Raw genomic sequence first — 72089 nt, 5'->3', positions numbered from 1 at the left:
TTTTCCAAAGCTTCCCTAGTGACGGCACTAACAGATGAAATAACAGACTGTATACATTGAATGGCTATTGATGGAAGAACTCCGACCACACAACTTAGTGGGAGAGAATCTAATGGCAATTTTTTGTTCCTTTGGGTTGAATTCAGACATCTTGTGCACCTGATCCAGCTGCGTATCTTTAGAGACTCCACTGCAGTAAGTAACCCTGTGGTTTTTACTGCCTTTAATTCATAATGAGAGGAGAAAAATGTGAACAATATGCTAAAAATTTCCATTTGAAACAGGGTTCATGGTCGGTACCTTTAAGCCCCTGCAATCTTCATCATATCCAATAATCACTCCACTTTTCATCCACTCCAACTATTCAACGTTAAATCTTTGACCCAGGCAGCTCTCGGTCACTGAAACGGTTCTCTAACTGTTTTCCTCTCTTTCTCTTTCTGTAATTCCCTCCTCTCCCACTCTCTGTTCCCAGCTTGTGACCCTTCCTCCTCTTCCACATCCCTGATTCAGAACAAGAAGGGCTGTAACCCCAGACACACACACAGCCACACACACACACATAGTAACCTCAGCACAACATCTCAGGATCGTTTACTGAATTAGCATCTCAGACTGGACTGGCAAGAACAGAATGGGACAGAGGACAACAGAGAGGTTTTTTTTTTTTTTTTTAAGGGGGGGGTTATTCTTAATTCTTTCCACTCCATTATCGTTTCCCTTGTGACTTCCCTCATCATCTGTTTTTTTGTGCAGCCTGCAGTTTGACAGATCAGATCAAATGTGGACCACAAACAGCATCAGAACAAATCTACATTTTCATGAGATTAAAACTGATTTTTAATCATTCTTGGCAGGGAGGTCGCAGTATAACATTGAATTACCTCGCCATAAATAGAGAAAACATCTTAACTATTTAGGACTGATTGGGAAGACGCAGGCAGTTAGTCTGTCTGGCCTGTAAAGAGTCATGTGATTATTTGACAGTAATGTGAACCTATTCTTTTTTTAATGTCATGTATTGTAACACGCCTAATACAAGCCCAGCTGTGTGTGCATGTGCACGTGTGTGCAGAGAAGAAACAAGGTCAACAGAGAGACAAGGTTTGTGGCTAAATACTATGTCACACATCAAACACCACATATATCTCTCACATTCCTGGTTTATGGGATTCAATTCTTAATGGGATTACAACAAAAAATGTCCTTATCACTGTATACAGTGTTTCTCAAAGTGCAGTCTGGGAAATGAGGAGGGTCCTAAAAGGCCTTTAGAAGGTCTGCATGGTTGCATGTGGCTGATACCTTTTTGTGTTTAGTCATTATGCACACTGAGTATAAAGAGCACACAAATAATGATGATTTGATTTTTAACTTTCATCTGTTGGATTTTATGTTTCTTTGTTCCTTTAACCACATTACCAAAATGATTTTGGGTCATTTAAAGGGTTCAAAGCAAATGAGGTCCACATATTCGTGTTCCTTTTAGCACTTTTTATCATAATTATAGGAGCCTAGACTGAAAATAATAAAAAGCATGTGTTGTGGAGGCCTTTGAGAGAGAGGTTTGTGGGTTCCTTGAAGGGTTTATTTGAAAGAAGTACAGTGGTTTTGAGAATATACCGAGAAATATACAGTTCACGCAGCGCGCACCTACACACAGAGACACGTAAGCCCTGGCCCAATCAACAGGATTTAAGCATGTGTGTTATCTATTTTAGATGTCAGAGTCAGGCCGCCATTGCCCCAAGACAGCAGCAGAAAAATGCAAACAGTGTGTGTGTGTGTGTGTGTGTGTGTGTGTGTGTGTGTGTGTGTGTGTGTGTGTGTGTGTGTGTGTGTGTGTGTGTGTGTGTGAGAGAGAGAGAGAGAGAGAGTGAGAGAGTGAGTCATAATGAATTCACTGCTTCTTTTCTGACTGCTTTTAGAGGTCTTTCTTTTAATTTTCTCTTTTCTCTTAATTTTCTTGACTTGAAACTCTTGTCAGAAGCTGAGTATCGGATTTGAGATAGCACGAGGTGCTGACTTTAACCAAGCCAGCACGCACACATGCTCACTCGTGCACCCTTTCCTGAGAGAGAGCGGTATGCTAAAAGCAGTTGGCAACATAGCGAAGAGGCCAAGTTTTGACAAGTCTCTCTCGGTCCCACACACGCTCTTTCCTGCCTCACTCTTTCACTCTACCCATCCGTCTCGCCCTCTGTCATCCCCTCCTCTATTTTTCAGACGTTATCCTCCTCCCATCTCTTCTCGTCCCAGACATGTCGGCAGCATTTTTTTTTTTTTTCTTTTCCCAAGGAGGACAGACACACGACATGAATTATTTCCACGGTCTTGTCCTGTATGGAGAGGCAGAGGGAAGGATTTAGGACAGCGGAGACACTCCACATCCTCCATCTCAGCAGGAATCTTGTCTATCCAGTTAGCAGCTGAAGGAATTAGAGATGCCTTCAGTGCACATCCTCTGTTCTGTATGTTCTTAGTTTGCTTGTTTCACAGCTTCGCCTTTGTACCGACTGCAGGCAAATCGGATTTGTTTCACCAATCAGATCTTTAGACTGTCCGCACTGTTGTTCGCAAGTGAGCGGATCAGATTTGGTGTGTCCAGATATCACCACCCTGCCTGCATGGGTTGCTGTGTTGCGGCTTTCCAACGCGGAAGCATGACAAATCGAGTTCCATCATGTCTCCATCCAAACAATCGCACGCCTGTTTCAGTGTCTCTTCCGCGTCTACCCTCTGTTAGCACTCTGCTAGCTGTAGCATAGAGTCAGCTCACTGAAAATAATGTTGTGTCGCGTTGCGAGTTATGCAAGACATCCGATCTGAGCCACCGGGGAGTTCGGACTGAGATGCATTTGTAGAAATCCCAATTGGAATCGCACTTCAAACCACCTCCAAATGTGATTCGGATCCAATTCGCAAACATCACATTTCATGTGTTTTTTTTGCCGTCCAAACTTTCAAAAATCATGCTGCATTCAAATGGAGCCTTATTTACCGTGTACCTGAGAAGAGTCTACACGAAAGGCCCCCTCATGCCGTATTCACGCCATCAGAACTCAGTTATCTATGAGCCCAGAGTTCACGAGTTGTGATGTGTTAACAGATGTTTACGGAAATAGCAGAGGCCATAGAAGTTCAATTTTTGTTGGATGTTAAACTAATATATAGTAATTTTAGTCATGTCATATTTTTCATCATATCTTAAATAACGTGTCTGAGGAAAATGTTGATGTGCCAGCAGCGTGATCTTCTCCCTCTGTCATTATGTCTTTGAATTTCCTGCATTACGATATCCGCCTGCTGGCCGGCTAAGACTTCTAGAGGCCGTCCACGTTGCCCTGTTCTCACGATTTAACCACTTGAATGGCATTTTCCTTGTTGTCACCATGAGCTCACAAGTTCTTTTTTAAAGCAGCATCAATCCGGATACAATCTGGATACGACAAAAAAATGTATTTAGGCTGCATTCTGTATAGGGCAAAAAAACCTGCTCAGTCGAGCTAAATAAAACTGCAGAACTGAGAGCGACTTTTCACATTCACACAAGTGTTCATGTGATCCACTGTTTATTTAAAAATATTGGCCATAATTGATTTAACCCAACACAGGACATAAACTTACCAGTTTATTGTCGGAGCAAAACTCACATACACTGCAAGCCAGAAACACAGAGGAGGAATTGAATGAATGCATGAATACATTTTCATGATGCTCAGTTTTTCTTCGAGATGACTCCTGCCATGTGCCACACAAAGTTTCCCGTGTGGACCATGAAGGCTGAAGAGTGTACGGTTAGGTGTCAGAAAGGGACGAGTCAGCATGTGAGTGCAGGGACGTGATGAAGGCAGGGAGAGATAATGGAGAGGAAGTGAAGTGTTGGGGCGGCTGGCAGACAGCAATGTCAAAACTCTGTCTGATGGGGAAATGATGCATAGAGAGAGAAATCTAGAGAGTGATTAAGGCCTCCACTTAGCAGGACGGGAGTTTTTTTTAAGGTTGCCCTCATCCATCTTTCATCATCCCTCTCTGCCTTTGTCGTTTATGTGAGAAAGTGGCTACAGTTCTCTGTTTCAAGTCTCCTGAGTTTTTGGTTTCACTCAGAGTTTTTTCTTGATTCCTCCTTGTGTGAGCTGTTGATGCGTCGAAATGAAATAAATGTGTTTGTTTCATCTTGTGAAGCCAAGCGCCTCTGCCAGCCACGCGATGACAGAAAGAGGATCTGCTTTCACTTCAGCATCGGGACAAATGTTCGCGATTTCAACAATAAAACATTTCTTTGCGAAAAGAGAATAGCAGCAGGACAAATATTGGATGAATTCACGCTGGACCTTTGTATGCTCTTTTGTACAGCACAGTACAGTTGGTGGCCCGAAGAGCTACCGGATAACCGACTGCCTTGGTAGCCAGTGGGCCACAAAAAATAAACCTTGTACAGCTACTAGCTATCTTTCCAACAGTGAAAAAGCATCCAAAAATATGATTGCGGAAGATATTCAGGACGAGGAGACGATTTTTCTGTGTTTTGGCGAACTCAGATTTTCTTTGCCACGTTTATTTGAGCTGAAGAAATGCAGCGGGGAAAGGCCGACGCTGTGGCTGCTTTAGCGGTACGAGAGAATTTGACCGACGAAGACCATCCAGAAACCGAGCTGCAGAGAGCAAACAGCGACTTTTGTTCAACTTGTCGTCCGATGCCAACAGAAACTGAATCTTTCTGCTGCAGTGAATGTCAGCTGGGCAGTTTTTGTTGGAAGCCGTCGCCAACCGAGAGAGCCGTGTGTGCGTTGCTGTACGTGGACGTTTTCTGCTTTTGGAACCTCCCAATGTCGATATGATGGTTATGCCCTTGACTTCCATAGCATGTCTTTAACAGTAATGCTACGTGCTGTTATCAATACGATCTGCGGTCTGGCTTGTGGCCTACCTATTTATTTTGTAATGACAAGACTTGTAAAAATGACATTATTATAGCAATAGGCTTACACTTAATTTGCACCAATCACAATAGCAGTTTTTGTATGCCTTGAAACTTGGAGCTACATAGCTTTCACCTCCCCAGTGTACTTACTATTAGCGTTATGTTTAAATGTTGTATTTTTCTAACGTAACTCTATCTCCAAACTGATTGTGTGGTAACTGTTGAAAGAGGCCCACTGAACAGGAGGATTAATGCTGCCAGGAGACACCACAAGCAGACTTATTTTACTTGGAAATACTGTTTGCCTTTGAAAAATTGTTATGGAATAAAAGTTCAATAAAGTTTGCAAATCTTCCTGTTTCTTGGAAGAATTAACCAGCTGCCATCACCTCCAAACTGTATGGTTCACCATCCCGGCCTTGAACCAGTTGAACCATGTTTTTTCACCTCAAAATGCAAACAACATTTACTGTGCAGACTATGGGTGTTAGAGGATACAAGGATTGGATCTCGGGGACAGTTAATTATCTGTACATCCATAAATATGATGATTGCTATATTTTTTAATGATATATAAAACAGATACAGGACAAACACTTGGAAAACTCACTGACAAGGAAGGCCGGAACGAAGAGCTGTGAACTACAACGAACTGGCAAAGACAGTGGGGAAGACACAGGTTATATACACAAGAGGCGGGAAGACAACTGGACGCAAGTGGAAACAATCAGACACAGGTGGGAAGACGAGAGGACAGGAAGTTACCAGAAACAAGGCACAAGTTGAGTTACCAAAATAAAACAGCAAATGAACACGAAAAACTCAGGATAAAGAGACAGAGGACCAGAGGAAGAGGAAAAGACATTGACAAGACTAAACCACGAGAACAGGGTAAAGTGAACATGAAGAAACTAATAGGACCAAACTAAACAACAAGTGGAAGTACAAGCGGCTGGCTGAGAGGGAAGAGATACTGGATCATGGCTGTGTGCATTAAACTATTTACTAATCGTTTTGACACTTCTACAGTGTTGGTCTTGCACCCATACCCCCTTACAAGCAAAGGAAATTTTAATTTATGCAATACGAGGCCTTTAAGGTGAGAGAAAGGTCTCGATCCTGACAAATTAATTGTGGTTCAAGTTCAGTTACGGTAAAGACAAAAAAAGCACGCATCATCGAATATGACTCTAATTATTCTGAGATGTGGGCTGACCACCGAAGAGCTTCGTTGAGTTACATGAAGGACAGGAAGTTTACAATATTCCTTCACCATGTACAGTGAGACGCCTGAAACAACCATTCAAACCGACAAGCAGCAGCAAGAACATGATCCCTCAACTGCTTCCCACAAATACAGCCACGTGTCAGTCTTATCCCACAACCACAATGGAGCTACTGCTGCCATGAATTGAAACCACAGTTTTTGCAGTGGTTTGTGAAAGAATTTTAAGCTGGTGATACCTTTATACTCTGTTTTGTTTTTTTACAAATAGTTGTCTGTCAGTATTTTCAATGAAACAACTGATTGAAAAACTGGGAATCACTCCCATCTATGAGAACCTTAAAATAAAACCCACGTAGCCTTCACAGTCTCCGCAGATGAACATATGCATCGACTGTAACGAGCGTGTAAGACGGTGGCCTTCTCTGGAGCAGTTTACAGGGGAAAATGACAAACTGCTCGTTCCCAGGAGAGAATTACTGCATTTTAAGAAGCCGCTATGGGACCAAGAGCTAAAATTAGTCTCCCTACTGTTAACAAAATGATATGGAATCCACAACAAAATATTACTTTGCCACTAAAAAGCAGAACAACGGCTGGAGATTGACATGTTTGGGGGGCTTTGTCGCCAAAAGCCAATGATCACACCACATCCAATTTATTGAACCTAATCAGAAAGATCTGGGAACTTTGTCAGTTTTATTTGGATACAGTCACCCTGGTTCACCCCCGCCAGTTGTTAGTGAATCAAAAATTCAACATGTGGGAAAATGAATAACGTGGCTGAGAATAGCTCCTAAATTCTTTCCCATGTAGCCGACCGACATGGAGTCATTCTGCTGTTTCTTAGCGCACTATGCTAATGTCAGTGGACTGTTTCCACTGATTAGCTGGTGCACGAGATCCAGGGATTCAAAGTGAAGTGTGTGTTTGTGGGTAAAAGAGCTATCACTTCCAGATATATCCAGCAGCTATGACAAACATCTGAAGAAAATCTAAACTCGACCCTGTTGCATTTGATTCTCGAATAGCTTCTCGGAAGATTTCCTCTGGAAGACAGTATTGGAAACAGAAGTGGGAGAGAAAAATCAAAAGAAGCTTTGAAACGTTCTTAAAAACTTCAAGGAATTATTTTTACATTTTTGCAAACTAATTTTTGGGCTTTCTTGCTGAGAATTACATGATATAAAAACTGAGACTCTTTGCATGCGATTGTGTGCCACACTATTTCTTGCCTTGTCTTGGCAAGTTGGTCGTTTATGGTTCAAAGCTGCCCCAATAATTTCAAAATGAACCCCAGGTCTCCGCCTATTTGGATACACCAACTGGAAACGATTCCCTATCAAGAATATCCAGACCAATATTTGCAGTGTCAGGATTGAATATAATAATTATAACTTGCTGAATTTGTAACAGATTTTTCAGCTGTTTGTTTTGTTATAGAACAACAATATACTTCATCCTTTATGAACAGTATAGTGATACATAATGTCATATGTAATAGTTACCTTAATTACCTTACAAAATTATGTATAACTATATTGTTTTTACTGCATTGTAAAATGGATTCTTTATTACAATTTTATTCTTGATTATGTAAAAACATATTTGAAAAAAGTCTTAATTACAAACAAAATATTACATGCAATTTGTGTTTTTATTCATTTTTTTAAAAATCTAACTATTTTCCTAATTTATACAATATTGTACCAAAAAATAATATATATACGATTAGCAGAGTTGTGAAAAAGTACAGTAAGAAGTTGCATATTAATAAACCAATTTTACAGTTTTGAGCAATGTACATATAAATGTAAAGCCGTTTTTCATCACCTCATAGTCAGCTTAATTTATGTCAACAGTTATTTTCATTTAGTTCAGCCAAAGAGACGGATTAGTTACCACGACATCTCAAATTCTGCTTGTTCAAAACAGTCAAATGTTGTAAAGTAACTTTCACCTGACATGCCTTCCAGTATAGCGCCCAAAAGCAGTTTGTCACTCTCTTCTATTTCAGGGGTCCAGAATCCGCCTGCAATATGGGGACGGTATGAACAAAACCCACAAATTGAAGGGGACACCAGCGTGTATCTGTCTGTATCAAACAGTTGTGATTGTTCGCAAGACAGCAAGTAAGCGTATTTCAAAATCTAAAAAGTACTCCCTTAAATCAGCCACATCATCAAACATAATTCCAAAATGCTGCCAAATTTAGACATTTATAGGTTATTACACAGGAGTAATCAGATCTGAGGGTGTGTTTATCCTGTTCTAGTCTGTCTCCTTTATTTAGATAGTGGGAAAACAAGACGAGATACAAACTAGTGAAGTCACAGCAGAGAAATCTCAAGTGGGATTCAGTCCCAGGCCGGTGGAAGAGCTTGCAGTCTCGCTGGGAACAAATATATGCAAGAGCCAGGACTGTGTCCAGATGGTTTTGAGCAGATAAATGTCCGAATACTTTCTAATCAAAGGTAGCACTCTCACCACCAAAATCCATGTTTCAGGAAGAATCTATGATAAAGTCTGTAAATTCCTGTTTTCTGCTCCTCAGAAGACTATTAAGTGACAACTTTCCAATCTGGATGACAACAGTATCATTATACACACAGGCTGCTTTAACACAAAACACTGAGCTCTCCAAATTCCCCGAAATCCAGAGCATACAGCACTATAGAAAGATACAGCTCGTCATGGTAGAAAATGTGGTGACGTCAAGGATCCTCAAATTGCAAACCACTTAACAGCACTCCTGGGGAGTTTTTGTGAAGCTCTTGTGTTGTGTCGAAGTTTAGTTTGGTTTTAAATTGTTGATACCAAATGTCTCTGTGACATCTCAGCAATAAAAGAGGCCTAAGATTTTGGTTTTCAGAGCCTCTAGCCAGTCCAGTCCCTGTTATGTAATCAAGATTTTAATAGTGAGGGCCTTTCATGCACATGTATAGAGCAAAGCACTGTGCTTCAAATCAATGAAGGATCAAAGCTGCACGGTTTCAGAGGTGATCTAAGGTTCAGTGTGTTGCACAATATGGAAAAATGATATCGTGACTTTTCTTATGATTTTGGGCCTTTTTCATTCACTATCCTTTGTATTTATGGTTGTAGTAGTTGATTTTTGTTTCTGTGGCAGCACTTTTGTGTAATGGATTTCACTGTAAACACAACAATGACATAATATCACTATTAAAATGGTGAATGTATTATTCAATAGTTTAATAGTCCAGTAAACAGTACAAATTTATTCAGCTGAAGCAATAAACTTATCAAAAAAGAGAATTTGTTTTCTTCTGCCTCATTAAAAATGTAAAGTAGAAGGTAAATAACAGCCTTTTAACAGTTAACACTGATGTTATTAAACCTGTTCTTGTACCAAATTTGAGGCAAACAAAAATGATGATGCGTTTTGATACCTAATGTAGATAAGTGGAGTCAGTGTGCTGTCTGATGACTGAAGAAGCGTGTAATTGGCAGTGTAATGTAAATGGTCTCTTGGTTTGATCGCAGCCTAAGGACAGTACATTAGCTTGTGTTCGTGAAAAGCCCTTCTTATTGCGACTTTAATTATGTAACACATACTCCATTGATGTCAACCAGAGCAGCCACTCGCTGCCAAAGGTTTTCAGTAGATTCATGTGCTGTGAAGATGACATGAAAAACAAATTCATGTTTATGTGCTAAGTGAACTTTCAGACGTGTGTTCAGCCTCTGAGCGTTTGTAAAGTTTTATTGGTGACAACATGTCACACTCGGCAGTATAGACACAAAGAGAGGTTTGAGCAGAGAGGGAGAATGTGGGCCGTTTTTGTTCCTAATTATCAAAGAACAGAGTTGTTCTTGAGTTTTACAGATACCTACCCTAATTACCCTGCTTTGAAGGAGGTGACGCAGATTGCATAACACTACAGTGCAGTCATTATTCGTGTCAAATTAGCCATTTGTTCTGTTGATTTAAGAGCCTACTAACCCACTGCTTCTTATAATACATTTTTATTCCGGCTGTTATGAAATCCGGAGTCTGTTCTGACACCTACGGTCAAATCGGGATGCTCCTCACGAGGTTCCCAAATGGTCGATAACAGACTCTTATTGAACGACTCGCAGTATCTGCTGTTTCCATTCATCTCTCTACACAGACCAGCTTTTATATAAATACTAACGTATACTATAAATTCGGAAATTATTTCTTAGACCTTTGTCTTAAATCTAGTTTTATCATAACTATATTTCCACTACTTGGATGGTTCTTTCTTCAGCAGAAAAATGACTACTTACTGTGTTTAGAATAACTGCAGTATACTGTATTAGTCAACTCCAAGTTCACAAGAGCAAACATCCAGTGTAACTCTGTTGCTGTGCTGCTCACCGAGGGCTGAGTTTATGAAATAGATTTTGCAGAAATCTCTTGATGCATTTTGTGATTCCAATCAAGTTGATTAATTATGTATCAATTCTGAATTGACCTTGCATGTTGTCCCTGACTGCATGAGGGGCTAGAGCTGTCTCCCTTTTCTGGATGACCATAATGATGGCAAATGTAGCTTGTGGGTATTGCAGAATGCTATTTAACATTTTGGTAACTAGTCAAATGACATCTATTTACTAGAAAATAATTTAAATATTTCTAGTGGTCCAGAAATTGTGTTACATTGTTTATAGGCACTATGATCATCGTCGTGCACTGAAGCTTTGCTTGAAGAGCCAAAAACCTTCTGGTTCCAATAAACTCCCATTCAAAAAGCATCAACTTCTCTCATGAAAAGTCTTTATATTGTCATTTACTAAAGTCACTCCTTCCGATCAGTGTTCTGATGATCCTTCTTAAAATAATTATGGAAATATTTGCATATTAGGCCTCAAATAGAGGTAATTTTGGGGGTTGTTCAGGGTTTGATTGACATGCCGGGTCTGCAGTCAGGTTGTCGATATAGGTGGGTGGGCATAGTGTCCTCAGGCTCTCAGTCAGATCCTCTTCTCGCTTCTCCTCAGCTCGTCTAAATATGGTCACTTCTTGCTTCAAAAAGCCAAGATGGCGACGACAAAAAAGCTCAATTTAAAAACGGCAGTTCACAAACCATCGGGTGACATCACGGTGTGTTACGGCAATGATGGAACAGACAGCTTTTATTTGATCACTCCAATGACTTATAAATCACATCCACACTGGCTGTGTATCAACTTGTAACTCACGTAACTCTGTTTATATCTTTATGCCTTGAGTCTATTGTAAACTACATTGGCTGTGCATTGGGCTCTGAGCACTGCCAGAACACAGATGACCTACACTCAGTACTTCCCCTGAATGCATCATGTAGAGGACTGAGGCTGCTGCTGCTATGCCAACATGCAGCTTTTGCTGCACGGGCAGACCAGTCGTTGTGTAAATCCTGTTATATGACTGTCGCAAAATCAGGTTTTCAACACCCAGCTGGCTGGACCTTTGTCACCTGGCTCATCCTCCTTTCTCTTCTAGCATTTCCTGTCTGTATCTCCCCTTATAACAACACAAACAGATTATTTAGGGGAAAAACTTATCATTGTAACTATTTTGATTTGTTATTTATTAGGTTTGCCGGACCTTAATTTTGAACATAAAAGAGTATTTTCCCACTTCATGTTTAAAGTGAAACCTGAAAGGCCCTGCAATGTCAACCGGCTGTCAGGAAGAACAAACTTTGTGCTCAAGTATATTTAGCAAAATATGTGTTGTTTGACCCGTTCCCCTGGTAGACTGGTGTCAGTATAATCCCTGTAGTCGACGCTAAATTGATCCTCTCGTGACTGTTCGTTTGGCAGCAAACAGTTGAGTCTCTCTGGATGTCAGACTTTTTTCTTTACGAGTATAATCTTCACATGTCTCTGAACACACTCGACTCTCACACTTCATCCCTTCATTTATCACGGCTGGGAGCAGAAGCAGTGTTGGATGAGGATCTGCCATAGCAGACAGTAAACAGACCTCCAGCTCACAGACCTAAAAACATTTTCTTCATCTGAGGTCAGCCTCTGAAAAACGTTTGTGTATCCCCTGTCAGTGACAGAGACATCAAAGATAATAAAGACCTCAACAGTATGCTGTGAGGAAAAAACATCTTACTCTCTTTTATCACCTGTCAAATCTGAAACCTTACCCACAAGGCGTATATTCTAATATCTTTGCTGCTGTCTTACCCGCCGTGAAATTAAAATTTCATGGACTGTTAAACTATCAAAGGAGAAGAGTATACTTTGTGATCCAGTGCCAGCGTCGAGTTACCGACTTCAGCCAAACACAGTGAGGATGTACAGTAATGATGCTTCTTGTTTTCAAAAAAAGTCAGAAACAAGCTTTTATTGTTGAAAGAAAATGTCTCAACAGTCCACGTTGAGAGAGACAGAGGACGAGGGGTGGGACAGTGTCCCCCATGACCGCTCACATCCTCCTGCCGTTGTCGTGACGATATACACGATGCTTGCAGACTAATCCACCAGGAAGCAGAGATGAGCATTAATCACTGCACGCACAGATTACACACACACTCAAATGCAGACACACACACATACATGTGCTTGTTTCATATGTTCTGCTTACTAATGTATGTTTTAAACCCACTAAAGCATGAAGTAACTGCTGTGAAACTGTCAACTACTTTTGTAATTACACTGTTGTCATCATCTAAATGTCATACAGCCTAAATGTCATAATATTAGTGTCTGGTACTGCCTGGCGTAGTGAGCTATTTAATTTACTTTTATATGATGGCCAAAATAATCGAACCACAATTTCACAAGATCTTGTAAAACTTTATGTCTGCTTTTCGGTCAAAAAAAACGTACAAATGAACCATAGTTTAGATTCTAACATGGGAATCCTCAATGTCAGACTTTTCACTTCTAACATATGAGCACAGTTTTAAAGTTGTGACTAAAAATAAAGGATAAAAACTGTAACTCGCTCTGTTTTTTTTTTTACAGACATGACTGAATTGTCCACAGAAAGCCCAACAGCCTGGTTCCTGTTTTATTAAGTTATAGCTGTGCCACAACGGGTCAAGTAGTTTTGTTTTTTTCCCTCCTCTGAGTAAATACAGACATAATCCAAAGGTCATAATCTAGCAGAGAGGTGGTAGAGCGGGGCCGCTAATCCTCCTACATCATCAGGGAAGCCCCCGTCATCTCCATTGCCAATTCCCCCCCTCCCCCCCTCATCCCCGGTGGAGTGAACACATCCGTTTGGGCTTTACGCCGACTCTCACTACTCTGATGAAGTGGGATTGTGGAAAAACTAGGTGGCGAAGGGGACAAACAGTGAGAGGAACTAAGTGTAAAGAGGATGGAAGAAGAGGGGAGATCAAGTGGATGTGGGCAGGTTTTAATATCAGATCTGATATAAATCAGACGTGGATTACGAGGCCTCTTCCTCTGCTGAACAACGGATGTTCATTCATAAAGTAGTTTGCACATCACAGTAATATCCTCTTGCCTTTGTCTCAGGGGAAGCTTCCCGTACATGACGTCAAAGCATCCGGACTTTTGTTCCCAATGATTACGGAAATAATATTTGAGTCGTTTATCGTAATAAGTACGACATTACATATCAGGAGGTATGAGGTCTGTTGCTGAAGGCTCTCTTTCTTCTTGTAGCTCCAGCAGCACAGCAGAGGAAATTACTTTGAAAAGTCAGATTCTCCTCCAAAACTCGACAATACTGCAAAATAAAGGAAAAATATCTGCGATATTTATTTAAAAATTGTTATTAAAGCTTTTGACACTCCAATGAGCTGATCATCTTAGATGTGGGACTTCAATATCATGTCTAAAACTGAATTTATGGCCGTCTTATCACCATCTTACCTTGTAGGACACACGACTGACCGCTGATGTAAATCCATTCTCAGACTGTGTAATGTTTATGTGCAGTACTTCTTTTAAATTCTCCCATCTGTGAACCTAGCCAGGACTGTGTGGATTGTCACTGGTTTTCTAGTCTCGTCAAAGCAGCAAACAACCGTTACGTCACCCATTGGTTTGTGAACTGCCAGTCTAAAGCTTCGGGTTTGAAATTTTGGCCGTCGCCATCTAGCAATTTTGGAGCCAGAAGTGACCATATTTAGACGAGCTGGGGAGAAACGAGCAGTTAATCTGACTCGATCAGCAAGGACACTACGCTCCGCCCACCTATGGCGGAAACATGACTGCATCACTGGTCCGTCAATCAAACAGACACGCCCCCGAACACACTGCTTTTTGAGGTCTGTAGCTAATTAATGTTGTGATTATTTCCAGGATGGATAGCCATAAAAACATTAGGAAGGAGATGACACTGATATGACTTGTGGGGGAAAAAAAATTGACTTTGTATTTCATGAAAGAAGTTGAATGGGAGTCTGTGGAGCCAACCCCTAGCGGCCCTCAGTGGTATTGCAGTTTAAGGCACTTTTGAATTGGCCTCATTTTCAGACCAGGAATCTACGCCCACGTTTATATTTGGTCGTCTAGTCAAACAATAATGGGATTGATTACTAAGATTTACACACATTTCAAATCAGATTTACTGTGGAATTTGACATATCTGACTAATCATGGTTGTTTATTTGTCGAAGTCAAGAAAGAGCTTATTCACTTTTCATAATAAGAGCATTATGCTGGTTTCTGTTTCTAGAAACAACCCCAGCTGGATGAGTCATTTACACTTGTTTAGATTTACCATGAATGCATTTGCCATTTATTCTAATTTGATAACAGTGATTTCATTTGCTTGGTATTCTGCGTAAACAAACATCCAGTATTGAACAGTTCTGGGCAAATAGCAACATGTACCGTTTCTTCCTTACAATGTCACAGAAAACTTTGTTGCATAACTCATCTGGTGCTCAAGTGGGAGAGTTTTTGCTGCAGGATATGATGAGCGGCTGACTGTGACAATTCAATTTGATTCAATTCAACTTTATTTATACAGCGCCAAATCACAACATAGGTTCTTTCATGGCACTTAACACATTAAAGTCCTTCCAGCAAGAGCTTACAATATTATACAGAGAAACCCAACAATTCAACAATTCCCACATAAGCTAGGAGGGAAAAAACTCCTCTTTAAGGGAGAAAAACCTCCAACAGAGGGAAGAAAAACTTCCTCTTAACAGGAAGAAACCTCCAACAGAACCAGGCTCAGAGGTGGGCGGCCATCTGCCTCGACCGGTTGGGGTGAGAGGAGAGCAGAGAGAGAAAAGGACAGCATAGAGATAGAAGAGAAGAACTGTTGGTGGAGACGATAAGCGCAGGGCAGAGACATGCAGCTCCATGACGGGACATCTGGAAAAGAAAGAAGAGAAACTACGTGAGCGAGGGAACTGAATGGAGACAACAGACAGTAAGAAAAAACTGTGGGAGAGAAAAAGATGGTGAGGTATGAGTCAGTTAAAGAGTAGGAGGAAAGAAAAGAAGATCAGCATGTAACGAGGTCCCCCAGCAGCCTCGGCCTATAACAGCATACCTAAGGGTTGGTTCAGGTCTACCTGAGCCAGCCCTAACTATAGGCTTTATCAAAAAGGAACGTTTTGAGTCTAATCTTAAAGCTAGAGAGGGTTTCTGCCCCTCGAACACAAACTGGGAGCTGGTTCCACAGGGGAGGAGCCTGAAAACTGAAGCTCCGCCTCCCATTCTACTTCTGGAAACTCTAGGAACCACAAGCAGACCAGCGTACTGAGAGAGAAGTGCTCTGCTAGGATTATATGGTTCTATAAGATCTCTAAGATATGATGGAGCCTGGTCATGTAGAGCTTTGTAAGTCATCAAGAGAATTTTAAATTATATTCTTGATTTCACAGGAAGCCAGTGAAGAGAAGCTAAAACTGGAGAAATATGATCTCTCTTGCTAAATCCCATCAGTACTCTTGCTGCAGCATTTTGGATCAGCTGCAGGGTTTTTAATGAGTAATTTGGATATTCTAACAACAAGGAATTACAATAATCTAGCCTGGAAGTAACAAACGCATGAATGAGTTTTTCTGCGTCACACTGAGGAAGGATTTTCCTGATTGTATTAATATTACGTAGATGAAAGAAGGCAGTTCTGGAGATTTGCTTTATATGGTAGCTAAAGGACAAATCCTCATCAAATATGACTCCAAGGTTCCTCACAGTTTTGCTGGAGGCCAAGACAACGTCATCTAGAGTAACTAAGTGATTACAGAAAGAGTTTCTGAAGTGTTTAGGACCAAGAACAATAACTTCTGTTTTGTCTGAATTTAGAAGCAGGAAGTTTTTGGTCATCCAGGCCTTTATGTCTTTTAGACAGGCTTCAAGTTTTACTAACTGATTAGTTTCATCTGGTTTTATGGAAAGATATAGCTGAGTGTCATCTGCATAACAATGGAAGTTGATGCAGTGCTTCCTGATGACATCTCCTAATGGAAGCATGTATAAAGTAAAAAGTATTGGGCCTAACACTGAGCCTTGTGGAACTCCATAACTAACTCTTGTTTGTCTGGAAGACTCATTGTTGACATGGACAAACTGGAATCTATCTGATAAGTAGGATTTGAACCAGTCTAATGCAGTTCCTTTAATCCTCGTAACATCTTCTAATCTCTGTAATAAGATCGTATGATCAATCGTATCAAAAGCAGCACTGAGGTCCAGAAGAACAAGTACAGAGACGAGTCCATTATCTGAGGCTAACAAAAGGTCATTAGTAACTTTCACCAGAGCTGTTTCTGTGCTATGATGAACTCTAAAGCCTGACTGAAAATCTTCAAACAGATCATTCCTTTGTAAATGATCACAAAGTTGATTTGCAACAACTTTTTCAAGGATTTTAGAAATAAACATCAGGTTGTAAATTGGTCTGTAGTTTCCTAAAACAGCTGATCAAGAGTCGGCTTTTTAAGTAAAGGTTTAATTACAGCCACTTTAAAAGCCTGCGGTACATAGCCGGTTACAATAGACAGGTTGATCTGATCTAATATGGAAGTATTAATTAAAGGGAAGAATTCCTTAAAAAGTTTAGTTGGGATGAGATCTAACAGACAACTAGAGGGTCCAGATGAATAAATAACTCTAGTTAACTCAGAGAGCTCAACAGGAGAGACATTTTCCAAGTTTACATCTGGTCCTACAGTTGCTTCCAGGGCTGCTGTGCTTAACATCACATCAGTGATGGTGGCAGGAAGGGTCGGCCCGATTATCTCCCTAATAGTAAGAATTTTATTAGTAAAGAAGTTGATGAAGTCATTACTGCTGAGAGCTGAAGGAATAGAGGGCTCAACAGAACTGAGACTCTTTGTCAGCCTGCTACAGTGCTGAAAAGAAACCTGGGGTTGTTCTTGTTGTCCTCTATTAATGATGAATAATATAAAGTTCTGGCCTTACGAAGAGTTTTCTTGTATAATATTAGACTATCCTTCCAGGCAGGTGAAATTCTTCTAAATTAGTGGAACTCCATTTCCTTTCCTGCTTTCTAGTCGCTGTCTAGCAGAGCGTAGTTTTGAGTTGTACCACGGAGACAACTTCCTCTGGTTCATGACTCTCTTCTTCAGAGGGGCGACATCATCTAGAGTTGTAGCAGAGATACTGCAGTGTTTTCTACCAGATGATCCACTTGTGTGGGACGAAGATCAACGTAGATGTCTTCCACTGCTTTAACACATGGCATCGAAGAGGATAAACATGTAACTGCTTCCTTAAACTTGGGCACGGCATCATCTGACAGACATCTACTGTAGTGGGATTTATTCTCACATGCTGTGTAGTCCATTATTGTAACCTCAAATGTTAATAAGAAGTGGTTTGACAAAACAGGGTTTTGAGGAAATACAATTAAATTTTCAGTTTCCATCCCGTATGACAGAACCAGATGGAGGGTGTGGTTACCACGGTGACGGGGTTTATTTACATTCTGAGAAAAGCCTATAGAATCTAATAATGAGCTGAAAGTAGAACTGAGGCTGTCGTTGTCCACGTCAACATGAATGTTAAAGTCTCCCACTATCATCACTTTATCTGAACTCAGCACTAAATCTGATAAAAAGTCAGAATTCAGTTAGAAACTGTGAATAAGGACCAGGTGGGAGATAAACAACAACAAATATAATCCGTTTCTCTGCTTTCCAGTTTGGGTGAGAGACAAAGACTCAGACTCTCAAATGAATTATAACTAAGTTTAGGCTTTGGATTAATTGATAAATTTGAGTGGAAGATTGCTGCCACTCCTCCTCCTCGGCCTGAATCTCTAGGAATATGATAATTAATATGACTGGGAGGAGTTGCTTCATTAATACTAACATATTCTTCCTGTTGCAGCCTCTGAGACAGAGTAAATCAATCTGATGATCAGTTATCAAGTCATTTACTAACAGAGATTTAGACGAGAGAGATCTGATATTTAATAGTCCGCTTTTAAATGTCAGATTTTTTTGATCCATTAATTTGGTAGGATACATTTTTATTACATTTTTATTGATACGTCTTTTCTTGAGTTTTTTTTAAATGTAGGTGGTCTGGGTACAGACACAACCTCTATAGGATGTTGAAGGTTTTGGGTGAGTGACAGCTCTGAAGAAGCTGCAGAGGAGCTGTAAGAATGCAGCTCTGCGTCCTGGCCTCAACCCTGGATGTCAGGTTTTAGGGCTGTTAAGAGACATGGCCATATTTCTAGAAAGAAGAGCTGCACCATCCAAAGTAGGATGGATGCCGTCTCTCCGGATCAGACCAGGTTTTCCCCAGAAAGTATTCCAATTGTCAATGAGGACAGTTGAACCTGGTCCAAATGAGATTGGATTTTGGGCTTTTTACATTTGGCTTGTCGTCGAGACGTGTAGACACTTGTGCACAACATGAAATTGGTTACATAACAAAGAGTGCCCTTCTTCTTCTTTGGAATGCAGATTGAGGCTTCGTGGTTATACCGGCTGATGAAAAAATCTCATTTATTCATGGAAGGACTCTCCAAACTGCTTTTAGGTGTAGTAAATATTACAATGTCACCCTTTGGGAGACGGGGGAAAGAGTTAAAGGAACAGGGGGACAGAAAGGCTGTCTTTGTTCAGCGGGGATTTCCAATTTACTATAATATATTAATTATATATTGATAAATCCACATGAAAAAGACAAAAAAAAATTGAACTGCAGTTATATATAACTCAAGACATCTGAAAAAAAAACAAAAAAACAAGTGCTTATGTAAAAGATAGTGTTTCTTTTATAAATGTTATCATATTTGTAATCCCCAAAAATACCCATACAGAAATATTGTAGAAGGGCATCCATAATGACCACTACATAAGAATTAGATTTAGATCATCATGCCGAGACACTCCGAGCATTGATGGCACCAGGACTTATAAATAAGAGTTAAATATTTGCAGAGATACAATAATAAATATAAAAACAAATATTGTTTTAGCAGTAATTATGATCAAAGTAAAAGTAATACAAATACTGTTTGTGAAAGTGAGGAGTTTGTGGTCAATTGCATCTTGATCCAGCATAAGATGATCCTGCTTATCTGGCTGCAAACAAAACACAGTCTATCAGGAAAACAATGAAAGCTCTTGTCTCAGTGCGGATAAATAAGGAAAGACTGGATCAGTTTTTCAGCTCATCAAGCCTGGCACCTAGGCCTGTTTCCTGAAATACATTTGGAGATCACAAGATTAATGCCCTTCAGCTTGTTCTACTGGAAATTGTTCAATCATCAAGTTTATATAATAAAAAAAATTAAAAAAATGTTTGCTAAATTCTTACAAAATCCTGTCTGCACAAAACCACTTTCTAAATTACTGTTTAAACAGTCATTTGTTCACACTGGCTAACACTAAACAACACAACTCACCCTTCCACATCATGTGAACACAACAGCCTTTGACCTTTCTGATGAAAACAACATAAACTAACCAGAAAGGCGGTGGATTTCTATGACCCTTTTCCCAATTATAGAGAGTTATCCCTCTATTTAATTTTTGTCATGTTCATATTTCACATTCTTGTTATTTCTGATTACTGCTGCATAATCCTTAAAGGCCCATTTGTGGAAAATATATATATATTTTTGGTCCTCTACACACAAAGGAGATTGCCCTTCAGCTTGTTCTACTGGAAATTGTTCAACTATTTCTGAGTGATTACTGCCAAACGGGAACATAGTAGGAAGGTGCCGGCTCAGAGCCAAAGGCAACACATCTGTCAACGGCATAAGCTCATTCTGCCACTTGTTTTGTGGAGCAGTACATGAGGAAAATGATCTTCAGAGTCACGGTGCATTTCACTTGCAGCTGCCCAGAAAACTGCAGGGAGTTTTTATTCTAGTATTTGGGAGAAGAACATAATAATGTTTATGAACACCTTAGGGACTAAATCGAGTTCAAATTTTGAGGGAAAACAAAGTAAGACACAAGATTTAGACCATTGTTGAAATACAACGCCATTATAATGCATAGAGAAGCTACATGTAAACAGTCACCAGTCACATATTATTCTTCGACTATTCTCCTCCCATTTCCCAGCATACCCTCTTCCTTCGTAACTTTTATTTATTTTTGATAAACATAGACATTTTGGAACATTTCTATATAGAGAAATTCAGATAGCCTACATAAAATAAACCTCAGTGATGTGTAAAATAAAACTCTAAACCTTAAGTTTACAAGGCTGGAAGGTGAGATATATACCTGTCACTATTTGACAAAGACCATATCACATTAAAACGCAGATGTGAAGCCGCAGGTTTTGTCCTGCACATAACCTACCCAAGCTGCATCCACTCCGGAGAAGCGACAGGCTGCACAAACGATACTATAACAGCACTGAGTGCTCGACAGCATATTAGCCGGTGGGCTGACCGTGTGCGTGCATTAAAATGAAATCCTGCCACCACAACTGACCATTTCAGCATATTTACTGACACATATCTTCGTACTGTGTTTGAACCATCAGTAATAGAAAAACAATTCCCATCAGTCCTGTCAGCCTGGAGCTGGTGGCCAATGAGGAAGACGAGAGAGGGGGGCACATTCCAAAACAGCAGTAAAACTAGTGAGATCATAAGTTCTCAGGGCACTTAAAACAGGAAAGTCCTTACCACAGAAATGTACAACATTTTAAAGAAACACCCAACAATTAACCGATACATGAGCGACGGCAGGAAGGAAAAAAAAAAAACACTTTTAAAAGGAAGAAAACCTCTAGCAGTGAGGCTGGGTGACCTTCCGCATTGACCGGTTGGGGTTAGGGGAGAGCGGAGCAAGAAAAGGACGGCATAGGGAGACCAGTAACCACAGATCAGAATCATGCAGCTCCAGGGCCACAAACACCTGCAGAAAAAAAGACCAAAACTACAGGAGTGAGAAGAACAGCACAGAGACAACAAACAAGAATCATGAAACCTGAGCGCCAGAGATACCTGCAGAGAGAGGACGAAACTACTGGAGAAGAGAAGACGTAGTGAATGAGTTAATGGCCGAGAGGAGCCGAGTGCATAACGGAAGGTGTCCCAGCAGTCCAGGCCTACAACAGCATCACTAAGGGAGGATTAAAGGTCACCTGAGCCGGCCCTAACTTTGAGCTTTATCTAAAAGAAAGTTGTAAGTCTAATCTTCCAAGTAGAGAGGGGGTCTGCCTCCCGAACGCCAACTGGGAGCTGGTTCCACAGGAGAGTGAAGAACTTAAAATAATAGTGGGCCCCTCATTCCTCAGCAGCACAAGTACATTTCACAGTTTGATCTCAGCTGTATAATTCAAGTTTTACAGCGTGCAGTGATCTAGAACAGGAAACGTAATAGTCTTCTCAAGGAGGACCCTTAATATGAGCAGTGACAGGTTTATACTCCGTCATAAAGTTGAGGCTAAAACCAAGCTGTGTCCTGATGTAAGGGTCCTCCAAAACAGCAACATGATATACAATACGTTCACAGTCGAGGCCTCAACTTGAACTGATGTATTGAATGTAAAAGCAGATTAAGCTCAATTTTATGTTAGAAGGTCGGAATCATTACACAATGCAGAGTGTAGATTTTTTTTGGATTTTATACACTTTATTAATCCCCGAGGGGAAATTTCTTCACTACAGCAGGGGGGCTCTCAGGGGGGAGATGCTGCAGCAGGCTGCCACTAGCGCGGCGCCAGGTTACCTGACCTGAGGTGCATGTTTTTGGATGATGGGAGGAAGCCGGAGAACCCGGAGAGAACCCACGCAAGCACAGGGAGAACATGCAAACTCCGCACAGAAAGGCCCAGGACCGGATTCGAACCCAGAACCTTTTTTGCTGTGAGGTGACGGTGCTAACCACTGCACCACCGTGCCGCCCAAAGATCTGTAGATCTGTGGATGAATCCAGGAAGAAGTCCGTAGTGACTGTTGCTGGATGGTCTGTGGCTTCAACGACTTCTTTAACAGTTGCTCTTTGAAGTGCAGATGTCTCTGCAGAAAGACGTGTGCCCTGCAACAAGGTGTTTGAAGAGGACACAGCCTATGTTGTTATGTAAGAGCATTGCAGTCATAATAATCTTCCCAAGAGAGCTTCTGACAGATGCAGCGTGAGCCCGACCCAATTACCCGAACTGTACGTGCACAGTGATACGATTCATGATAGAACTTCTCCGAAAAAATTATTTTAAAACTGGCAATCCAACAGATTGTTTGGACATTTAAACTGTGAAATGTGTTGTAGTTATTCCGCTTCATCGGGTGAAGGAGCGCAGCAAAACACTCCACATTATGACCCGATGGAGAACCGACTTCAAACATCGCATTTGTTAATGAATTCCAAAATAATTTTTCACAGCAGACATTTTGACTTGCCCGTGTAGGAAAAGCAGAGGTGAATTAATGACGGCTGTGTCCCATTTAAAGGAGGTCCTGCTTTTGTGCATGTTGGTTCACTGTTATGGGTTACTCGGAAACTTAATAAGGCTCAGGTCCATTAATACACCTGTAGCAACTAATGCCACGTTCAAACGAGGTCGTATTTACCGTATATGCAAGAAGAGTCCATATGAACGGCCCTCTTGTGGTATTCACGACTAAAAATGTTCTATAACCCTCGAGTTCACGAGTTCTGACATGTTTGCTGACCTTTACGGAAATGGCAGAGGCCATAAAAGTACATTTTTCGTTGGCTGTTAAGCTAATATATTGTAATTTTAGTCTTGTACAGTTTCTCTTCATTACGAAATCAAACTAAATTATATCTGACGTGATTTAACACGATGTGACATAACGACGATGGTCAACAGAAAATATTGGAGCCAAAAAGTCCCCACTGTGTCCCCGTGCAGCCGTGTAGTGAACAGGTAAAAGAAAACGTGAAACCCACCCCCGTGCCAGTTACTCTGAGTGACCACAGGTGTGCAGCCTAACTGACAAATAAACAACACAAACTAAACATACATATCTGGCTCCGACAACACCTGTGCATTACCTACTCCACAGGTCCAAATGTCTGCTGTGAAAAGGGTTGTAAGAGGCAACTGAGCGCGAGCATCAGCCCACACATTTCATTGTGGCTTCCTCTATAAACATCTATCCATCTCTTGCTAATGTTCTGTTGTGTTTTGACCCTGTTTTGTTTTTTGTTGCTTTTACTGTATTTAATTCACCGAAGTGCTTTCCTGTTCTGCCATTGGAGGACCTAAATTTCATAGCATTGGTGTTAGAATTTAAATAGCAGAATCCCACCAGCACAGGGATGGAATATAACCAGGTACATTTACCAGAGTATTGTACTGAAGTGCAATTTTGAAGCACTTGTACTTCACTATTTCCATTTTATGCTATTCTATAATTCTACTTCACTACTTTTCAAAGGCAAATATTTTACTTTTCACTCCCTGACAGTTATCTGACAGCAGTAGGTACAAGTTACTTTGTAGATTCAATCATCAGCAGCATTAATGCTGCTCACCCAGTATGTAAATTTCAAATGTTTTGTTTTTTTGCATGATGAGCACTGTTTACTTTGTCTACTTGTATACTGAATGACACAAATATAAATAGAGAATATTAAAACACCACTTTGAATATAATAGGTGCCATTTTCTCAGCATGAGACTTTCATTATAGTTCTCACCACCTTAAGCCCGTCACCGCCAAAACAGAAAGCACATTAATTCAACGTTTTTCACCTTCTCACTTACAGCTGTGTGATGTTCCCCGTTATTGTCTTTTTGGAAATGAATCTCTTCATCATGCCACGTTGATTTCAAGTTTGTATACTGTGAATGAAGTGGCTCTGAGAAGAACCCTTTTTTTTTTCTTTTTTTTTTAAGAGACATTTTATGACACCGTGAACCACCAGTCACCTATTCAGGTTTAGTAGTCACTTATTTTATCACTCAAAGGCGCCTTTAATCACCTCTTATGGATATTTTATGGATATTTCAATCTAAATATCTGAGCTTCAGATTCTTAATATTTTGCATTATTAACAGTAGTTCTGTTCAAATTAAGAGCCTTAATTGTTTGCTTGTCACGTCTTTGCCTCACTTTGATCAATATAACACAAAGTGCTGTTTATGTTGTGTTAAAGTGCAGCATTATCATTGACCTATATGCATATTGTGTCATATATCTAAGATTTAATGTGTAACAAATTCTGCTTCATTTTTAAACCCTGTATCACCATCTAGTGCATACTACAGGTAATATTTCATGTATTTCAGCCTGCAAAACTTTTATTTTACAACATTTAGCATGTTTACATAGACAGGCTTCCACAGTCTTTTGAGAAAAAAGTCTGAGCAAAATATCCATTTTATTAGTCGACACTAAGTTACCTCAAAAGGCTTTTTTCATGTTAGACATTTTGACATGTCAATGTAGTAACAGAAAGGTAAAACTAGTTCAGGTAACACCTGAATTCCAGTTTCAGGGCTGTGGTATTTGTGCATGCTGACTCAGTCACAGCTGCCCGAGAGGCTTTGTTAATGTGATCAGTAACACCTGTGATCAGGCCCACAGACATGAACCGTGGTTGGTTAATTAGTACCAGACATCGAGTTTCTTTTTGCCATCCAAACCCAAACCACAAACGTCATTATACACTGGAAAAAAACGCAACTTATATCCTTCAGCATAGATAACCATTTAAGTTGTTGGACCGTAATAAATAATAATAAATAGATCAGCATTAAAATAAAAACTACAATTTATACATCTCTTTTATCGTTAATGTAATTTCATTAAAAGTATTTGTATTATTATCACTTTCAGAACTTAAAGTCTTGAGTTCAGTTGAGTAAATGGTTCAAAGGACCGTTTATTTAACGCAACACATGAAGTTATTTAGAAAAAATCTTTTAAGCTTTTTTTTGCATAAATTCCCCAGTATGTATCGTCTTAAGGCTCAAATTCTCAAATTTTTTCCAATATGAAATCAATGGGATAATGGAGGCCGATAGATCTCTCTTTAACTATATGTTTCAAATGAGTTGGATGGATTTCTCTCAGAATAATAGAAACAATGCAAAAATAAAGACAAACCTGCACTTCACAAAACTCCTGTGTGCTTCTTCGATGAAGCGCTTCAATCAAGCAGGTGTACTGGGAAACAAAGATTGTTATTGTTTTTTTTGTTTGTTTGGTTTTTGTAATCCACAAATTCAAAGTAGACAAAAAATTGCAAACAGAATTAATTGTACTACTTTAACTTTCAGTACAGAAACAGAAGTGAAAGTTTGGATTTTTCTAATTGTGTCAATATGTATGTTACCCCAACCTGGAATAAGTTAACAGGAGTAAAAAAAATATATATTTTTAGTGTTATGAGTACAAATATTTTAAATATGTTAATATGTGAAAATTATATTGGATCTGCTTCCTGTAACCAACATGCACAGACAACAGATAATCACAGTATATTACAAGTATTAAACCCTTGATGACTTACATGATTATGAGTCGCATTACTTTGTGATTCCAGCTGGTGGCAGCAGAGTTCTCCCACAGAAGTGAAGGTTAACTGAGTTCATACATCTTTTTCTCCATCAGCTTAAACCTAGTTAGTGTTGCAACGTCCATCATAATGCCATTTTAATGGAGGCTAATTAGACTGGTTTCCTTTTCTTCATATTCTAAATTGCAGTCAAGCGAGTCCATCCAGGAAACAATGTGCTAAACGTCCAACTTCATGTGAAAAATCCAAAGTCACTGTCACATTGTTATGTTACCAACAGCATACAGACTGCATTGCACTGCTGACTGCACTCCTCCATGCAGCTGACCCATAATCCTATTAGTCCGCACATTTCCTATCTGCCTTTTTATATTCCTGCCTTTTTATATTCCTGCTTTTTTTATATTCCTGCTTTTTTTATATTCCTGCTTTTTTTATATTCCTGCCTCAAGACACTTTCGTTTTTCCATTTTGTCGGAATTAGTTCGCTTATTGAATAAATGTGATGTTCAGCTGTTAATTGTGACATTAATTCTATTACAGGGGCTGTGATTGGCTTTTTAACAGCAGTTTATTGGTTTTAAGGAGAACATACAGTGCGGAGTCTCTCCAGTCTGAGCTGACATATATTTTAGTGATCATTTCCGGTCATCTGCTTTGTGTTTAGTGTGTTTGGTCGTAACAGCTGCAGAAAACAACAGGTTGCCACCATGTTGCATCATGGAAACACTTTTTTTTTTAACTCACTCAAACAACCACTTCTCAAAAATCTGAACAAGCTGCAGCAGACTTAAGTGTCAGTAGATACAGCAGTTATTATTACTGAGTGAACTCTAACGTCTGTTTGGGATTTTTGTTGTTGTTGTTTATGATTTCTAATTACTTATATTGATGGATTTGCTTAGTTTGTGGCTCTCTTTATTTCTTTTCTTTTTTTTAAACTTTTTTAAAGCTGCTGTCTTTCCTCAAGAGGGCGCACATTCCCTTCATACCAAACATGAAGCCGAATTCCGGCAGAACACGTGATTTTCCTTCCGCTCACGTGAACGCCTGACTCACTCATTCATGTGGTCATGCAAAAAGTGAGTGAGTCATGCTGGGAATCATTCCGAGAGTGTGTGTGTGTGTGTGTGTGTGTGTGTGTGTGTGTGTGTGTGTGTGTGTGTGTGTGTGTGTGTGTGTGTGTGTGTGTGTGTGTGTGTGTGTGTGTGTGTGTGTGTGTGTGTGTGTGTGTGTGTGTGTTTTCTGCCCTCCTCATATTTGATTGTAATCTGTAAATGTGTCGGCTTCGAGCTCAGTCAAAGTGAGGAGAAGCTTTCTGTTCAGATTAGATGGCATTATGAATTTAACAGGACACACTGATCTCAACACAGATGGTCAGAAGTACAGATTAACCATGACCGCTGCTTCCAGACACACACACACACACACACACACACACACTGGGGTCACATGTTCATCTTGCACATAGTGTAGTTTAATCAGCTGCCTCAGTACACAGTTGTTTGCCTGATGTGCTTCTGTCTGTCCAGCTGCAGCGTGCTGTGTTGGAGAACATCCAGATGTGCTGTAAAACCCACATCAAGTTTTTAATCTCCTGAAATAAACAGAATTTTCACTTCAGTTTGCTGCTAAAACGTATGTACTTTTACTTAAGTTGGATTTCTCATGCATAACCTTTCATGTATTCTTACATTGCTGTATTGGGATGTCAAGAAGCTGGATGTTTCTTCCACCACTGACGGTATCAGAAAAGGATCACTTCTTTTTTTACAGGAAAAACCAATGATAGTAATTTATGAGACCAGACATTTAGTATAAAACAGTGCTAATGTTAGCCTAGTACTTGTGAAATAAAAATGCAAGGATTGTACTGTATCATGAAAAACATACTTTGACGTTTTTGGAAAAATAAACTTTTTTTACTGTTATAATAATGTTGATACCACTCACATGTCTGTATGTTGATTTTGTAGGTAAAGATGGCGCCTGATTGGCTTAGCACCTCAAATGTCTTCTTTTTTTTCTTTTTTTTTTCCACCAATCATTTCTGAAGTATTACAGTTATTAAAATGTGCTGATCTTTTAGGATCAGTGTGAGGCTCTTTCATCTCATGTAACCACATACAGATGTTCAGAGAGGACTCTGGGTTCACTGCATTGGAAACACACTTCAGTACAGTCTGACTTTTATCAGCTGCAGACACTTTCATGTCTCAAATAAAGACTTTTTGAAGGCCAATGCCGATGACCCATATTTCTAGTAGCTTCTCAGTCTTTTACCGTCATTGTTTGTTCTCTCTAACTATTGGAGTGAATCATCAGTAAATCACAAAGGATATAAAGGACATAAACTCTTATCTTTATGACCAAACTGTTAATAATGTTGTGCTGTTGACCACACCCAAGTTAGTTATGACGTAAATGAAGTCGTTGCCTTTAATGGTCAGACACCTGCACACATCATGTCATCCTCAGATATGTAACTGGGCAGGTAAATATAGGCAGACAGGAAATTGCATCATGTAAGGATACAATATTAGTATAGTATAACTGCATGTAAGAAATAGCTTAAAGATCACAAGCTAATTATAATTTCAGCATATTTGTGCTGTCATAGATGCAGACTTTATATGTTTATAAAAGACACTGCTGAACATGGTAGGATTGCTTGTGAAAGAAAAAAAAAAAGTGAAATTGAGCTGGTTGGCTAAGAGACATCCGCGGTCTATAACACCAACGTTGTGCTTTGTTTATAACTATAATGTTATGGTCTGCGCTGTGTTGGATGCACTTCATGCAGAGGACCTCGTTAAGTTAGTGAACCGTGCATCTTAAGCATGAAGAGGATGTACAGCAGTTAAGCTGTCATGATATATTCTGTATTAGAGCTGCTCTCACACGGCACATCAATGGGTTAAGATGCATTTAACTGTAAAGTCATGCAGCAAAACCTGATAATACCTGCAGAGCAATCAGATGTTTGCTTTTATCTTTCTAAAAAAAAAAAAAAGTTGTTTATGGTTTGAAATCTTCATCTCTGCCAACATTGGCTCATATTGCAAAGTCCATTATTAATTAAGACACGTTTGGATCAGCCAATTAAATAACAGGGTAAATACAGGACTGCTGAATTGGGTGCTTGAGATGCAGAGGGATGCAGCTAGAGAGCAGGTTTATAAAGGATCCTTGATAAAAAAAAAAAAAAAAAACAACCATTAGAGCTGCCCTGCAGCTGGGAGGACGGAGGATCGGAGCGGTCCACCTGCTGTGACGCTGAAGGGGTCGTCAACCAGCAGGTTAACGAACGCTGCACGTATATGACTGAAGCTTTGTGGTGATCGTGTGGGCTCCTTCAAGTCTGTGCAGTGGAAAACATGAGGAAACGCAGTGATGCATAGAAATATTTAGTGTTTTCTCTATCGAACATTTTAATGTCCCAATGCTTTCATTCAAGCATGAAAGCTAGCTTGACTCTAACATGTGTCCCTTTAAGAGCATGAACAAAAGTTCAAAAGTTTAATAAGCCCAAAAAATCTAAAAGATAAACTTCCTCTCACCCCATGACTGAAAAAAACCCGAAACCAGCCATATCTGACTCCTGATATTTTCTCACAGAAAACAGGTTGATTACTGACCATAAACGCAACAAAGTCACAGAATGTGAACTGAGATTTCTTAAGAATTGACATTTGCAGAAGTGCATTGTTGCAACACCGGGAACTTGGCTTCGCAATTGGAAAGATTCAGTTTTGTCACGTTGTCTCAAAAGACCCTGTACAATCAGAATCATCACTTATTTCAGCATCATCAAAGCAGCCTCGTTTTATCTTTTCTTTTATGTTTCACACAGTTTCCTCTTCGGGCTTGTTGTAAAACAATACAACTCTTTTGTAATGAATCATACGTATTTGAGGATTTATACCTCTGACGCAGGCAGCGTAAGCGGACTGGAGGTCAGGGTGGGTATCAGGCATTATTGTGGCGTCACATGTGAAACTTTCAATTGTACAAATCATTGGCTGTTGGGGACAAGATGTTCTGACGGCAGAGCTTCACTGACCCTGCTGCAAATCAGAGCTTTTTCATTTGGTGTACTTCCACTGACTCCTAGATAATCCCTCAAGACAGGTTTTGTTTTTTTGTTTTTTTTAACTATTCAAAATGCAGCTTAATATCAGTGTGGATAGATGTTTTCACACAGTAGGAGCTCATCTTTCCCCTCCACCTCCACATTAACTCTCAATGTCGCTCATCAGACTCGAAGATCATTTCATCACATTCTTGTCTGGTGATGTTGGCCATCATAATGCAGCTCAGCTCATCCATACTTAAATTATTTTTTTTCCCCTTCTGGTGGAATTTGATTTCATAATCAGTTGTGTGGGCCACAGTCACCCCACTACGGTTATGTTCAACACAGTGTAGTTCTGCAGCTGCCAGAGGGTACATAGAAATATTGTGCCGTAGCTCATCTAACAGCAATTAAGAGTGTGTGAAATCTCAATAGCAAGCTGAAAAATCAAATTAATTAGCAAAAAGTAATGGTTCAAATAGTTACCTGTGTAATGGACAAATGGTTTAAATGCAATGCTAAATGTACTTTATAAAAGTTGAAATATTTAGCAAAGAAATTAATTAATGCTTGAAGTTGCTCAAATAAATTAATAAATGCTTCACATTTTTGCGAAAAGTAGTGGATGAATCCATAAGCAGTTAAAATAGTATTAGTAATTGTAAACATTTGAAAACTAAAAGTAATTGATATGCTTTGAATACATAGCTGAACATATTTAGAAACATTTAAAATAGTAACCTAGAGAATGGATCATTATTGCTGGAAACATCAAAGGTTTTGGTAGTACTAATATGAATGTAAACTTCACTGACAATTGTACGAAACGAAACTGCAAAATTACCATGGTTATATAAGTGTTTAAAATGAGTTCAGATGAAACCACTTGGATCACAATCGGTGGTGTTTTGCCGGACAAAGAAAAGTCAGCAACCATTGATCTACATTCTCTTCAATGTCTTGTATGAACTGTGACCGTTTCCCATTGGTTTCATGAGAATACTCCAAATTAGTTTTTTAGTTTTTTTTCTGCATTTCTTGTGTCATCTTCACACGACAATGAACGGTGAAGGGTTCGTATTTGGAAGCCCTGTGAACTATAGTTTGAACAAGTTTAGCAATTAGTATTTCCAAATTAAATTTCCGCAATTTTGAAATAAAGAAGTGGATCAGTGTCTTTCACAGCTTCCCACATGACTCAAGGCCACAATAGTAGAGTTAGTGGCAAACGTTTGAAGAACAAATTACCTTTGGGTCAACGGACAATCTTTTTATTTGAGTTTTTTAATGTATTTAAAACATGTTAAAATAATGCAACATTAAGATAGGCAGTACCAGAGGAGGTAACAACAGCAGAGTAACGTCAGAATGGAGTGACGCCTGAATTAAGACCCACACAGAATGAACCTCCTGTTGATCTACAGTTGCATAAGATCATTAACTAAAAGCCTGAAGTGTAAACAGCGAGCTGCTTGTTGGTACACAAAACAACCTGGTGGCACATTTGGCTCCATGGGTGCTTTGGACCTGTGACATCGAGCAGCTCACTGCCAGTCTAATCTCAGGGTGCTGCTCTCTCTCCTCTGTTATGTGTACATGCATGTGTACATGTATGGATCATTAATAACATTTTAATAGTGTGTAATAATGAGAACAATATTATATTTTGGGGAGAAAAATTACCCCAAAAAATAAGATATTCTAAGAATTCAAATTCTTACGAAATTTTAGATGATAACTGTAGTCATGTGCATGTCCATTGTGTTTTGAAAATAGAACTTGAACACATTTCTGGTTTCATGTTATAATTGTTTCGACTTCCATTGTCACACACACACACACACACACACACACACACACACACACACACACACACACACACACACACACACACACACACACACACACACACACACACACACACACACACACACACAAAGACAATAGCAGGAGGCTACTTGCAATCAATAAGCTCTTGGTACCCTGAGGATACGTCACCTCCTCTGTCTGAGTCACAGACTGAGGCAAATTTAATTCAATGTTCTTTCCTCTCACTGAGCACACAGCGGGTCCTGTCTAAACACAAGCTACTGACCGTGTCTACACACACTCTGACTCACAGGCTTAACAATCTGAAGATGCTTCTTGGGGAGGTGGTACTTTTCCAGCATGGTATAATTTAATGAAAAGCACTGGTGTGAGTAAAACATCCTGTAGACTGTGTTATGGTTGAGGTCGAGGCGAGGTTACGTCATAGGTCATCAATATTTTTATATTAAAGCCACAGTCAAATCTTCATTGACAAACAGGGGAATTTTTTTTTCTTTTTACCAGTAATTGTACTTTAAGAAATCCAAACATTTCCAAGAGGCAGAAATAATCTCACACCATCCTGCATGTTTTAACCGAAATACGCCTGAACAGCAGGAGGCACTGTGGCTGCTGTTTTCACACGTGTACTGTAGTTGTTTCTGGTTCAGCCTCAGCTCTGACTTACTGGACCACAGTGTGCATGCACACACCGCTCTCTCCCTAAAATGTGGCCATAGAAGTCGCCTGTGCAAGCAGCTTTGACCCATATTTACACTTATTGCAACCTTTAAATGGCAGTAGTAATTATGATATAAAGTGTGACAAAGTATGTATGCAAGTACATTATTGACATGCGTGCTGATGCATCATCTTTTAGACAAATCAACCAGTCTCTATTTCCTCCCCGAGTGCTGCTGTTACTTCTCTCTCCACTTGTAGTATTTCCCCACCATGCTTTTTTTCCTCTCTGCCTCTTGCTGAGAGTACGTGAGCCTTCACACATCCCCCGCTGCGATTAAATATTCATGCAGAGGGGAAAGGAAAAAGAGGAGGAGGTAGATGAAGAGAGAGGCTGGAGGAGGAGGGATGAAAGTGGGGCGTGTTCAGGTGGACGTGACTTCACTCACACTGCCCTCAGCCACCCGTTTCTCTTCAGTTCATCCTCTTGAATTTTCCCTTGAATTTCATCTCATATTTTCACCTCATTATTTCTTTCTGCTCCTCGTACCTCCTTCTCTCCTCTCTCCTTTCCTTTCCTTGCCATCTACTTTCTCCCATTTTCCTCCCCTTATTTTCTCTGATCTGTCCTTGTGTTTTCTTGACCTCTCATTCTCTCTTGGCCATCCTGATGTTCATGTCAGCTCTGGACAATCCTATTAGTCAGCCCTCTGTAACTCATTAACATGGCACGGATTTAGAAAGAGTCACGGCACTGATATAACAGACAGTAAGCTGCATAACGTCACCAGAACTCGTAGGTACTGGAGACACCTTGGCATCTCTTCTTTGTTTGAGATTTTGATCTTCCCCCAGATACCGTTTGGATCTTTATCCACTTAATATTTTGTGTTGTGTTGTTTTATTTACTTTTCTAGAATACATTTGTTATTTAATTAACCTTTAATTTATTTGATATTTAGGTTAAGGGTATAGTGACCTTGGGTTACATACAGAATTAAACCTGCAAGCAGTGATATGCGGGCCCTCGTCCGCTGCACGTCGGGGATCCGGCGGCCCCGACCCGCCGGATCCCCACGCGACGGTCCACATATTCCCGCTTGCAGTTGTAATTTTTTTTCTCGATCTCGTTCTTTATTCTTCTTAAAAAATATTGCCTTTTTTTAGCGGCTTTAACATCTTAAAAAATTCATGAAAGTTGGTGCCTGACACGTGCAAATTTCGTAAAGGTTTGGAACATCGTTTGACCTTAAACATCAACTTCCTGTGTCACGGCAAAACATCAAACTTAGCCCCATCACCCTGGCTATACTATATACTATGTACTATATACAATTTACAAAAAAAATTACTTTTGGGTCACTTTTTGGACAAAATGCTGTCTTTTTTATCACATTTTGGACGACATGCTACAGTGTGACTTTTTTGTGCTATTTCTGACAACATACCGTTCAAATTATGTTGTCAGCATTGTCGTCTCACAATTTAAAGGTCTGTGGTTTGATACCCACCTGAGACTTTCTATGTGGAATTTGCATGTTTGGACGACATGCTATAGTATGATTTTTTTTTTTCACATTTTGGACAACTTGCTATAGTATGACTTTTTTAGTATATAGTATAGTCATACTACAAAAAAGTAATACTATAGTCATCATACTATATGCAGTTTCTGAGGCTGGTAACTCAAATGAACTTATCCTTGGCAGCAGAGTTAACTCTTGGTCTTCCTGTCCTGGGGCCGTCCTCATGAGAGACATTTTAATCATAGTGTTTGATGGTTTTCGCGACTGCACTTGAGGATACATTCAAAGTTCTTGAAATTTCCAGAATTACTGACCTTCCTGTCTTAAAGTAATGATGGACTGTCGTTTCTCTTTACATAGTTGAGTGGTTCTTGCCATAATATGGATTAGAACTGTCGTCAAATAGGCCTATTCACTGCATAAAACTGTGCACCAACCCTGCCTCTGCACAACACAGCCGATGGTCTCAACACATTAAAAAGGCAAGAAATTCCACAAATGAACTCTTGACAGAGCACACCTGTTAATTGAAAACCATTCCTGGTACTGTACATCTAGGTGTGACACACACCTCCACCGAATTTCATGCATGTAGGTAAATGTAGCCGCCAGGGCATCTCTTTAGGGAGCCATTTGGCCACGCCGACTCGTGACTCCACTAGAATAAGACATTTTTCACTGGGAGAGATGTGTGTACCAACTTTCATGAGTCCAAAAATGCAGTTCTTTGGGGAGAAAAATAAGGAACGAAAAGAATAATAATTCCTTGGATAACAATAGGGCTTTCGCACCATTCGGTGCTCGGGCCCTAATTAAATTGTTGAAAAGAGGCCTTTTTTTTTTTATCAGTTCCAAAGATTCCGGGTTATATGTACAGATACAGAATAGAAACGCAGCTTCTGACAGGATTCTACTTATCAATCAGAGGGATTGACTGCAACATAGAGATGAGTGTCATCCACAAAGAAGTGAAGACTGATGCTAAAAGCTGCAAATTACTTTACAAGAGAGAACGTGAATACAATAAAAGCATATAACTGCTAGCTCAGCCTCGAAACTCATCGATTCAATACGTCAATATGTCATATTCAGGACAAAATAAATTTATTGGAACTTTTTTGACATTTGAATACAAAAAAACTGCAGTTTTTTCATTTGAGCCTACTAGTGAAGTTTTAATGGCATTTTTACTAAATAACTGGCTAAAAAGTGAAGTACAGCTGAGAGGATTACTTTCTACTAAAAACATAAGAGGATGTACAGTATAAGCGGGGATGTGAATAGTGAGAGCGTGATGAGTTAAACTTCTGCAGAAGTTCTGAAGAAGTTTCATTCTGACAACAGAAAACTGGTTAACACTCTTGACTCCAAAGGAAACCCTCTACTTTTAGTGCACAAGAGTGTTATCTGTTTCCTGTTGTGTCAAAATGAAACTTCTGAAAAGTCACAGATAAAAGAGGTGGTGTCTCTAAATCCATAATGTGTAACAAACAAAACATTAGGATGAGTAATTACAGTAAGACAAAATGTTGTGGTTGTGATACAACCATGCAGTGGATCACGTAAATGGGCTTTTATTGTAATCAGGGATAACACATGGTCTATTTAATCCGCTCTGCTCCATTCAAGGTCCGCTGAAAGGCTCATCCTCTCCATTCAGAGCAAAATCTCTCCCTCAATGGCTTCCACACAAAGAGAGAGGGATGAGTTTTCACTCCGCCGCACCAATAATGCCTCTTATGCATTCTTCACAGAGCAAACACAAAAAGCACAAGGTGCATGTGTGGCTTGTATTTCGTAGGAACACTGCTTTTTATTAACGTGATTAATAGAAATTAAAGCTCACCGAAAACACACGGTACAATCTTCACATCTTTTAAGATCAACTGCTGAGGATCCCGGCGCTTAAAGGCATTGGGATGTCAAAGAAACAAAGACGTAACCAAGACCGAATCCGAACTTTACATTAAAAGGCCAAATAGAAATGATTTCACTTGTTAAAAAAAAAAAAAAAAAATATTCTCAAACAAAGATGCCTTGCAGATTATATTGCAGGTTCATGAGGACTGTAGTGTCTGTTGTTTTAAACCGATCTGGCCCATTTAAACATTTCTCTGCTCTCTGGAGGGCAGCTTGATAGTGTTGTTGTAAAAATGTGTTGAACCAGTAAACTTCCACTCAGAAACCTGACAGAAAATGTGACTTCGGCCATATAACACACTCATTACTGATGAGCAGTCAACATAAATGTGTGTTTACTGCCTGCTGCAACGCAGCCACAAATTATGAGCATGCATTATCATAAGTATGCAACCACGCGTCATGTTCCACATATGTTCATGTGAATATGATAAACTGGATGTTATTAACAATTTCAGTCCTCATTCATTACTTTAGTGTTTCAGTTTTTCTGATCAATTGCTCACATGCTCTCTCTTACAGAATAAATGCACAGGTTTCCCATGTTCTGCCATATGGGACACGTGATCACATGTATGACACATGTTTACCACATGCTGCAACATATGTGAACACGAGGAAAATAAGTGGAAAAGTTTTCACATTGGAATCTACATGGACTTCACACATGTTCTAAAACCACATCTGTGTGAAAAATACATTTTCACATGTGCACAATCACATGTCGTGATCACAGGAGTTGCACTTTTTCTTGCAAGACAAAGTGTCCAAGTGTTGTGGCTGGTTCTGTCTATAGATTTTCATTTAATTTAAATCATCATTTCCGCTTTTCAGATGAGAAACACCTGATCAACCCCATGACGCCCGCAGAAGAAGAAGTGGGAATCACTGTGTTTCTTTGTGAGGGTCAAAAAGTTCATGTTTGGGTGTTTATGTGTATCTCTGGCTGTGTAGGCTGCAGACGTGTACTCTGCATGAGACAAGATTACTTTGAGCTCAAACTGGACGAGGACAACTCTAATTGGTAAGCAGGTGGAGGACGAGCTGCTGAGTCATGACAAAGATAGAGTGAGACATGACGCCCAGGGGGTGATCAATCAGCCTGTGGGAGAGAGGGCCTGCAAAATGTCACCAAGTCTTCTCCTTTTCTTTTTCTATTCCCAAATGTCCTTGAGTGAGTGAGTTTTAAATGAACTGTTGTGTTCTCCGACCAACTAGGCCAGTCGGCATTACTCCCTTTGCAAACTGACTGATTGGGATCGCACACAATCCTTCGTCAGCGCAGCATTAGACGACTATTTGTGGAGCTCCTGGCTTAGGTGAGCCTGTTAACACCGAGCTCACGTACTATTCAGTTGCCTGACACAGCAGCTCCTCTCTCCCACAGAGATTACACACACAATTACACACACACACACACACACATCAGGGTAACCGTCAGTACCACATGAAAGCTGCCGCACACTGCCAGCACAAAACAGTAGTTAAATTCACTTCTCAGAGTGAAACAAGAAAGATAAGCGCTGGTAAATGAGGAGAACCTTCAAAAAAATATCTAATAAAAACGTGAGATAGAAGGAAGTATGATGCAAAATGCTGCATGTTTACAATAAAACACTTGTATAGTTAAAGTGGCAAGTAGAAACAAGATGCAGAGTCAGAATGCAAAGTAGGTTTTAGTTTCATGTTGAGAGTGCATCTGTCAGTAGATGTGTGTGTGTGTGTGTGTGTGTGTGTGTGTGTGTGTGTGTGTGTGTGTGTGTGTGTGTGTGTGTGTGTGTGTGTGTGTGTGTGTCTCTGTGTGTGCGTGTGTGTTTGTTTGAGAGTGAGAGTGAGAGAGCAGTGAGGAGGCAGAGCAGAAAGTAATGAACCTGACAGCAGTCACATAACCCCTCAGCCCACAGGATCACCAGGCTGAGCCAAGACACTCAGTCTGCCCATGATTATCATCATGGAAATACCTCTTTGACTGGTAAACGCAGTGTGTGTGTGTGTGTGTGTGTGTGTGTGTGTGTGTGTGTGTGTGTGTGTGTGTGTGTGTGTGTGTGTGTGTGTGTGTGTGTGTGTGTGTGTGTGTGTGTGTGTGTGTGTGTGTGTGTGTGTGTGTGTGTGTGTGCGTGTGTGTGCGTGTGCGTGTGTGTGTGTGTGAAAGGAGGAGAGATGATGACATGTCTCCGCAAGCCGCACCCAGACTGAGAAATGTTCAGCTCACTTTACAATAAATATATATAAATTATCAATCACATCAAGATTCAATTGCTAAAAGAAATCTATTTAATGTATTTCTCATTTCAAACAGATAGTGATAATAAGACAGGCAGTCATAAAAATCATTAGGTAGTCGTCCTTTAAAGAGACGAATCAAAAGGAAATTGCTCCACAGCAGTTGAGCACCTTTGGAAACACAATTATAATGCAAGAAGCAATAAAACGATCAGGTCATTCAGTGACGGAGAGTGAACTTTAACCAGGAGCCTCTTCGCTGAACTCAAAGTTTGTCAGCTGTGCAACTAATAAAAATCGGCACCAATTAATACACATTTTGGCATTTAGGCAGAATAATTTAATTCAACCCAGGAGAAGTTGTATTACAGTGAATGTCCCTAAGGCGATCCTCCAAACCACACGTTTTACCAAGCACAGCTAAAAAAAATTCCATCTTAAATTTTAAAGGCGAGCTAAATACACATTAAAGTTCAAAACCATGTGTTGCTTCTCTGAGATTTAAAGTAAAAAGGTGTTTGTGATGATTTCATAACGCCCACACTGCTTGTAAGATGTTGGCAGCCACATTTTCCCACATACTTGTATCATCTCAGAAACTCTGTAAAACTAGGTAAATGAATGCCTTAAACTCTTTCTTAAAAGGAAGTTTCCATTAGTCAACACACAGCCCTGTTTATTTTTTTATCTTTGGGTTGTTTCTATTGAAAACTCTTACAGCAACTTCCTGAATGCGCCGAGTTATCATTCGACTGATAAGCAGCATCCGACTCGCACTCATGTGACTCATGTGAGTGAGGGACACAGTGTACAATAGAGAGTAGCTCCATAAATGGAAGCACCAAGTGTGGCCAGAATATTAATGTTGGATTTGGACCGATGAAAAAAAAAAAAGCAAAAGCAAACGGCAAACGCTGCATATTTTCTCAGAGTGAATTTATTGGTCCAGCAGATGCAAAAATCAACTGTACATCATACTCTCATGCATAGTCGTCGGATTAAAACAAGGTGCCTCTCGCTCCGAGCTCTCATTCAGAACTACATAAAAATAAATAAAGATTATAATAAAACAGTTTTTACAAAAAACAAATTTCAAGTATCTCAAGCAAACATGTTCACGACATTTTTTTTACTGAGATCAGGAAGCAGCAGCTTCGTTCTCAGCCGAGCTTCTCCATTCAGTCCCAACGCATCAGTACAAAAAGATTTACACACTTCCATGAAAGACTCCCACGAGCGCTCCAAGTCGTGCCCCGTCCATTTCCAGTTATACCGTATGTACATTAACATTTACAAAGATATTATTAACAGCACGCATTGCTATAACAAAAATATAGGTGCTTATATTTGTGCGTAGCAAACAAGTGACAGCGAAAAGAGAAATCAAGTGGAAAATAAAGTTTCCCATTAAGTAGAGAACGGTATGCACTGTGGCACGGAAACTAAACAAACATAGATATTCAAACTGTGACACGTTAAATGTAGAAATGATATGTGGAGTTATTCGGTGAAATGTGGTGCCTCTCCTCAAGCAATCGAAGTCCAGAGAAATGGCAAGAGAAGCGGCATCGGGCTTGCAAAACAAGCACTACAGGCACTCTACGGCAAAATATCTCCTCCATTAACTGTCAAGTAACATGAAAACACGGGAAAAAACAAAACACAAATAACCCAAACAAAATCGATTATGGATCACCACTGTGTAAAATATTGCGAATTTTGTAGCGTGTCGGCGTACAAAGGAGTCGATCAAAACCCGACGCCTTCGAAAAACATGAATACATGAAACACGCCAAAGAAGTGCCAAAAACCTTTACAGTGTAAACTAAATACTAGATCCCTTCATCACTTGAACAACCACGTTGTATTAAGTTCATGGTTGAAAGAAAAAAAAAAAGAAAAAGAAAAAAGGATGACCTGAAAGTTTTATGTGGGGATGAAAGTTAGTCTTTGGTCTCCTTAAAATAATAAGAAACGGGTTCCCCGGAGGGCCGTCCGAGCTGAAACAGGAAGGACGGTTTGCCTCTTTCAGTCTGAACTAATTAGACACAAGAAGGTCTAAAAGTTTTCCAAAAAAAACACAGATTCATCAGTCTCATGAAACAAAATGTCTAACAATAGCAAGAAAGGGAGAATTTAAGACTCTTGCTTTGATACGACAATCAAATAATCCTTTTTTTTGGAAAATGAAAAGTGACAGTAAAGTGTCCTTGGCTGCCAAAATGATAACACTTGACATTTTATAAACAGAGAAATGTTGAAAAGTGACTCATCAATTTGACTTTTCCAAGATATTTGACGTGGTTTCAGTGTCTCTTTGTCGGCCTCTTGACACGTCGTTGGGAGTTTCACTGGCAGGGCTGCAGGACGTCGTGTCGGCCAGATGAGCTTCTCCTCAGGTCCTGCAAACACACACAAAGAAGAAACCAGACTTTAGATCCCACCTTTCCCGTAGAATCTACTAGGGAAGCACTGTGTAGCTGCCAGAAGATACCGAAAACACAATCGACAGCTGTCCTGTATAAATACCCCACCCGGCCGGTGTAATCCCTAAACCACAGGTTACATCACCTGTGTTTTCTCAGGCTCTGAGTTCCTCTGGTATTTTTTTAGAGGGGCGTGAAAAGGAGCGTTGCATTCACGAGTGTGTGAACAGGTTGCTGCGCCTGCAGCGCATGGATCCTCAGGTGGGTTATGAACGAGGCCGACGAGGACACACCCCCGGCAGCGTTGTTCACACTTTTACAACTGCGCTGGCAAAACTAGTTACGCATGTTCATTTTTATTACATTACAATTCACCGGTGCTATTTGGTCGTCTACGGACGACGGCAAAAAAAAAACAACAACAAAAAACCAGCTTACATATTCAGTCCGTTTGTTTGTCGTCAGCATCATGAAAGTAAATCTGGTTGAAACCGTCTTCGGCGTGTTAGATTTGCGTCGCTGCTAAATTGCGTTCGTAGTTCGGCTCTCGTAAAATATCTTAATTGTTAATCACAAAAGACATTCTGTGGTTTGTTTTTTGTCTGAATTACTTAACAGGCAAACACGCTAGATTATCACAAAATGAGTGAAGGGTAGCTTTAGCGTGTAGTATTTGCACCTCGGCTCGATCAGCCTACTCAGCTTGGTTTGGTCTTCAAAAATATTTCTTTCTTTTTTTTTGATGGAGAAACTTGTAAAAAGTTAACAGTGCCACAGCAACCCGGTGTAGCCCGTTTGTTAGATGTTTATTTTAATATTAAAAGTCTTGTGTTATCTGTGTCGGATGCGGCTGCAGAACTAGGAAGCAACTGCAAAGCCTGAACAGTGTTGTTTACCTTTGAAAGACTAAGAGAAAACACCTTGAGGTAGTGGAGGATGGTGCGTCTTTAAGCAGCACAAGGCAGACCAAAAATAAACCAAACACACAGACAAGAACAGGATAGTCAGCATGAGTCATCACAACATAGTAAAAGGCAGATTGTAGTGATGACAACAGAGAGGAATCTCAGGAATGTGGGAGCTCCCCTTCTGTAAATATGTGCGCTTTTTCTTTTCCATCACTTCCAGCAGGACTTCTGCGTGACGTTTTATTTCCCGTCAGTCCAGAGTGGATCAGTAAACACTGTAAAACAGTGTTAATAAGAACATGCTGTACCTTTATAAATATTACTGGTAAATCTCATGGCTGAAGCAGACTACTCTGTGACTATTCCTGGGTACAGTATGCCTATTTTTGGCCACTGCTTTTTCTGAAGATAATTTGATTGAAGGATGCGATTTAAGTTCGAATAAAGAATCCCCTTTTTCTGTCCTTGGTGTTTGTTTTGGAAGTCCGGGAAAAGAAATGTTTGCAGTGAACACAATATGAACAAAGAAACGGCTACAAGAGGAGAATGGACGGATGAGATGGACAGAGCGAAGCAGCCAAAGATCCTGAACGGAGTGAATACTTACAGGCAAACTTTGCCCAGCCAGTGCTGCAAGGTGCAGAGGAGGTGAAGGCAGCGGAGGAAAAGAGGACAAGAAACAAGTGAGTGAGGATACATGCGGTGGCAGTCAGAGAGGAAACAGATGCAGGGGAAATGTTTGTCTCGTGAAGTCCTGAGTTTTGCATCCTGATGAAATATCTTGTTCCATGACAAATCCCGTGAGTTGATTCCTACTGCTTAAACAAGCTTTCGGTGCGCTTCTAATAAACCCACCTGTCCGGCCAGAGCGAGGGGGAGGTGGGAGGGGCTGCAGAGAGCATCAGGAGTGGGCAGCTCCTGGATCGGAGCCTCGTCCAGGTCATCGATGCGAGGTTTCTTGATGTTGGACTCTGGGCTGGTCAGAGGAGTCACGCTGTTCCTCCTGATCAGGGTGCCAGGACCCCTCTTTATCTCCTGTGGGGCGAACAAAGAAAAACAACACACAAGACTTTAGAAGTCAAGAAAATATAGCAGGAGGTTTCACGTACAAAGACAATATCACCAACTGTAAGAGAACAACGTGGTCGAAGCTAAATGCAGCTCAGTACGGTGTTTCCTCCGCTGTTCTTCTGCCCCTGACAAATACAGGAAGTGCCACAACGGACCGACCGTTACCTCTGGCCTTTCTCTGTGGGTGTTCACTGCCTCCACATTCAGAGAGATGGACTCCACTTTGCAGCCGTAGGCGACCGGGGTGAGCTTCAGCACCGTGTGGAGGGGACACTTCAGGTAGGGCATCTCATCTGGAACAACAAACAGCAGGAATGAATGGAGGTGCAGCAGAGTCCAGTGTCATAGCTCCTATTTAGATCTTAAGGGGGGGGGGGGTTGTAGTCCCTACCTGCGCTCTTATCCAGGAAGTAGGCCAGCAGGCAGCGCATGACGGCCTGGTGGCAGATAACCAAGACGTTCTCCTGCCTCTCCAGGTCCATGATGACCGGCTCCACCCGCTGCACCAGGTCCTGGTAGGACTGCAAGCAGGAGAGGAGAGTTGGTTATTATTATTAATTACATGTTTGTTTTTTAAAATGCTATATTAAATATAGATATATATACTGTACTGTACTGTATATACTGCGCATTTTATATTTTTACTGCAATTTTATTGCTTTTCTATTATTCTATTATTATCTTATTGCTTCCTGTATGCTGCTGTAGTGAAAAAATGTCCCCTCGGGGATTAATAAAGTAACTACCCAACCTAACCTAAATGGCTGTAGCCTGTTTATATACCTCTCCAGCAGGGTAGCGGTAGTAGTATTTATCTTCATCCCTCAGAGTAAACTCCTCCGGGTATCTCTCCTTCACCTCATCGTACGTCATCTCCTCACACAAACCCTAAAAACCAAACACGCCGAACATGCTGTCAGTTTAGAAAGAGAAGAGAGTTGTGTGCGGTGGTGTAAAAGTGTGTTTTAGAGTGACACTCACGGCGTCAATCTCATTCAGAGCCTTCCACTGTTTGTACGGGACTCCCAGGTGCTCGGCCGTCTCGATGCTGCGGCACAGCTGGCTGGTCCAGACCTTCAGGTCCTTCAGCTGCTGCTCCTCCACGAACCGAGCCAGAGCGGCCGAAAACTACAGCAGAGAGGGAACAGTATTCAGCACCGGGACTTTGTCAGTTAAGATGCTGTGAAATGTAGAAAGTCAGCTGTCATCGCCTCTGTCATGTTGCCTCCCGACTGTTCGTACCTGTTTGCCCCGCGGCGAGAGGCCGGAGTCGCCACCCAGCCGTCCCTCCAGGTTGTCCGCGCTCTCTCCGTGCCGACACAGGTAGATGGTCCGTGGCTGCACGTGGATGTTCATCAAGTAGTAGACGATCTTACTCTGAATGTGATCCTGGATCTGGTTGACGAGAAAACGGCGACCCACATCGATCACCTTGATGAAGGACAGATCCCTGGAAGAAAACAGGGATGAGTGACTCGTCTGAAGGTAAATGGGAAATGGTCTGTACTTGTATAGCGCTTTATCACCTTTCGGTCTCAAAGCGCTTTAACATGGTTTTTCCCATTCACACACTAAATGAGACAGATCACCGTGCAGGGTGCCGCCATCAGGAGAACATTCACACACCGATGGTACACCATCGGGAGCAACTTAGGGTTCAGTGTCTTGCTCAAGGACACTTAGACGTGTGGACAGGAGGAGCTGGGGATCGAACCACCAACCTTCCGATTAGTGTTCAGCCCACGCTACCGTCTGAGCTACACCCTCCCTTAATGAGAAGGCGTGTATTGGACGTCGGACAATGTTGATGATTTACCTGTCGTGCTGATCAGGGTCCAGAGGTTGGTAGCTGGTTTTGTAACATTCAATTCTCCTCTGAAAATCCAGCATTGCGTCCGTCTTGTTGCAGTCCCGGTAGTCCGGACAGGACACCTTCACTTCCTGCGCAGGGGGGGGGGGGGGGAAACGGTCAGACGGCAAACAACACGCCTGATGCCAGAGAGGTGTGAACATTTTGAGTCGTTTAAACACAGAGCGAAGAAGAAGCGTCGTGACGCCATGCTCGGGACTCACCGTGATGTTCGACGCAATGACGTTGGGATCGTCACACACGGACTCGATGAAGAAGATCTGGGCAGGAAAAAGGAGACTTCGTTTAAAAGGTGCGACGTCAGCACTGACGTCATACCTTGGCGGTTCTGTCGCCGTGGCAACACCTACCTTGAAACCATTCTCGCTGCCAAACTTCAGAATCATCTCTCGTCTCTCTCTCGTCGTGTTTGTGGCATCAAAGACCTGAAAGAAACATCAGAGAGCTTTGTAAGACGACAGGTGGTCATCACGTTGACCACGAGAGAAGAGCACGAGATGCATGATGGGAAACTCACCGCTACTTGGCCTCCCTCGTCCTTCAGATAGGACTTGACGTCCCTCAGGGCTGCTAAGGCACACTGCCTGGAGAACACACAGGATGCAAATGTAAGTTTGGTTACTTTCAAAAAAACATCCCATTTAGAGCCCGAATGATGCTGGATTTTTGGGGTAGTAATTCAGGCCGATATTCTTTATATTTATATATAGTGTTCATACAGTATAATTATAGAAACACATTTTTGCAATTTTTCCTCTAATATGGTTATCAAACACTTTATACAGAGAAATATGATAGAGGCAGGATATTTTACAGTTTCTCGTGTAACAGTAAACTTCACTGGGAATTTAACAATTAAAGATAACGCTAAAAAAAAACAAAAAAAACAAAACAAAACAAAAAACACAAGTATAACAACTTCTAATGTACTCTGATACATTTATATCTGCGATAGGCCAATATCAGCAGGCTGATATATGGCTCAGACGATATATCAGTCCGGCAGTAGTTACAATGTTAAGTGTGTGTGTGTGTGTGTGTGTGTGTGTGTGTGTGTGTGTGTGTGTGTGTGTGTGTGTGTGTGTGTGTGTGTGTAGGGGGGGGGGGGGGGGTGCTTACTGCCTGATTTTCACGGCGCACTCATTGTCGGGCTTAAAGAAGTCATAGGAGCTGTAGTTCTTGACCGCCTCCCTGCGGTACTCTCCCACGTTGAAGACTGCAACACACACCCACACAGGAGGAGAGAAACAAGTATGAACATAATGTCCTGGAGTTAGAAACATGAGTTGATGCTGGCTGGCAAAATACTATTTGCAGCAGAGTGTCGGCGTGTAACCGATAAGCAGCTGCACAAACTGTACTCGCGTTTTAAATGTGTTTTGGCCGTTTGCTGAAGCGGTGGCGCGTACCTTTGGTGGGCATGCCGATCCAGTTGAGGTAGCGGGTGAGCTTCTTGGACATGTACGTCTTGCCCCGAGCCGGCAGACCCACCATCACGATGACGGTGGGGGGGTTGGCGAAGTGGGGGGCGCCAGCTGCTGCAGAGAGAGGGATATACCGTCACAACTGTGCCTGTTTGCACAACTACAACAGATACAAATATCCTGCGTTTCATTTTGAACACAGTGAATGAAGAAAACAAGGACAACTTGTAACGTCTTGGAAGTGTCACCGAGTGATACGCGATGACGACAGCCGAGTGGCACCGAGAGCTGCAACCTGCCTGAATCCATCCGTTTAAAGCACTAAACTATAATCTCCATTTCTCTGCACGCCGACACACTCCCGGCGTGCACGTACATGTCTGTCTGTCTGTCTGCTTGCTGCCGCCGGAGTTCCCTTTTATTTCCATTTTGCTGCCCATTTGACCCACTTCTGAGAGCGATGAACTGCCCTGAACGAGACCAGCTCTTTTCACTTGACCAGACTTACAGTAACCCCACCCCTGAGGCCCGTGGGACGTCGCGTGTCTCTGCAGGCTGCTTCATGTTACCGAGGCCGTCAGTGGGAGGGTGATGGCAGAGCAATGCGGGGCGCTGATTGTACATGTAACGGATCATCTGTGGGTAACTGAAACAGTGTGTGTGACTTGTCGCAGATTGTTTGTCTGAAGCAGGAAATACTTTTCATGTCTAATTTCCTCAGCGTCACAGTTGTTGTTTTTTCTACACCGGATGTAGAGCCACCTTGACCCTCTCCATCACTTGCAGAGATTGTCAGGTAACTCCCGAGAGCTCGAATTAACGCTTCCTCACTGCTAATCTTGTTCCCACAACACAAGAGCCCACGCTGCTTAAATTGAAAAGAGATCAAACTCTTAAGTCGATGTCCGGACATCTAGTTCATCCTTAACAAGCCTCTCCTCCTTCTCCATCTCATCTACTGTGCAACATTCGATATCAAACTTCATAATTCTGAATCATACCAGAAATAAAAGCTACGCTACTTTGCACTTTTCTAGTCATAAAATCAATAAACCACAGTATCGCTTCAATTATCAATGAGCAGCAGCAGAGGGTCAAGTGACCACTGTGAATCCAAATGTGCCTTGTTCAGCCAGATGACTAAAAATGGTCTCGGTTAAGATAAAGAAGTTCTTTCTCTGACTTACTATTCCTCATACTATTGCATCATATGAAGGAATTATTATATTATATTATATTTCTCATTAAATGTAGGTCTCCATAACTTGTAGGATTAAAAACTAAGCACTAAAAAAGACACGCGCAGTAATAATAACAATAACAATAATAACAATAATAAATAAACCAAAAAAAAGTGTTATCACTGGTATTAAATTCCCTTTTTCCCCTCAAAGCCATGTAAAAAGCCAGAGGCATGGTCGCCCCATGCACACGCGCTGCCGCCCGACCAATAGCATCACACACAGGTTGCTCAGGCACTACGGTAACCATGGGAACAGCTGCTTCGTCACGTTCCAGTGTGAGGGCCCATCAAAAGACCGGAAAAGACCACGCAGGAATATTACGGGCGCAGAAAACCACCGAAAATATAAAATAAAATAAATAAACAACACGGAGGAGTACTTCATAATAATAATAATAATAATAATACCGCAGTAATACAGAACATTTAGAGGACTTTACCTCTGCGCTTGTCATCCTTGGTGGGAACCCAGATCTTTTGGATCCTGTTCTGGGTGAGCTCTCTGGGCATCCCTCAGGGCCGTGAGAACCGCAGACTACACGAGGAGCCGAGCCGCTTAGATCCGTTCGGGGTGAAAAGACTTCCTCGGAGCCGGTGGCCGTCCTCCGTTCAGACGCTGTTCTTCGAGCCGGGCTAATCTGCCGGTCGGCGGCGCACATCCGCTATTTAAACCCCGCCCGCGCGCTACCGGCGGGGAAGCACGCGAAATGCGCACGCGGGTGCGCACACGTGCTCTCCCGTAGACCGTCTCGCAAATACTCACGTACACGCGGGCGCCCCCTGGCGGTAGACTTTATTTATTTATTATCATAATTATTTTATATGTTTTATTGCCTATTAGTTATCACGGGCGTTTAGCGTTATAATTCTTAAACAGCGACTACGAGCCCCATTTACGCTTCGTTGTGTTTATTCAGCCTCTATTATAGCAGCCGCTAATATTCTGTAAATTAATTACTGCTCCACATATTGTAGTAGATTTTTGTATTTATTATTTGTTGTTCGTTTTCATCATTTAAAATGCGTTGTAGGAGTCGCTTTGATCATTTAATTGTCTGTGTATTGTGTATGATGTAAGCCTGTGGTCGAACATTACATTTCCATTCTTTCTTACGGTGCTGTATTGTTTGAAGTAGTTCTTTGTTTGATCTAAATATCGGTCTTAATTAGTTTAACATTTTTATGGTAGTTATTATAATGATGGGACATTTTTCTGCAATCGGGCCTTTGTTTTGGCTCGTATTGGACATTGTAAGGTCCGCTGCTGTTTGTTCAGAGAGAAGTCAAACGTGCAGAGCCTCACATCATCAGCCTGTTTTCTCATGCTGGGCTGTCCCGTTGAGTCATAACGGATTTGCTAAATAAAACACACAAAAAAACTTAAGAAGCCCATGTTGACGAAACGCATTTCCACCCTGTGCACTGAAGACTCCCTTGATAAATTACATTAAAATAAGCTCAGCTTTAGATACTAAATATACAGTGCAGAGGGTGTGATTGACAGCTGAGGGAGCTGGAGAGGTGTTATGACCTCCTGCAAAATTAAAAATAGTTTCCATTATATCCAAAAGTGTGATTCTTAAAAACTTGTGTTTTCTTGAGTGAAGCTGCAGACTAAATATGGACTAGATATAATAGTTGGCTGTGTCAGTCTGAATCACAAGACCTCAGGCTGCAAACTGAGAGTGCAGATGACATACACCATCTGATTCATCAGTCTGCAGTGGTTTTCCCAACATACTTTTAAAACATCAAACTTTAAAAGCTTCCCCATGTTAATCACTGACTCTGTTATGGCCTCATTATAAATTGCTCTGTGAGGCACCCTGTAAAATATTTATAAAATGTGCTATAGCCCATGATAAAATGAAACTTATAGACCTTATATATTTTACGTATTTAATATAATAAGACTTATAGACTTAATATCGTGTTTTCTACAGTGGAGGGACTTTTATTGTGACTGCACTGTAAAAACAATTACCTAATTCATTCCTACAATTATTCAACTTTTTACAGTGTACTGAAATTACCCCCCTTGCTCCAGTTTGTACCAGCAAACTTTCTGAACTGTCTTTAACCTTTTCCCAAAAACATGATTCTTTATGTCAGTCCTACATATTTCCTGTTTACTGGATGGAGTTTAATAATCAGTGACAAACTCCTTCCTGCTGACCAACTGACCAAAGGGCCGCCAAAGGACAAAAAGGAACGCCAGTAAAGTTGAGGTATTCACACACACTGAACATCCCACTTAAATATTTTATATAGGAGGTAAAACGGGATCAGGTTACAACCTTTCAGACGTGTCACGGTCTGAAGTGAAAGTGGAGAAACTGAAGTTGTGAAACCAAACCAGCACTTTGCCCTAAAAAATTTTTAAAAAAAAAGAGTGCATGAAAAGTCTGTGGGTTTTTTGGAGGATAAGTTATCACCTTGCTTCAACAGAATGAAGAAAAAACATACCTGATGATGACTCAACCAAAGCTTCAACAATTCAAACACTGACCTGGCTTCATTTTTTTTCACACACTCTGTATGCAGGGAGATTGACAGTTCTGTAGATTGTATTTGTTCTCAGGAGGACAAAGTGCTTGTCTGTCTTGGAACAAGTTTTTAATCAAAATAGATGTGAATCCATGTGGGGCTTGAGCTGAATGTCTCTTCAGTAATTAGTCATATTTGTGAGGAAAACACTTTTTGGTCTGTAATGAAATTGACTTTGATTGACGTCTTCTTCATTGGACACAGAAAGGATTAGAGCAGAAACAGAGTAAAGACAAATCTCAGTTTTAAAATGGATAGAACAGAGGTGTCCACTTTGGGGCCCGCGGACAGAGTTTGGTCCACTCCTTTGTTTTGGCCCGCCACAGCCTTTGACAAGCTCAGGCTTCTTCTCCTGTAAACTAAGCATATGGATGCTTTATGTCATTATTACTTACCATGAAAGTGTTTTAATTATTCTGAAATTGTATCTGAGATTTAGGATGTCAATTTTGTATTTATATGAAAAGTAATTTTACATAATTTTTTTATTTTTTTATTTTTTTTTAACCCGCTGCCCTGCAGCCAGATTCCTTTTTGGCCCTTAATAGGAAACAATTTGGGCCCCCAGGTCTAGAATAGTACAATATAAATTGTCAAATTATAACTCATAAACAAAATGATCTGTTATCATAGTTTTTAATATATCAGAAACTAAACAGTGCATACAAGATAACCTTAATACATCCAGCATCTGAACGAGTTTCTCACAGAAAAACTGTCTCAAACTTAAGCAAGACGATTTCAGAGACTGGTGGACAATTATGATAATATGATTATATAAACTCCCTGCAAGAAGTTATTTGGGATAAAAGGGGCAATACCAGTTTATTATAACAAAGAGGTACTTAGTGTTTCGACAGAAGAAAATTAAATCTATTGATATCTTTGTTGAGTAAATGACTGAAATCTTGTTTTCCTTGTGATTTTGTTCAAGTAATAATTATTAGTTATTAATAGGCTGTTTCAAAAAAGATCAAATATTTGTTGTCCAAATATGTCAAAAAAGGCAACAATTTCCCTGAGATGTATTGTTTTTCACATAACTGTACACAGTGTGTGTGTGATGTGCCAATTCAGTCGTCCAATGCTTTTTTTTTTGGTGCCAATTGTCCAACTGGTTTAAGTGAATTTCAATAGGTTGAATGAAGTAATCAGTGCACCACTGGATTAAAGTGGAATATTTTCAGTAACAACAGAGAAATCAGGATGTTTCATTCATTCGTTCGAAGCTGTGTTCTATTTTGGTTTCAGTGGTTTTTTTACTGACACAGCTGGATACAACATGGTCAACCTGCACTCCCATAAAAACACAAGCCTGGACTCTCAGACATTTTAAACTACACGTGTCGAGACCCCCTGACCTTGTCTCAAGTCGCACCTGCTGGTATTTAGGTCAGGGCTTTGATGGGCAACCGAGCAGCCAATCACATCCCTGTGCACGCTCAGGACACGCTCTCGCCATCAGTCTGACACCTAATACCTACACGTGCACACGCACACACGGTCTACCAATACACTGCTACTACACGCCTGCCTGCTGTTGACCCTGAAAGCCACCATGTGCACTTGTACGTTTGTATATTTTCTAATGAGTAAATATACACTTTTGTCAAGTTTTGCACTTTAAAAAAATTAGGCACTTACGCATTTAATTTTTTTAACATGCAGCTTTTCAAATTAAAAGAACTGACTTTTAACTGAAAAGTTGTCATAACTAGTATTGGATGCAAGATATTATTGTCTTTCCACAGCCGGTCGAACATGATTTCAACCCCTCAGCTTCTGCCAGTTAACTCATAAGTCAACCTTTGACCCCTGCAACCCTGCAGTATGAGTGAATTAATTAAACCTGTCAAATAGGTCTTTTCTTCTTGTTTCTGTCCATCTAGCCAACCTGTTTTCCTGCTCCAAATTAAACCTGCTCCGGTGGGATCGCTGCTGACGTTTGTACCGTGAACCTCCAGGGTCCTTCTGGTGCACTTACATAAATTTTGAATGAGGCTGGGGCTGCGTTCACTGTCCCAGTCCCCTTCCTTTAATCCAGCAGGGCTAAATTAAAACTAGGACACACTGGGGACGCGTTACTACCGAGGAACCAGCATTATGTCAGAAACAATTCAGACTGGGGAAACTAGGCTTCTTTGATTTGTGCATTTCTGGAATTTAACTTTTCTTTGAAAGTGTTTATACAAGTACGACACACTCCATATTTTTAAGCCGAGAACAGCAGCTCAGTCAGCATGACTCGGCTATTAATGACGATTTTCGGCAGATAATTAGTTGAAATAACACATATATACATAACACATTTATGACATAAAGAAAATAGTAATATCAGCATAGTTTTTACCATTTATTTTGTCTTGACATAAAGGCTTTTTTTTTTTTTTTTTTTTTTTTTTTTTTTTTAATCACAGGAAGAGAAAACTGGCAATAATCAACGACATGGATTTGTTATCACTACACACAGACAGGAAATATAAAAAAGGTTTATGTACAGATGGGGCGATGACGTGTGTTCATAGTTTCTGCTGGTGCTGGCGACGTCAGACTTGCTCGCCGAGGTCCAAAACCCGAAACTTGTCTAGATTGTAGAAGCAGGCCTTGACGACCCGCCCGCCGAAATAACGTCCATTCAGATCCACCACGGCTGAAAGAGGAGCGACACGGTCAAGGTCAGATGGTACTTAAACCTGGACTAATTATTAATTATCATATGACAAACAAACAGATGTGCCTTCAGACACTGACATGAGATATTCGATAATGTTAAAATGTTATGTTGCTACAAAGGAAGACACCAAACTGAACAAAACCAAGACTGTTTGATTTCTTTTAGTGGGAGATGTTTTTGTGAAAAGAGTTTGTCTCTCATTTATTCTGGGAAATGTAGAAAAGTATGACATCAGTGTAATTTCCCAGGACTGTTTCCTGGGACCTAAAACCTATTTTTCATGTGGAAATCACAAATTGTTGTTTTGACTCTTGGTTCTTCTATAGATGAAACAAACTAGGTGAAATAGGTTAATTTGTGAACTTCAAAAGGTGCTGCAGTAGCTTTATATTTGCCGCACAAATATAAGTGTCATCAATCTTCTCAACTATCTCTTATAAAAACAGCAAATAAGAAACAATTCCTTGAACTGTTATGAGTTTCTGAGCTGTTTCCAATCTTATGAAGGAATGTAACAACTTCTTTTTTGTGTAAAACTCACACAGACATATTCACAGTTACTTACTAAGCCTGGAGAGACGACTGAACAGAAACACGAGAAATTACAGATAATTTTCAATCCGAGACTAAAACTAAATTTCATGCAGTCACAGAGGGAGGTCAGGTTGAACTGGTTTAAGCTTGTTTACAGCTGGACCCTGGTTTAAGGACCCCGCTGGTCCACTAGATACAGCGGTCATCTCCAACCTGTCAGCAGGTGAAGCTGCCCGATGCCCTCTGACCTCCCCATAGAAGACCAGCAGTCTCTGTTTCATCATCATGTAAACGAACAGATCCTGTGGCGAGACACTTTAAAATGATTCCTTCGAACAGTCCGAGTTTCGTTCTTTGAGAGTGTCTGTCCCGCTTTCTGGGAGCTGTGACGTAAGCGCGGTTCTGCCGGTGCCGCAGGGAGACCGCTGGGTTGCTGGGCCACGTATGATATAACACCACAGGGAGCCGAGTCTCACCTTGTTTCTGATCTGGGCCAACCCATTTAGAATGGGACACACTTTCACCCGCATTATTAGAGCAGTTATACAAGCGCACAAAAAATAAATTGAAACAGCTGCTTACATAAGCAGATGCAGTCATTTTTAAAATGACTCTCTAAATGCAGAAATACAGTTGAAATATGCAAGTCGATACTTTTCAATTCTTAACAAATGCAGGCTCAAGTTTGGAGAATGATCAGATTGTTTTGGTGAGCTTCCTGGACCTCCTGTGACATCATTTTACAGCAACATGACCCGATGCAGTTGCAAGATCCAAGTTCTCATTTTGAAGCCTTGAGTCTGATATTTTGATCGCCGCCATCGTGGTTTTTGGAGCCAGAATTGACCATAATTGGGACAAGCTGGGGACGAGAGTGAGAACCAAGCGCCAACCAACAGGGACGTCACCCGTTGGTTTGTGAACGGTCGTTATGAAGCCTCAAGTTCGGCCAACGCCATCTTGCTAGTCCCGAGCGGTGGATCAGACTCGATCTGATTGGAAACCCGGTGATACTACGTCCCGCCCACCGATAGCGATAATCTGACTGTACCACAGGTCTGTCAATCAAATTAAGAATCCCCCCAAAAAACCTGTCTTTTTTAAGCTTATTTTTTATATCAGTGTATTTTTTTATGAGTCTATGGTGCCGGGTTTTTGAATCAAAATATGTAAAAAAAAAAATAAAAAAAAAAAGGTCAACCTCTAGTGGCACTCGCTGGTATTGCAGTTTAAGGCACTTCGGCATCAACATCATTTTTCAGAACCGGAAGCTACGTCCACTCTTATATGCAGTCTATGGTGAGAACCTGAGCACACTAAGCCCCGCCCACCTACACAATAACCCTGACAGCACCGCAAGCATGTCAATCAAACCAGACATGCCCCCAAACATACCTCTCTGAGAAGTCGACACTTTTAGAGACAGATGTCTTTTTGGAGGCAGCCCCTAGTGGGCCTCAGTGGTATTGCTTCTTAATGCACCTCTGTATTGGCTTCACTTTTCAGACCCGGAGATTGCATCCATTTCTATATCCAGTCTATGTCCATGAGCAGAGGCTTCATGCAGGGATTCACTTACTGGAAGACGACCAGTAAACTGACCTTTGATGGCTGACTCCACCCTCTCAAACTCCAGAAATATCCTGACAGCTTCATCATCCAGCACCTCTGCAATCTGAGAAGGAAAAAAGGGTGTTTGTTTGACTGTCCTGTTTGATCACTTCAACGTCATCCAGTCACGTCCTTTCATTCACGTCTCTCACCTCGAAAATTACACATTTGACCACTTTGCCGTATTTCTCGCACTCTTCTTTGGTCTCCCCCTCCAAGTCTTCGTCCACCTCTCCTCGGCCCACCATGTTCTGCAGAGACAACAGAGACAACAGAGACATTAGATCCAACTGCAGGGGATTTCTGACAATGATGCAACCACACGCAACACACACACACACACACACACACACACACACACACACACACACACACACACACACACACACACACACACACACAGTTTCATTGAGTTCCATCATTTCACCAAATTCTGTACTCAAACTGCGTTAAACTCAACAAGGTCCTCCGTCACCTCGGGTTCATCACTTCTGACTGATTTCTGTATTTTAATATTAAATGTGGCACTTTGTGTCTTATTTTGTGGAAGAAGGGACTAAGACTCAACACACACACACACACACACACACACACACACACACACACACACACACACACACACACACACACACACACACACACACACACACACACACATACCCTGAGCAGGACCACTTTGGTCGGGTTCTTGAGGATCTCTGTGAGCGGGTTCGCCTCCGACTTCTTGGAGGAGTCCGCTGGTTGATTGGAAACAGACACAAAAGTCAAGTTTTTTTCCTTCTCAACGGATCACCGAGAGGCTGCAGGTACGCTGGATGGAGCAACTGAAGGTGTGTAACTAGAAGTGGTATCGTGTGGTATTGTTCAAGACAAGGAGATTGTTCCAATGCAGGTGATAACTGAAACAATTCAGCCGTTGTTCTGTGAATGCTGAGCTGACGTTTTATCTGCTTGTTTTGTCACATTTTACAGAAATGCTTGTTTTGTGTTACACACGCTGCTGATAAACTACTTTATGAGTCACTCAAGTGAAGTAACACTGTTGGTGTTCCCGGAAAACTGACGAAGCAGCAGAGGTCTTCCTCAAATACTGAAATACATGAAACAAATATGAAACTGAAAAGATTAGATGATTTGTTGATTGACAGCAAAATAGTCAGCAACTGTTTTCAAGATCACTTAAATGTCACATTTCAAGGGAAAATGCCTGACATTAGTTCTCTGGTTCCAACTTCTAGAACAAGAGGCTTTGCAGAAGTTCTTTGTTAAATTAGGAAAATATCTAGTTTTGGACGTTTGTTTGAACAAGTAAAAATGTCACTTTGGATTCTGGGAGTTTGTGATCTGTATTTTATCACCATTTCTGAGACAATTAACTGAAAACCTAATTGGTAGATTGATTGATAATAAAAAATAATAGTTGTTGCCCCACACGTTTATTCCTCTTATATGAAGCATATATTAAATTTGAAGCTAATTCTTGATTTAAGTCAAGTCAATGTGTAACACAGTACGGGTACCGGTGGGGTGAGACTGGGATTAGGTGTCTTTAAGAGGTTATCTGGTGTCCTGGATGAGGACAATGTCTCAGAGTGATGATATCACACAGCCTAACTCGTACAACTACAGGAAACTAAGCAGAGACTCGTCTCACATCCACCCATGACATCTACAGGCCAAAAGCAAAACACTGCATGCAGTAATCAGAGGGAAGAAGTTAACTGTTTTATCATCTTAAACTGACATTTATCCCCGTTATCAACTAAATACACCTCATGTTTATCCATTTCATCTCTAATTTTTGAGTTTACAGATATAACCTTTAAAAAAATAAAATAAAATCATAAAAACTGGCAGATTAAAGTGAGAATTCAAATCTGTAAGCGATAATAAGCTGTTTATTATGGATTTAGCTGTATTTCATTAATGTCTAACGGTGGAGGAGACTCGGTTAAAAGAATGGGAAAAGATGCAAAGTGCAGGTGTTAAACATTTGGTGGATGTGGGCAGGTCAGAGTCAGAAGCAGAGCTGTTAAGAGGTCAAATGAGGGAGAGTTGTAGCTCAGTTTGGGTTCACAACACAGCATGCTGTGGAGGTAAACTCTGTCCTCACGTGGTGGACAAAGACCAAATTCAAAGTGGGTCAAAAGGAAAGTAAAACTATAAAATGAGGCCAGGCAGCAGCTTTGACAGAAAAACGTTGGGTGGAGAAGGTGCATGTAAAGACTTATCAGAAACTCCCAAAGTGTCTATTGGGATGTCTATTAAATGTCAAACCACCAAGTTTGAAACAGGCATAAAACACAGCTGCTGTATAAAACACGTGCAAAATACACACACTTAAAAAATAAACATATAAGGTAGTCCCTCCAGGATTTCACTGCGGGGTTTTTTTTTGCGTCTGTTTCGATCAAAAATGTTTCACTTCAAAGCGTCTTTTCTCAAAAGTTGCTTTGCAAATTTCTGGAGGTAAATGTGTATCTTTTTGGATTATTTATTTTGCCTTAACATTTTGTGAATTGGCAAAAATTACAAATCAAGGAAAGAAAATTGTAATTTTTCCACAAACGACAACCTATTAAAGAAAGAGTCATAAGTAATCACGTCCTACGATAATCAGCATTCTGCACAACACAGAAATACCTAAAAATATTTTTGTTCTTATTGTCTGAACTTAAAGGAGCATAAGCCTCAAAATTCCCTCCAAAATTTCCAGAGTCATAAAAGTGACATAGGTTTACAAAACAAGTCTGTGACTGCAGTGTGTAAAAATAAGTGCTTTAAATGCTTAAAAAAAAAAAAAGAAGTATTAATTCATCAGTATGCACATAAACATTGTGAGGTCTCTTACAACTGTAAAGGGTATAAAACTCCTGTAATTTAACACATACTGAATGAACACAGTGATACAGGGAAGTGGGATAATTAACCGCCTAATTCCCATCACAAAACCACATTTCCCATGAACCCTGTCACTTCCGATATTGCAGTTTTTTTTCCCTGTCAACTGGCATGCTGTTTGTTTTGGGGAATTTTTCTACAAATAACGGACAGATTGGTCGAATTGGCATCGAACATTGTGATGGTGACTTCCTGGAGGGACGGCTGCACATTCTGTGTATGGAAGAGAGAAAATGAGAGTGGAGGCCAACCTGCGGAGCCTCCGGCTGAAGTCTCAGCAGCACCTGGCTGGCTGGACCCTGCTGCTCAGTCACACACACACACACACACACACACACACACACACACACACACACACACACACACACACACACACACACACACACACACACACACACACACACACACACAAAACAACAGACATGCACACAAAATCACTGTAAAACAGCTCCTCGATGCTAAAATGAGACTGTGGTGATCAATGAGAGCTGAAACAATATTCATGGAAACATCAACGTGTCGAGAGTAGAAGCCAACGCGGGTCGGACACAGACGAGCTGCAGACAATATGAGCAGAAATAGCTCCTCATGCAACTGACATATAAAAATGATTCGAAGAGCGGACAGTGTGAAAGAGAAGAAAGAAAAGTAGAGAGAGACATAAACAGCAGAACATAAGAAGCAACTTTTTTTTTTAAACCCCACAGAGGTAGGACTTACGTTTCTCTGCTGCGTCGCCGATGATGATCTTCCCGCCTCTCTTGCTGGTCTTCTCCACGGACAGCGCCGTGCTCAGGCCTTGCTCGTGCTTCCCGAGGCCCTGGCCCTCTTTGAAGCCGTACTTCTGCATGATCTTATGGGCCACCGTACCTCTGAGGGAGAAAAAACAAAGACCTCCGGGTTTAAAAAGTCTGATTTGTTGCCATATGAAAGCGGATCGTCACCGCTAATAAAATACATGTATTGATGATATACAGGAAATATAAATAAAAGCTTACATGATAAGTTTCACTTTATAATAGCTCCAAAAACTTTTTTTTTTTTTTCTACTACAAATCATTTACTACAAATCATTTTGTGTATGGCCTGCTTGTGTGTGTGTGTGTGTGTGTGTGTGTGTGTGTGTGTGTGTGTGTGTGTGTGTGTGTGTGTGTGTGTGTGTGTGTGTGTGTGTGTGTGTGTGTGTGTGTGTGTGTGTGTGTGTGTGTGTGTGTGTGTCTCACCCCATGTTGGCCAGGAAGGAGCTGGTGGGTCCGGGCGGTGAACGTGGTCGGTCTGCGTCCTCGTACATTGGTGGAGGGATGGCGGCCTTTGAGCCTCTGGCAGGTCGACTTTCTTCCTCGTAGGCAAAGGAAGGGGTGCCTAAACACACACACACACACACACACACACACACACACACACACACACACACACACACACACACACACACACACACACACACACACACACACACACACACACACACACACACACACACACACACACACACACACACACACACACACACAACATGACCGTTGTTGACGAAAGCAAAAGCACAACTAAATTTCTTTCGGTTTAGTTTTCCATTCTACGTCAGCTTGCATAAAATACATATTTCGGATGGTTAAGTGTGGTATCTTGTAGGTTTTTGGACATGTTCTATCTAAAACATATATATTTAGGATGATATTGATGCAGACACCAACACTCTTCTTCAATCAACATAATCTAAAATGTGATTCTTTCGAATACTTGGACAGACAATGCTGCCCTCTGCTGGACAAACTGCAGCTTTATATTCAGCAGATCTGTAAAAGCTCGACTCAAGTCTACATGACATGTATGTGACATGATTGAAGAATAGCGATGACACCACGATGAAAAATATAGCATATTAGAATCTTTTTTTTGTATTTTTGACTCGCCTAGTTTAACATATCCTACAGCGTGTTCGTGGACGTCAACCAACAGGACGACAGTGCGCTCTCTGGTGTGCATTTGTAAACATGGTGAAGAGACAGTGGGATGCTGCGGGTAACAAACATAAATATGAACTATATTCTAGTTCAGACCAAAGATTCTGGACGAGAGGAAAGTGTTGTAGAGCGATGCGAGTTTCACAATGTCAGGCACATTAGTTATATTACATTAGATAGACAGACGGGGGAAATTGAAAAAAAAAAAAAAGACGAGATCTTCTGTCTCAAGTTCAAAGCATAAATATGTAAAAGATGAATCATCTATGGTTTCAATAGCATAGTATATAGTATATTATATAGTATATAGAGTCTTTCATGGTGTGATAACCCAGCATACATTATGTCACAATTATTATTGTTACCAGTGAAAATGACCCTTGAAGGAATTAAACCAGGTTTTGTTTTTTTTTTTTTAAATTTATGTCTCCCTTTTGAAAATAAATCAAATGCATTTGTGTATTAGTGGAATTTTACTGCTGCAGAAGGCAGAGCTCATTTTAATCCAGCTGCAACAGATGATTATTTTCAATACGGATTGATCTGCGAGCTGCTCATTATTTTCCCCATTAAAATAGTTTGTTGGTTAAAAATTCTGAAAATAATGAAATATTCTGTCACTAAACGGGTATCAAAACAGTTGCCCGTTTCCTGCAGGTGTGTGACGGCTCAGCCAGACTGAACCTGTCTGAACCTTGAACTCACACGAGCGCATTTTATGATCGATGTTTAAACGTTCATACGTTGTTTGTTTTTTTTGTGAGGGATTAAAGTTATAAACGTGACATACTTTCTGTACGTGTATCTGAATCTGTGCAGAAGGATTCTTGAAGATGTTTGATGCGTTTCCTCTTTTGCAACAGCAGAGAATCATCAACTTACCATCTCTGTCCACGAGGGATGAAGGAGGGGCGATGGCTGCTCCACCCATATCTGAGAGGTAAAGGGGGGAAACAAGGGAAATGTACTTTTTGTTTTGTTTTAATGAAACACGATGACCGTGATACGTAGTCATTCAAATTATTTGTATCGTCTCGGGTGTTTTTATTTGACCACATAATCACGCAGCACAATATGGTTTTGTTAAGTCCCAGTGGACATCATGCAGAGTCACGGGTGGTGAAGCGAGACGGGTCCGTCTCGACCTGTGAATGCTGACAGTGCGCTCTGTGACCAGAAGGAACACGCAGAGACCTCCAACATAACGTCTGTGAGCAACAAACAGTCGGAGTACGCAAGGTCACGCAAAACGCTTCAGTCCCTGGAAGTAGAAAGTGTGTCACTGGAAACCCGATGATGGTAAACGGCTAAATGATGTGGACAACTTCAGTTCTATTACCGTTTTAACTCGGACCAAAAAGCACTGTTGACATTACAGACTCGTTTGATTTGTCAATCAGAGTCAAAACCTGTCAGTCCGTTTTAAGTACTCACTTCGTTTCCTCCTCTCTTTCTCGAAATCTTCTTCCTCATCCGATTCGCCCTCCGCTGCCGGGAAACGAGAGAAACCGCTCGGCGCTGCGCCGTCGTGCCGGTCTTTCCTCTTCCTGCAACACGCAGAGTTCAGGATTTAGTCCTCTGTTTAATTCTTATAAATTAATATTACATAGTAAATACCTAAACTCCACAGCACTTCTCTGCGTTTGTTCCGGGCTACAAACACACAATAAAAACCTGCATCAATATCCCCGATGCTTCTGAATACCAATAAAATACAAGCAGGAGATTCTGGATGACTGTGTTCTGTAATGAGGAGAGGAAACAAACACGGCAGTACTTTTCCCTCTCCTCGATCTCCTTCTGCCGCTCCTGCTCCCGTTGTCGCTGTCGTTCCTCTCTGTGTCGCTTCACCACCTTCTCGTAGTCGTTGGGGAACATCGGGTCGTACTCGTCTGCCAACGGGATCAGAACGTCTCCGGAGGAGAATCCACTGGGAACTGCATCCTGAAGGAAGTACAGACACGGGACAAGTCCAAGGAATGAGTCAGACACAGATGGTGTTCACAGCCCATTTGGATATTTTTAATTCATTTTCAGCATTTTAAAATGTACAAAAGTCTTTGTGCCGCTCTCCTACGTCCTCAGATTGCTCTGCTCTAATAATGTTATGAACATTATGTTCCGACGCTTTCACACTGCATCTCTACCATCCATCTGAATCCAATCAAAAAGGGGAGAAATGAAGCTCCCTCGTAAACAGTAACAACCTGGATCACATTACCACGGACGGAGACGCACCTTGAGTCCAGCAGCAGCATGTGGAGGAGTGTCGGAGATCTGTCGCTCTTCGCTGGAACCTCCTCTCTTCAGATCAATGACCGGAGCCAAGACAGTGGTCTGCTTCATCCGCTGGGTCTACATGCACACAAACGAAGGGTCGGTAGTGTTGGTGGAAGCGAACGGCACTCTGAATACCCTTCGATGTTAATGTGGAGCAAATACGCATATCACCATGTGTTTTTGCTGGGAACTCGCATGTTTTCTTTTATTTGCCCGTCGCTTCACTTGGATGCAGCTCAAAGACGTTTTAATGCACATACACAGATTTTCAGTGAAGTAGGAAATTGATCATGTTTCATAGTTAAGACCTTTGAAAATGGCAATTCAAAAAAAAATGAAGGTGAAGCCACAACCCTCCAAGTTACACGACTCCACCGACACCTTAGTTACACACGGTTTTGTCTTTCAGGCGTCTCCGTTGCCCAATTTCCAGAATTTGAGATCAAATGTGATGCGTGCTCTCTGCTCGAGTTTCACAAACACACGTGTGATCACGATGTTGATCCAGATGTTGATCCAGATGTTGATCCACAACCTCCAAAAAGGACGCAGCTCCGCGCTCATCACCGCGCTGCGCTGTTTAAATCGACCCTCGTGCGTGTCTTGCTCATACATTACAGATTTAAAATATCAGCACACAGTATTTACATGCATATCGGGTCATGTGGAGCCCCCCCCCCTAAAAACCCAACCACTTGTGTAGACGGGAGTGTTTTTGCGCGCCTACCTTGGCCTGGGTCAGAGCCGCCTTCTTCACCTTCAGCTGGGACTGCAGCAGCTTGAAGTTCTTGGACCAGCCTTCGGTCTTGGTGTCGCTGGCCCCCACACCGAGGTCGTCGTACAGGGACATGGCGGCCCGCCGGTGGTCCTGTTACCTTCACACACACACAGCTCTCCGTTTTCATTCAGATACTCTGGATATCAACGTCAGCTAACTAAGGTAAGCTAAAAGGCTATTGCTACTACAGGAATGATACTAAAAAAAACTAAAAAAACAACCATTCAGTTTACTTCATCTGAGTCACGACCTCCCACTGACACAAATAACTGGACCCTGACCGAAGCTCGGTCCGGACGGAATCATTAAAACGCTTTTAAAGCACATTTAACATACCTCCTCGTTGAACGTGTCGGAAAGCAGCGGCACAACAACAAAACTTGAGTTGCGACAGTCAACAACGGTTTCCGGCACTTTGCGCTCTTGCGCCATCGAGCGTCTGGAGGACTAATCAGGACTTCACCCTGAACGCAGCGGTGCGACGCAGCTCAAGTACATTTACTGGATGTATTTAGGTACAAATCAGAGTTAATTGCACTTCGAGTATTACCGTTTTGTACAACTTTATACTTCTACTACACTAAATCTATAAAGGAAAATATTGTCCTCTTTACTTCGCCAAGTTTGTCTGACAGAAAAGTCTTTTTTTTTTTTTTTTTTTAAATTATAGTTTTTTTCTGTTCCAGTCAATTAAAAACTCTGTTTCTCCGAATTTGGTTTGTTTGTATTTGATTTTTTTTTTCTTGATAAACTGAAAGAGAAAATTCTCCTCCTTTCTAAGCTAAATAAACTATAATAATAACTGCTTTGATTTGCTGGAAAATGCATTTGTTTTTCTGAGCTTGTGGACTTTTTAGAGACACTTAGTTTTTACAGAACAAAAATGATGAAAACACGTGATAACCTTGTAGAATAGGATGCATTCCTGCAGATTAAACTGACCAACATTACATGAAGTAGTTAAAATAAGAACAACCTTAAATTGATGTAGCACTAAAATGGACAGTATGCAACAGTAATATTAATAATAATAAAAAAAACATCATATATAGCCTCATATATTTACTGCAAAGTGTGTACTTTTACTTGTGGAACTTTAAGTAGCCTAAATTGTACTGATAACACTTAGCTAAATATTTATTTATTCTAAAGTAGGTTCTGAATGCTCAAACTTGAAGTGGAGTATTTTGACAGTGACTCTTTTATAGGACCTTCTTCTTCCACCACTGCTTCGTAGTAGGCCTATTTACTGACTAATAAAGTTACAGAAGTGTCCTTTAAAATCATACAGAAAATCATCATTTAACTGAGTTGAAAAGAGATATGAACATAAGCACTCACACTCACAGAAATACTTCTGAAAAGTGTTAAAAATCAACTCCAAAAAAAGAGTCACTTTCACTCCACTTGAGAGTGAATTCGATGGTCTCACGTGTACAAGCAAAAAGAGTTGATTTGAACTCACATACAGTTTATTCCAAAGATGTGAATTTGCTGTGTTTAAAGGACTTGAATAGATTTATTATTGATAATATTGGCTCTGATTTCACATTATACCTAGAATTTGTTTTTACTTGGTTTCAACAAATGTAATAGCAATTAAATAAAAGAATGGGCGCCTGTATTATCAACCTAATCGTTCTCTTACCCAAATCTAATTTTCACAAAGTCACATTTAACAAAACCAAGCAACTATTCACCATATTTGAAAATGAAAGCGATAAAATTCTGTCGTCCCAAAATAAGAATGCTATTAAGACAAGAACTGTGTCCACCTCCTTAAACACATCTGTATGAATAAGAATGATTCTCCGCCTTTGCAAATGTATAAATTCCCTGACACTTATTTAGCCTAATCTTGTATTTATGATTGTTGTTGTTGTTCATTTGTTTTTTTTAATTCATAATTGTAAAATAAAGGAATGAAAAATATGAATTAGTCACTCATTAGTGAGTTTGATATAATTATAGTCAGAACTACAAACATGGCACCCGCGGACAAGCGCACTCCGATCACATGATCCACTCTTATAAAAGGGGCCGCCGTCGAGGCGAGAAGGTGCCAAGTCGTGATCGTGAAAGTGAAACTACGCGGCGGCAGGAATACAGTTTAGATAGCACGGCGGACAGGGACAATGGTCTGGTCCGGGTTTGGACTATTTGGCGAACATGTTTTAAATCAGCACCGACTCATCAGATGGACCTGGTTTCATGCTGCGCTGTGATGGTTGTCCTGCTCGGAGCTGCTCCTTTCTCCAGCGGCGGTAGGTGCAGAAGAAACCCCCTTTAAATTATACCGATTTAATTTAGGTGTCTTCTGCAGTGATCTGAGACCATGCAGAATAACAGCAAAGAAGGAAATACATTCTTCTGTTTTTATTTCAACCATTAATTAATTAATTAATTAATTAATTATTTTGACTTTTATGATCACAGTTTGTACTAATACTACATTTTATCATATGTTTCGGTCTTTTTTTTAACCACGAATATGTAAATACGAACTCTTAACAGGAACACAGAATTAACAATATAAGAATTCTATTTAAAAAAAAAACGGTGTCTGGATCTCTGAATCCGTGTTGCAATGTTCAAATTTACATTTTCTTTCAGACGGAAACTCTTGTCCATGCCCAGAAATTCCAAAGTGGGCTCAAACCCAACTTCCAACAAAGAACTGCTTTCAAGTTGAAAAGAGTTTCCGCTACATCTGTAATGATGGTTACAAGAGGAAAGTGGGAACCTCAAATCTCATCAGATGCCAAGAAATGAACGGTGCTCTCCAGTGGACCCGTCCAACCCTCCTCTGTATACGTAAGAGTTATTTTCTGTCTTTATATTTTAAGATCTCAATTATAAAGTCATTTTATAAAGTTACTTAAGTGAAGCAGTGTCCTTCCAGGAGCACATGCACAGCTCTGAGCTATATTGGGCTCAGGTAGCAGGAGCCAGGGGTTTAAGACTAACCCTAACTCAGTAACATAATCCATAAGCAGATAGACCCTTAATGACACTGCAGAGACCCAGAGTTATGATGTCATCCACCAGTGCAAGCTGAGAATACAGATTCTTGTGTGCTCAGTCTCCAACTCGTGAAACCGGTCTATACGATTCCCAAAAGATATCAAGTGAATTTATCAGTTTTTCCAGAGAGTTGTGGAGGGAGAATTTCTCACCGGGACCAACTCCGTCGGCCGTTTCTTCCCCATTAAGTTGCTCCCTGAGTTTAACTTGTTAAAACTAAGTTGTGTCAGAGAATTGTGAGTAATTTACCTTAAGGAACACAGCAAAGTAAAAAACAGTCTTTAATTCAGTAAGTCAGTAATTATATACCCTCATCAAGACTTGAATCATTGGTTGTGTGTGCTTTGTGGGCTGGAGGTGTCGTTGCTCTTATATATACCCAACCCTTCTCTCTGAACAAAAACAAATAACTGAAAACCACAAATGAGGTAATTACACTACAAACAAAATATCAATAGCACTTATTACATTTTTGTATAAAGTTAATTTAATGCTGGTCTTTGAAATACTGCAAAAATATGCTCATTTTCAAAATCTTTTTTGTGAATGTTGATTGAATAGTGATATAATGTTGACATTTTTAAAATGCTTGCACCACATTTTAATAGCCTAATTGTAACATCTACTACTACCAGTAGCAACTAATAAAAAACATACAATTTACTGCTTTTTATAAAGAGATCAAATTAATATTGAGCAGAATTCAGTTAAGCCTATTGGTCCGGCCCTCCACAACAGTCCCAGTTTCTCATGAGACCCCCTGGGAAAATGAATTGCCCACCCCTGCTCTAAACCATACGTGCACAGTGTTGAAGGTGGTATAAAGTATCTACCTTCTTTCATGATGATCAGAGTGGGTGAAACAATGTTAAACAGGCATTAGAGACATGAAGTTGTGTGATTATTAAGGGAATTATACGGTGTCACTGAGGTGCAAAACACAACGACAAAATTAAAACACAATAACAAAAAGAAAACACAAAAACTCCCCAAAAAACTGTGGTCCTGAGGGGGAAAACACAAAAAGAAAAAGAAAACACAACCACAAAAATGAGCAGGCCTGAAGTGTAAAACACAAATACAAAAACAAAACAAAAACACAACAACATTAAAGAACAGTCCTGAAATGCAACTTCCAGCCCAAAAATTACAGAAAAAGCGTCATCAGCTGGTCCGTCAACTTTTTGTTTTTGTGTTTTGCACTTTAGGACTGCTCGTTTTTGTTGTTGCGTTTTCTTGTTGTTGTTGTGTTTTGCACCGCAGTGCCACCGTAGCATCGGCAGGAAAGAAGAATAGCACCAGTGATAGTACAACTGTGGCACATGTTTGTTTAAGTTTTTCATGATCGGTCCTTGTGGATAGGATCAAATATTATCCTGCCAACATCACTGCACTAAGTCAACAAAACAATACAAAAAGGAGAGGGGATAAAGCAAAAACACATGAATACATACAACATGTTCCAATGCCCCCTGAGGTCATAACACAGCCTTACAAATCCAGCATCCATCCAACTATGTTTGGTATCACTTTATTGATTGAAATGATAACTATTTAAATCTGAATTAAATTGAAAAGGTGTTGTCAATAAACAGTCTATTCAGAATACCCACAGAAGAACCAGCAGGAAGGAAACCCTAACCTGAAATACCTGAACACAATGCCAAGAACCAGCTCCAAATACATGGACATGCTTCAACTCCCAAAAGGCCAGCCAACACATGTTAGTGTGCTGCTGAGGAATTCAAATTCATGGGCACGTGTAAAGATCCCCTGTACCTTACAGTCATGGTTCAGTACCCAATTTAGCGGAGTATGTATTTGTCCGTGAATCACCAAAAGATTTTTGGGTGCGACTCAACATACTTTCTTTGGGTTTTTTTGTTCAGCTGATGGAGGTGATACAGTTGACTTACTTACAGTATGTTGTTAAAACTCGGGGGGGGGGGGGGGATAAGGCTTTATATTAGTGCCTTTGGTTGTCTAATCAAATCACCAGTTTGCTCTGTGTGACCGAAAAAATATCAGGTAACATCAGTAAACAAAATTTGAGCAGTGATGCATTTAGCATTCTTTCAACATAAAGTGAGACAACACAGAAGATGTGCTACAAATAAAAGAAAGCATTTGTTATTTCTGTGTTGAAATCTGTTCTCCATTCATTAAATGAGGATAAATCCTTTTAAATTTAGATTTAAACTCACTGAAACAGATTTAAACAGACAATCTGAGCATAGATCAGTGTCATCGGAGTACAGTGAAATATGAGGGAAGACCAAAAAGATCAGGGGCCGCTGCTGTTGTGTGTGAATGGAGTACAGCACATTGTGTTATGTTGCTATATCAACACATCAACATAACAACATTGTGTTATGTTGGTGCTATGGTGATATGTGCGGACCTGAATTTTGGCACTCTAGCTCTCCAACATGACTGCCCCTCTGCTCACAGCTCCATCAAAACACACTTCTATTCACCTGATTTGACTCCTTGGGATTTCTTTTTCTGTTCTGTAATAAATGGACACAAACTTTGCTGTGCTGTCTGCTGAAGTTTCAGGTGCATGGTACCGTCACACATGAGCACACACCAAAGGTCCCAAAAATGTATGGAACTCAGATACTGATGTTTATCTCAACTTGGATTACTTACTCACAAAAGTTATTGTTCATCAGTCAAAAGATGCTGTTACATCAGCAGGATTAATGCTTATTTTCACTTTCAAGTTGATGATCAAACTTTCGTTCTCATTTATCGTGTTTCAGCTGATCCAAAGAGAACCACAACAAAACCACCAAATACCATAGTAACAAGTAAGTGAATTGTATGGATCAACAGGAAAATAATGTTTGCTATTAAATCAACATGTTGTGTTAAATTAGGATGCTCATCATAAAAGAGCAGGAGAATTCTTATCAAAGTAGTTTGTGTGTGTGTGTGTGTGTGTGTGTGTGTGTGTGTGTGTGTGTGTGTGTGTGTGTGTGTGTGTGTGTTTAGCATGTGTTTAAACATAAACTTTACTTAAATCTTTCTTCCATAAATCTTTGAGGAATATATAGAGTAGTTATACAGAGTCACACTTAATATGAGCAAGAGATGTCTTTTAAAAAAATTGTTTATTTCATGTGTTATTAATGATGATCTGACTTTGCAGCGAGTCACAGTGATATTCCCCGTGACCTCATCACTACCACCTCAGCCAGTGAGTTCCCTATTTGCATGAGTGTTGGAGACCAACAAATACTAAAAGAATACTAATAAACTAATAGGTACAAGTGATGAAAGTAAAAAGAATACAGTCCAGATCATTTGTATTATAACAGTGGTCGTAGTTGTGCAGCAGCAATTATGTTTGTAGTGATGATTAGAAGCAGCGGTTGTAAAGGTGATAATACTGATATTGTGGTATTATATGTAGTAGTTGTACTAACGTGTGGCATGTTAAATCTAAATCTAAAACTTTGTACGCTGCTCACTCATGAAAGTTTCAATACCACACAGTCACTTGTAAATTGTGCACAAGTTAAGATGCTCCAAATCGCAACAAGTGTTAGAAGAAGCAGCAGCAACAGATGCTGATTTTTATCAGAGCTGTAATATAAGCAGCAGGAGATGTTGTCGTGCTTTTAGAAATAATAATAGAAGTAAATCTCTTTTCTTATCAGCAGCAACTTCCACTGGTCTCCATTCGACGCGGAGTGCAAACACCGTAACGTCAGCGGCTGGAGAAACAAGCAGCGTGGAGCCGACCCAACACGGTAAACACCTCACGGTCACACGCACGCCAAGTCGTGACATCTAACCGCATCCACTCTGCACGCTCACGGACTCGCCTCTTCTGTTGATCCGTGATGTTCCCTATTGAACAGACAGCAATATTAAAAGAAACTACTGGAGAGATAAGACGTGAGCCACATGACAAACCATCTGGAACTGAACCCACAAGTTCCAGTTTCACTTCGTCCCTCGATTGTCAACTTCCAATGACAGCGTTCACAATCGTGACGTTTCTTTTGACAACTAATTGTCATACAAACAATTACGACTAATAATGTAATTGTCCTTTCTCTCTCCTCATTCTATGCAATTATTATAGTATAAGTCTGATCATAGTTTAATAATACACATGCACCTTATGAAAAAGAGCCATTTAGCAGCATTGAACATTGAAACAAATGAATTTAAATAACATTTCTGTTTGCTTTTTATACTTTGTAATCAAAAAAATTGCAGATATGACAGTTTATTTCTGAAATATACAAAGAAATGACTGACAATGACGGGTACCAATGATCAAAATTAACAATGTACTATGATGGCACGTGTTCTCTATTGATGTGCCATTAAACCATAGCAAAAGAAGGGCAACGAGATGAAGTGATTCAAATGTATTTCGGGCTGGAGGAAATTTTTTTCCATTGCAATGCTGTGAGTTTCCCACCAGGAAAGATTAGCAAGCGCTAAATTTGGATTGAGCTTTTAGACCTTACAGACATCTTTCTACTTTACATTCAACTCGCACCACCTTTTACCTCTAAATGTAAAACTGTTTATGAATAATCTACCAACAGGACAATCTTATTCAGACCTTTTTTGTTTCTGTAGAAGTAGATTCAAAGACGTGGAGCACAGTCACGACTGAGATGACTCAGACCTCCACATTTTCACCGAGCACTGCTCACCCCTACAACGTCTCACCTGCAGGGCCCCACAGAGGTAAGAATAAACAGTTAACTCACAAAACACTGTTCTTCTTCTACTTGAAAAACTCTCAGTCAATGATGTTGTCTCTAACTGGATACACCTTTGGCCAGATGATCAGAGGTCATTGTTTACTGTTGCAGGACACGATGCCGACATACAGTTTAGAATTTCTCTGAGTTTCATTATAACCTTTGATGTTCAGTTCCACAGACGTTATTGTCTTTCTCTCATACTTAAACATCTACTTTAAAAAAATCACAAGGAAGACATTGTGTTTAGTGAAATGCAACCCTGTCATACTCTTTGCTTTCTGTGGAGACACTGAGAAATTTTGAAGAATACACAAGGAGAAATTCATATTTTTCTCTAATTACCAGGAGTTGCCGAAGCAGCAGGCATCTGTGCTTCAGTGGTGATCATCAGTGCTTTGATTGGGATGAGCTTATTTCTGTATCGAAGGTAAGTTAGACAAAAAAAACACGTCAAAACATTGTACTGAAATCGAGGGCCTGGATGGACTTCACTCAAATATCATTTTGTTGGTTATACCGTCTTCTACGAGTGTGCCATATCATATCCTTCACGATAATAACGGTATCATTTTTCTGACGATATAAAAAATGTATATCGCAATAAAGGAAATCTACCGACATGTTTTTGTTTAGGTTTTTTTAATGAATATTGGAAGACATAATGTTACTTTCATGCTTACATCAATCCTAGACCCTTTTTTTTTTTTTACATTTGATGTAATCAAAATCAATAATCAAATATTTTTCAGTATTTTGTCATATCGTCAATAATATCGTTATCGCAAACATACCCTGATATATTGTGATATTATTTTTGAGCCATATCGCCGACCGGTTCCTTTTTATTTCAGGAAGTGTAAAAACAACATCCCACCGCACCAACAACACGAATTCGTACCCATGAATCAAGATCCAGCTGAACAGGCGTTGGGTTCGGACGGCTGTTACATATAGCAGCAACAGTGAGCTACTGGAGGAATCGTCCCGATGCACTGAAGCTTGGGTTAAACAGCTTAACAGAAAAATGAGAAGAAATGTAAAAAAACTGAACTGGTAGCTGCTCTGACAACAATACTATAGTATCATTGTAAATAAATAGTAAATTGATCAACTGGAGTAATATGCAGTTAAATACTGTGAATGAAATGACTGATCCTTTGTATAAGCTGGAAACAGACCTAAAAGTAATTGTATTGAACTTGAAATAACTTTAGTGAAGGTGGTGGTGTTGGTTGACTGAAATGTCAGCATTAACGAATTGCTGAATGAGTAAGTTAATCAATAAAAATGAACAATGTTTAACTTACATAGTTAATGCATCCACAAAGTTGTTTTTTCCATCCTCTTTAAGGTTACAAACATAAGGTCTAAATTATAATAAAGACATTTAGAAGACATAAAACACATGTGAAGTATTAAACGAATACAGTGGGATTAAAGGTCCATTTTCACTTACTGAGCCTCTTTTTGTTCTTGTGTGTTTGGGGGGAAAGAGGCTCTGCAGGCCAAAGGGGCGGTTATATAGTTTCCTGCCCATGAAATGGACCAACCAGGATGTAGCATTGATGTGAGGATGTCAGGTACAGTCAGGTCTTTTTTAACTTGTGATGTAACAGAACTGTTCAAATATAACTAAAAATAAAAACACGTTTGCAGCTGCTGCTTTGAGTCATTCCTCACCATGGCGTTTATGATTTTAAGGGCTCAGCAGGCTCGCTAACTGAAGAGCACCAAACTAGCAGGACTAGGTTTGAAGTTAATTGGCAAACATAGCTGGCCTGTACTTCTTCAGCTATCAGCTGAGTACCGGGCATCACAACATCACATCTTATCTTTTCAACTGAGCTTGTGTAACA

At 40.5% G+C, this 72089-nt stretch overlaps 3 protein-coding genes across 10 annotated transcripts; 1 reads left to right on the top strand and 2 right to left on the bottom strand.

The window, feature by feature from the left end:
• Positions 1 to 39164: 39164 nt before the first annotated feature.
• pfkfb3 (6-phosphofructo-2-kinase/fructose-2,6-biphosphatase 3) lies at positions 39165 to 47834 on the bottom strand. Of its 4 annotated transcripts, none has more exons than XM_069700124.1 (16): positions 47628 to 47834; positions 45930 to 46058; positions 45640 to 45736; positions 45038 to 45104; positions 44871 to 44945; positions 44724 to 44780; positions 44467 to 44591; positions 43893 to 44100; positions 43632 to 43778; positions 43434 to 43538; positions 43042 to 43171; positions 42816 to 42943; positions 42435 to 42614; positions 42187 to 42209; positions 41568 to 41616; positions 39165 to 40647 (listed from the first exon to the last, which is right to left on the bottom strand). In XM_069700124.1, the coding sequence occupies exons 1-16, from the start codon at positions 47695 to 47697 to the stop codon at positions 40594 to 40596; spliced, it is 1644 nt and encodes a 547-aa protein (XP_069556225.1). In that variant the 5' UTR covers positions 47698 to 47834; the 3' UTR covers positions 39165 to 40593. The 4 variants fall into 4 exon arrangements, with proteins under 4 accessions (XP_069556225.1, XP_069556226.1, XP_069556227.1 ...); XM_069700125.1 differs by having other exon boundaries at positions 45930 to 46055; XM_069700127.1 differs by lacking the exon at positions 41568 to 41616 and having other exon boundaries at positions 40567 to 40647.
• A 4298-nt stretch (positions 47835 to 52132) lies between these two features.
• Positions 52133 to 62874, bottom strand: rbm17 (RNA binding motif protein 17). 2 transcript variants are annotated; one of them, XM_069700122.1, is made up of 14 exons: positions 62810 to 62874; positions 62423 to 62570; positions 61654 to 61770; positions 61193 to 61359; positions 61033 to 61068; positions 60850 to 60962; positions 60298 to 60348; positions 58678 to 58816; positions 58175 to 58326; positions 57706 to 57756; positions 55214 to 55290; positions 54706 to 54804; positions 54545 to 54617; positions 52133 to 52384 (listed from the first exon to the last, which is right to left on the bottom strand). In XM_069700122.1, exons 2-14 carry the CDS (start codon positions 62543 to 62545, stop codon positions 52281 to 52283), a joined length of 1302 nt encoding a protein of 433 aa, XP_069556223.1. In that variant the 5' UTR covers positions 62546 to 62570; positions 62810 to 62874; the 3' UTR covers positions 52133 to 52280. The 2 variants fall into 2 exon arrangements, with proteins under 2 accessions (XP_069556223.1, XP_069556224.1); XM_069700123.1 differs by lacking the exon at positions 61033 to 61068 and having other exon boundaries at positions 62423 to 62839.
• A 1637-nt stretch (positions 62875 to 64511) lies between these two features.
• On the top strand, positions 64512 to 71688 carry il15ra (interleukin 15 receptor subunit alpha). Of its 4 annotated transcripts, none has more exons than XM_069700119.1 (8): positions 64513 to 64737; positions 65087 to 65287; positions 68263 to 68310; positions 68652 to 68699; positions 69166 to 69255; positions 70103 to 70213; positions 70579 to 70660; positions 71085 to 71688. In XM_069700119.1, exons 1-8 carry the CDS (start codon positions 64671 to 64673, stop codon positions 71185 to 71187), a joined length of 750 nt encoding a protein of 249 aa, XP_069556220.1. In that variant the 5' UTR covers positions 64513 to 64670; the 3' UTR covers positions 71188 to 71688. The 4 variants fall into 4 exon arrangements, with proteins under 4 accessions (XP_069556222.1, XP_069556221.1, XP_069556220.1 ...); XM_069700117.1 differs by having other exon boundaries at positions 69163 to 69255; XM_069700121.1 differs by lacking the exon at positions 68652 to 68699 and having other exon boundaries at positions 64512 to 64737.
• Positions 71689 to 72089: the final 401 nt, after the last annotated feature.

This window comes from Brachyistius frenatus, unplaced genomic scaffold (assembly GCF_029030835.1).
Source record: "Brachyistius frenatus isolate BFR_SWC_R1_liver_20210118 unplaced genomic scaffold, ASM2903083v1 Contig_32, whole genome shotgun sequence".
NCBI lineage: Eukaryota > Metazoa > Chordata > Actinopteri > Embiotocidae > Brachyistius > Brachyistius frenatus.
Note: the sequence above shows the minus strand (reverse complement) of the source record. Positions and strands in the feature narration are given on the sequence as shown.

Coding starts and splice junctions, on each gene's coding strand:
- pfkfb3 (XM_069700124.1), bottom strand. CDS start 47,697: ATGCCCAGAGAGCTCACCCAGAACAGGATCCAAAAGATCTGGGTTCCC. Junction 45,105..45,639: donor TGCGCCGTGAAAATCAGGCA/GTAAGCACCCCC, acceptor TGTGTTCTCCAG/GCAGTGTGCCTTAGCAGCCC. Junction 40,648..41,567: donor TTTCTCTTAGTCTTTCAAAG/GTAAACAACACT, acceptor GTGTGTTTGCAG/GACCTGAGGAGAAGCTCATC.
- rbm17 (XM_069700122.1), bottom strand. CDS start 62,545: ATGTCCCTGTACGACGACCTCGGTGTGGGGGCCAGCGACACCAAGACC. Junction 60,963..61,032: donor AGAAGTGCTGTGGAGTTTAG/GTATTTACTATG, acceptor TGCGTGTTGCAG/GAAGAGGAAAGACCGGCACG. Junction 58,817..60,297: donor ATCCCTCGTGGACAGAGATG/GTAAGTTGATGA, acceptor GTGTGTGTTTAG/GCACCCCTTCCTTTGCCTAC.
- il15ra (XM_069700117.1), top strand. CDS start 64,671: ATGGACCTGGTTTCATGCTGCGCTGTGATGGTTGTCCTGCTCGGAGCT. Junction 70,214..70,578: donor ACCTGCAGGGCCCCACAGAG/GTAAGAATAAAC, acceptor TCTAATTACCAG/GAGTTGCCGAAGCAGCAGGC. Junction 70,661..71,084: donor AGCTTATTTCTGTATCGAAG/GTAAGTTAGACA, acceptor TTTTTATTTCAG/GAAGTGTAAAAACAACATCC.